The following is a 72,089-nucleotide window of genomic DNA, read 5'->3' on the forward strand; positions in this document are numbered from 1 at the left end:
AAGTCTATAATTTATCATTACATGGATGATATTCTGTTATATGATTCAAACATGGATATCTTAGAAAGACTGTTTGAAGAAGTAAAAATAGATTTACCTAAATGGGGATTGAAGATTGCTCCTGAAAATATTCAGAGAGGAGATTCTGTTGATTATCTAGGTTATAAAATAGGTTTGCAAAAAATTAAGACACAAAAGGCACAAATTAGGAGAGATTGGCTATGGACTCTAAATGACTTTCAAAGGTTGTTAGGAGACATTTCCAGCCTATGACTGGGTGTTGGGATAACACTTGATATGATAATTCATTTAAATAAATCCTTGGATGGTGAAAAAGACTTCAACAGTCCTAGAGAATTAACAGCTGAAGCAGAAAAGGAACTGACAATGATTGAGGAAAAATTACAAGAGGCACATGTGGACAGGGTAATCCAGAGCTCAGTTGTAGTCTCGTCATATTGCCTTCCAAAATTTCTCCTACATGAATTTTAATGCAGAGAGATGATATTAGCTTAGAATGGATCTTTTTACCACATAAACCAAGTAAGAAAATAAAATCCCATGTGGAAAAAGTCTCTGAATTAATTATAAAAGACAAATTGAGACTTCGTCAATTAGCAGGCATAGACCTAGCCGAAATTGTAGTGCCTTTCCATATTGATGAAATAAAAATGTTTTGGGAAGATAATGAACCATGGCAAAAGCTTGTGCTAATTTTTTGGGAGAAATAAATAACAACTATCCAAGCAGCAAGAGGCTTAACTTTATAAAGAGAACTTCTTGGATTCTTCCTCGAATCATCTGTGTTGCTCTGATAACTGGAGCCCATACATTTTATACTGATGCTAATAAATCAGGGAAGGCAGGTTACAAATCAGAAGATTTGTGTAAGGAGGAACAAAGTCCTTATGATTCTGTCCAGAAGGCAGAATTATATGCCATTCTTATGGTGGTAAGGGATTTTAAAGAACCTCTTAATATAGTTACTGACTCACAATATGCAGAAAGAGTTATCTTACATATTGAAACTGCTGAATTTATACCTGATGATACAGAACTAACCTCATTGTTTATCCAGGTACAAGACATGATCCAGAACAGGCTTTGCCTTGTGTATATAACACACATCCAATCCCATACGGGTCTGCCAGGTCCTCTAGCACAAGGTAATGCAGAAATTGATCAATTGTTGATTGATAGTGTGATGCACACCTCTGAATTTCATAATAAAACATCATGTCAATAGCAGAGGCTTGAAGAAAGAGTTTTCTATTACATGGCAACAAGCTAAGGAGATTGTAAAGAAATGCCCTACTTCCTCTTTCTATAACCAAATACCACTGCCTGCAGGGGCTAATCCAAAGGTCACTCAAAGGAATGAAATCTGGCAGATATATGTGTTCTACTTTGCAGAATTTGGCAAATTAAAATATGTACACCACACCATTGACACTTATTCAGGTTTTCAATGGGCAACTGCTTTAAGCTCAGAAAAAGCTGATTCAGTAATCACTCATTTATTAGAAGTTATGGCCACCATGGGTATACTTACACAAATAATGATGGATAATGGTCCAGCTTATGTTTCTAGGAAAATGAAATGTTTTTTTTTTTTTTTGCTCATTACAATATTAAGCATATTACAGGTATACCATACAATCATACAGGTCAAGCAGTCATAGAAAGATCAAATAGAACTATAAAGGATATGTTAAACAAACAGAAAGGGGTGGAAAATACCACCAGAAATATGTTACATAATGCTTTATTAGCCTTGAATTTTATCAACACTAATGAGAAGGGAACAATGGCTGTAGAAAGACATTGGTTAATGGAAAAGTCTGCTGAATTAAATCAACCAGTTTATTTCAAGGATGTACTGACCTCGCAATGGAAGCCAGAAGATATGTTGCCTTGAGGAAGGGGTTTTGCTTTTGTCTCCACAGGAGAGGAAAAATTGTGGATACCGTCAAAATTAATAAAGTTTCAGCTTGAAGAAAAGAAGCCCCTTGGAAAAGAAAAATAATTCATTCACAAGGATGATGATCATACTGATGGTAAGAAAAACATATAGGTTGGGGCAGGGTTCTTTTCTTATCTCCACAGGAAACCACTCATCTTCAAAGAATTTAAGGTACCCTGGATATTTAAATACTGATGGATGGATACTAGTTACAACCCAATATGGATCAACATGGAACCCAAATAGGTTTAGTAAGTATAAAACATTTTTTACATTATATATATATATATATATATATATATATATATATGTGTGTGTGTGTGTGTGTGTGTGTGTGTGTGTATGTGTGTGTGTGTGTGTATATACACACACACACACACACACATATATATATATATATATATATATGCATTACTGTGCTTTTATTTATACATATGTAGAGCTGGTTTTGGAGTTGGACTATGGCTCAGTCCCTCTTCAATTCCAAGCCTGTTGATAAGAGATATCTCAGAGTTTCTTTCTCAGGTCAGGAGGCATGAAATGGGACATAATAATAATAATAATAATAATAATAAGATACTTGATAAACTTTCTTTGCCTTTCCTCATATCTGTGTCTGTCTTTATTACACCTTTCATTGAATATATATATATATATTCATTGAATATATATATATTTCATTGAATATATATATATATTTATGACTGTATATGTCTTTGTAGATAATGTTTACTTTTTCTATAACAGACAACAAGTTTTCCTTCAGTAATCTTTGAAGTTTCCAGGATGAAGATGGGGTCCCACAACATCAATTTCACCTGGTTACTATGACATCATATTTTTAATAGCGCTAAAGTTAGACCTGATTTTTGGTACCAACTGCACAAGACAGTTTCAAATGGTGAACAATTTTGAAAACACTCTGGCCAGACCTCATCAAAACACTCAGAGTCTAGTTACAATTTTCTCCACCAAATGTTAATCTGGGGATTTTGCCATCATTTTCTTTTACAGGACCCCCTGAGAAGAACGTCGCCCCCATGTCAGCTGGAAGCAATCTTAGAGGACGATGCCCCCTCTCCCAACAGAGTTTGCCTTCACATTTAGGGGCATCATTTAGTAGTTGGTATAGGGTTGAGGTCATTGGGGAGGTACTATATGGACTCAGGGGTCTTTATTTAAAAAAGGGGGGATTAACTGGTTTCATGGGATGATTGGTATTTGTGAATTATTGTTTTTAGAAAATTGCATTGGTATTGATTCTTGTATACTGAACATTTTATGTGAATATGCTTCTACCTCTATTGTATGAGAGTGCTTCTACCTCAGTTTAAAACAATTGTTATATTGAGATATTTACCATATTGCGATGTACATTTCTACCTCTGATATTATTTATGTAATGACATTGTTTACATTTGGAGATCATTGTCCTCATTTATTGCACAGTTGTTTATTCTCTTAGTCTCCAAGTTAGATAGGTATCGAGGATTATATGTCAATAGTCATATATTTTTGTCATATTTATATTTAGGATATTCAGGTTTTTTAGATACATAGAAATTATATTTAGTATAGATAGTATAATCTTTGACCTCTTTGAAGAGCTGTAGAAAATGGCCTTTAATCTAAGCTAGAGTTTTGAACTTATGAGACACAATCACTCCTGGCAACACCGCCCTACTCCGAAGAGAAAGTTGAACACCAAAGACACTCCACTGGGAGCTTGTCTTCTTCTTGGAAGAACTGGCCTTTGGGCAAAGAAAAGCCCATACCTCGACTACTGACAAAGATACAGAATATCCATAAGTGGATAAAACAGGATTGTCTTATCTTGCCAAGACAGGGTAGTATAGTTTTACAAAAAGTTCCCTGCCTTTGAAAAATGTTATGTCAGTTGTGTTAGGCCTTAGCCAAAGTTGGTTGCCTCAACATTGCAAAACCAAACTTTGGGTGATTGCCCAGGTAGTCAGTTGTCTCTGTCATTTGTTGCACATTTTGGAAGTTTCTCGTTTGTACTTCCTGGTTGCTTAAGTAATATTACTTCCCTTCTCAGATCTCTGATGGGGTTGAAGATTAGATAATTGTAGTTACCCTCTACATTATTTAGACTCCTTGAAATAGAATGTTTAGGAAAACTTTTGTTATATGTTTCTTGCTTAATATTATTTGTTGTTTGTAATTTTATATTTATTATTTGTTCCTATTGTATATAGTTGTATTTGGTTTGGTTCTGTCTTATTTAGACAAAAGGAGAAGATAAAGGGGAAGCTCAGCCAATCACCTTGTTTGTAAGGCGTGTCCCCCTTAAGCTAACATTTACTTATATAATCTTGTGGGTGTGCGGCCCGCCTCCTCTTTTTGTTTTCCTGTGCTCCTCACTGGAACCTTGGCTTTTGTAAGTTCCCTTTTCTTTCCTTTATTAAAGCTGATTATTATATATTAAAGCTAGTCTGGTTAATTATAACTGCTGATCAACCACAACACTTCAGCCTGAAATGGCCCTATCCTATAGCCATACTGTTGAATATCTTGCATATCACCATAGAACCTTCATCTGGTGATGGATGGAGATAGAGACAGAGATCCACATTGGAGCACTGGACTGAGCTCCCAAGGCTCAAGTGAGGAGCTGAAGGAGGGAGAACATGAGCAAGGAAGTCAGGACTGCGAGGGGTGTGCCCACCCACTGAGATGATGGCGCTGATCTAATGGGAGCTCACCAAGGCCAGCTGGACTGGGACTGATGGAGCATGTGATCAAACTGTACTCTCTGAATGTGGTAGACAATGAGGGCTGACTGAGAAGCAAAGGACAATGGCACTGGGTTTTAATCCTACTGCATGTACTGGCTTTCTGGAAGCCTAGTCTGGATGCTCACCTTCCTAGACCTGGATGGAGGGGGGAGGACCTTGGACTTCTCACAGGGCAGGGAACCCTGACTGCTCTTTGGACTGGAGAGGGAGGGGGGAGAGAGATAGGAAGGAGGAGGAGGGAAATTGGAGGAGGGGAGGAGATGGAAATTTTTACCTAAAATAATAAAGATTTTCTGTTGAAAAAAATCCTATGAATCCACAAGAATGACCCCAGCTAAGACCCTATGCAATACAGGAGAGTGTGCCTGAACTGGCCTTGCCCTGTAGTCAGACTCATGATTATCTTAAGTAATACCATAGAACCTTCATCCAACAACAGATTGAAACAGAGGCAGAGACTTACATTGGAGCACTGTACTTAGCTCCCAAGGTACAGATGAAGAGCGGGAGGGAGTTTTATTAGCGAGGAAGTCAAGACCACGAGGGGTTCACCTATTGAGACAATATGCCTGAACTAATTGGAGCTCACCAACTCCAACTGCAAATAAATGAACATGAGTTTAAACTTGCTATTATGAATGTGGTTGACGGTTGAGGCAGACTGAGGAGCCAATGAAAATGGCACTGGAATTTTTTTCTTCTGCATATACTGGCTTTTTTGGATCCTATTCTCTTTATGTATACCTTGTTCAACCTGGATGTAGTGGAGAGGGCCTTGAACTTCCCACAGGGCAGGGTACCCTTACCCTCTCTTAAGATTGGAGGGGGTGAGTAAAGGATGTGTGGAGGGAGTAGGAGAGGACTGAAAGGAGGGGAGGAAGTGGGAATTTAGATTGGTGTTTTTAAAGTAATAAAATGATGATGATGATGATAATAATAATAATACATATATTTTTAATCTTCTTCAAAGTATTGTACCTATACAGCTCATTTAACAATGTCATGCAAATTTCTAGTTCTGAAAGTTATTGTTTAGGATAATAAGGAAATGCAGGTTAGTAATTGGTCACCTAATACAATTAAACTTGCAGTCATATTAGGTATGTTTTCAAGACCAAAAAGAAATATATTTTAGATAAACATATCATCTTTAACACTTCAAAGATCTAAAGAATATGGCATTTAAGTTGTTTTAATAACATAGTTTTTTATATAAAAATGAGACATGTCTACTCCTGGCAACACCAATCTACTTCAGAGAAGATACTAGACATCAAAGAAACTCCATATAAAACTAAGACACTTGGCAAGAGAATGTCCTTGCTTCAGTTGCTGACAGTATGATATCCTAATTGAACAAGCAGCTCACAAATTACAGTGACTGTCAAACATTGCCAAGACAAGGATAAACAGCCCTCTCAGGATATACTAGGCCTGTAGACCAAATATAGATTCTCCAACACTGAAAAGGAGATTTGGTTGACTATCTAGGCAGCTAGCTATTTCTGTCATTTCTCACATTTTTTTGGAACTTGCTTGCACTGCCTTCTTACTCAGTTAATAATATTTCCTCCTTGGTTCTGAGGGAGGTGAAGATCAGATAGTTATAGTTTTCCTTGTTTACCAGACACATAAAGCAATTTATGATAGAAAGTAAATTAAATACAAGACTATGGACTCACTAAGACAGGATAGATAATAGAGTATTTTCTCTGAATTTGTCAAATGCAAATGGACTAGAAATTGTTGATGTATTTATTGCCTATATATTATATATAGTTATTTTACTTGTTGTATATAGTTTTGCTTATATTAATTAAGGCCTTCTTTTTATTTTAAATAAAAAAGGGAAATATATTATTTGTGATTTAATGAATAAGGCTTGCCTGAAGATCAGTGCTAGCCAGTCACATTAGTCAGCAATATAGGTCAGGCAGTGGTTGCACACCTTTCATCCCAGCCATCAAACTAGTTAGCCATAGAGGCCGGATGATGGTGGTGCATGCCTTTAAATTAGAGGGGGGTATAAGATGAGAAGAGACAGGTCTCAAGCTCCATGTCAATCTGAGGATTTGTGGAGGTAGGATTACCTATTTTATGTCTGAGGTAGAGGTAAGATCCAGTGGCTGGCTGCTTTGCTTTTCTGGTTTAACCCCCTCCCACCAAAAAAAAGGAAGAGCCTCCAAATATGACACTGATCATGTTTTGTTTTATTTTGTTTCATCTACTGCTGAGTATGAGACCTGCCTTTAAGAGTGGTTTGTATACCTACTTAGACTTGGATGATCACTTGTGTCTATTTTTTCTTTCAATGCTGGGACCTTATCTGGCATATACCTTATGTGGTTTGCTGCTATATTCTCTGTTGTTTCTAGAAGCCCTTGTTTCTTTTGTCTTCCATACTCTCTGCATCTTCTCTTCCTTGTTTTCTGAAAAGATCCATGAGATGAGAAAGGAATTTGATGGAGAAATCCAATTTAGGGCAGAGTCTTCAGGGTTATATATTCTATGCACAGTGTCTAGCATTGGGTCTCTCTGTCTGTTCCCATATACAAAAGGAGGATTCCCTTTGTTGATGGCTGAACAAAACACTGATTATGAGTATAGTAGAATGTCATTACAAGCCATTATATTGTCAAATATATTTATCAGATAAGTTGTATTTGCTTTTCCACTAGATTCCTGACCTATTTAGTCTCAGGATCTTAATCACCAAAGCAGTGTCTAGGATGAGTTCTCTCTTATGGAGTGAGCTTCTGAGATAATCAGATATTTCTTGGTTTCCTCCCATAAGTTTTATGCCAATATTGTATTAGCACAACTTGTAGAAAATCTACCTTTCTAAATTTAATGTTTGAATGGTGTAGAGGTGTTATCCATGTGTTGCTTTCATTGGTTAATGAATAAAGAAACTGCCTTGGCCTAGTTGATAGGGCAGAACTAGGTAGGTAGGGAAGACAGAACTGAATGCTAGGAGGAAGAAAGGCAAAGGAAGAGAGAGACACCATGGAGCCGGCAGAGTCAGATATGCTAGATCTTTCCTGGTAAGCTACTGCTATGTGGTGATATAAAGTTTAATAGAAATGGATTAAACTGAGATATAAGAGTTAGCCAATAAGAAGTTAGAGCTAATGGGCCAAGCAGTGTTTTAATTAATACAGTTTCTGTGTGGTTATTTTGGGGCTAAACTAGCCAGGCAGCCTGGACAAACAAGGAGCCCTCTCCCTTGCAGCATTTGGTAGATGCACTGTTATTTATATTTTACCTTCAGTACTATGTAGGTACCTTCTAAACCACAAAGACAAGTCACTAGAGGTAACAGCTCTAGGTAGGCACCAGTTCAACATCTCCATATTCAATGAGTTGTAAACATGTTATATACAACAATACGGCCTTACCCTCAGCTTATGGAGAGTAACTGATAGTCTTTGCAATCGTCTGGGTTGTTTGCTGGTTGATATGAGGCCTTTAGTTCTTTAACTTCCATCTTTCTCAAGTTAATGATCTATTTGCATTTATTTTGTTTTATTTTAATTATATATTCAAATATGGGCTAATAATGACTGTTCTTTTCTTTGGTTTATGAATTTAATAAAATTATATAATATTTTATACTTAATACCTGATAATTGCTTATAGTCCCTAAAATATACTCAAATAGCTTTATAAAATTCCTTTTTATTTTTTATTTTTGCTATAGTAGGACTATCAGGACTAGCTTATGAATTTTAATGAATTACATGTATTTATTGATTAATTAAGTGATATTTTACCTTAAGTTATTTGACACAAAAAATTAGGTGAAGGGTACTCACATATGGAAACCTATGTTTTCCAAGTGTCATGTTTTTATTTCTAAAAAATGAATGTCATTTAATTATAAATTTATGTTTTATAAGAGGCCACAGTATTTATATTACTGTTGAGATTTTTGTGATTTACTTTTTATTCTCTCTAGTGTTACATAATATACTGTTTATTTCCACATAAACTAAACACATTTTAAAAGACTTATAGAATTTTATTTTGTTATCTTATTGCATTCTTGGATTTAATACTCATTATGTCTATTTCTGGAATTATTATTCTTTTAATCATATTTTAATATTTTTATGTATTTGCTGTGTTATTTTTTCCACAGGTTATTTTAAGGATGTGAAAGTGAAATCCACTAATTGGCTTCTCTTGACTTTCATTTGTAGTGCTCTGTTTTTCACTGTAAGTCTTAGATGTAGTTTGGCCTGAAGTCTTTTCATAAGTCCATTGTTTAGATGGCAATCTCTTATGGCAACTTTATTTTCCATTTTCTACTATCTTAGGAGCTTTGTCAATCAGCATGTAACTTTCATGCTCTTTTTTTGAGTTAAGCATTCTTGGGACATTTTGTGTATATGGGAACTACAAATACTATAGAGAGAGCCCCTTTGTTGTAAAGTTTTTACAAAAATATTTTAATTGTAGAAGTGACTGACAATCCCAGAACTACATGGGCAATCCCAGAACTTATTTTTATGTGTTGATTTTCTTTTGCTGTTGCACTAGGTACTTTCCTACTGTAAGGAGAAATGGAGATTGTTATTTTATACACATAGACAGACTGTAGATTTCTCAGAGCTTCTTTCTAGTTATTTAGTTTATCATCTGACCATTTTTCTTCATCAAATATTCTGTGGTTCATGAACTGTATATTTCACAGGACATTTGAAAAATGGTTATATTTAATAAGTCTTCTCTCCCTTCCATGTCTCCTTAAACACCATCCAACTCTACTCTTATTTATTTATTTATTTACTTATTTATTTATTATTAAAAATTTCTGCCTCCTTCCCACCTCCCATTTCCCTCCCTCTCCCTCTCCAGTCCAAGGAGCAGTCAGGGTTCTCTGCCCTGCGGGAAGTCCAAGGTCCTCCTGCCTCCATCCAGGTCCAGGAAGGTGTGCATCTAAACAGACTAGGCTCCCCCAAAGCCAGTACATGCAGTAGGATCAAAACCCAGTGCCATTGTTCTTGGCTTAGGTTTAGCAAGAGACTTCACTCTAGAGGGGTTCCCAGGTATCCATGGAGATGTCCCCAGCTTGCTCCTTGGGCAGCTGAGGAGAGGAAGCCTGAAATGGCCCTTTCCTATAGCCATACTGATGAATATCTTGCATATCACCATAGAACTTTCATCTGGCGTTGGATGGAGATAGAGACAGAGACCCACATTGGAGCGCAGGACTGAACTCCCAAGGCCCAAATGATGAGCTGAAGGAGGGAAAACATGAGCAAGGAAGTCAGGACTGCGAGGAGTGCACCCACCCACTGAGATGGTGGGGGCTATTCTAATGGGAGCTCACCAAGGCCAGCTGGACTGTGACTGAAAAAGCATGAGATCAAACTGGACTCTCTGAATGTGGCAGACAACTCTACTCTTAAATAAAGTATTACAATTGAGTTTATCTCTTTCTTTATATGTACAGAAAAGATATTGAATTGAAGGATTTCCTAGAAAGTGTACCAAAAAGAATGATATTGGGGTGAACAATCAAAAAACAAACCAAGACTATCTACAAAAAACACAATGCACATGTACAGGCACACATGCACACATGTGGACACACACACATACACAAACTATAAGTGGTTGGAAAACTGTTGTTTCTTTTTTATGAAAAGAAACACAAATAAAGTACTGTGAATGAAACATCTTGTAGGTATACAAAAGTGTGTCAGACAACTATTTTTAGCTAATTTAAATAATCTTTTTATTCAGTGAAACCAATGTTTTAGATAAACAAATGCAGATGAGCTTATGTACAAACACTTTATGGGGATGTAGTGAGAGCCTCAGCAATATCAGAAGCTGTGCCTCCAAACTGGAGAAAAACATGCACAGCTGGCACTGAAGGGGGAAATTTGCAGGCCTCAGCAGCCTACACATCTGCAGCAACATTTGGAGAATGAATTAGGCCTTGAGTAATTATCTTAACATCTCCTAGTAATCATTCAATAACTCTATAAACAATCAAAATTGACTATATAATTAAAAATAGTTATACAAGTTAGCCCATAACTTGGTAAGTAAATTAGTTTCATGCCATTCTGTCATCATAGACATAATTTTACAGTATACTTTTTTCTTATTGTTATTCAGATGGTAGTTTTCCTTTTTAACACCTTTATTAACATTTTAATAAGCACTAGGAAAGCAAGAGACCAATGATGTCATTAAATTCTGGTTCCCTACTCACTTTCTTTTATGAAATAATCTCAACTGATGAGTAACATGCATAGCATATAGTCAAATTAGTAGTTAACCCTACATTTTTGAGCAGTGTTTGCCACCTGAATTCTTATGATATCATGTATTGATGGTTCAGGTACAGATAAGGATAAGACAATTTAACAAATTCAAAGCAAATATACTAGCCCACTTGCTAAGACAGAATTAATGAGACTAAACATAAAAATAGGCAATAGACTCAAAATAGTATGATAAGCATTTTTATATTTATACATACATACATACTATGTATAGTATGTCAGCATTTATACATACTGAATTCTTAATGTTTCAGTTTAATGAATTTAATAAGCAAAATAGTGATTTTCATGGAGAGAATATTCTTAGTATGTTTTTGACCAACATCAAGAACGTTTTAAAATGTTACCAGTCTTATCTTCAGGGGGGATTCTGAGTATGATTTCTTTTTCAGAAAATTCTGTTTCAGAAATCTACTTAATTTGAATAAATATCTCTTAAGATTTCAGAAGACTGGCTCACTTAAAATGAATTTTGAAACTAGTAAGTCTTATTGTGTATATGAAGTAAAACTATTGAAGTCAATGTGCTTGTCATTTATACATAAGGAAACATATCCTAAGGATATGTCCTAGCCAATCTAATATAATGTACATGGTATTCAACATTAAGTGATCACCCACTCACACAGAGACTCCCTTTCCTAGATACTTGGTGAATAAATGGATATAAACTAATTATATTTCTACAATCAAAATGACCAAATGCAAAGAAGAAACAATCTTACATCTTTAAGATGCTTCCAGTAATTTTCTCATTTAAAACAGATAATTATTCTAATCCCTACATGAGTTTGCCTTTAATATTATTGGCATCTTATTAAACCAATTATGATAACCATACTAGTGCATGAAATGAGTGTAGAAGGAAGCGGCGGGGCTGTGTCCCGCCACCCGGCTAGCTTTACCCAAAATAATTACACGGAAACTGTATTCTTTTAAAACACTGCCTGGCCCATAGTTTTAGCCTCTTTTTGGCTAATTCTCACATCTTCCTTTAACCCATATTTAGTAATCTGTGTAGCACCACAAGGTGTGGCTTACCAGGAGAGATCTTAACCTGCGTCCATCTCGGAGAGGAGAAGCATGGAGACTCACTATGGCGACTGAAGCATCTCCCCACTGCCTGCTGCCCCTTTTCCCACAATTCTGTTCTGTCTACTCTGCCTACCTAATTTTCTGTCTCTTAAAGGGCCAAGGCAGTTTTCTTTATTAATTAACCAATGAAAGTAACATAGACAGATAACTCTCCTCCATCATTTCCCCTTTTTCTGTTTAAACAAAAAAGAAAGGCTTCAACTTTAACATAGCAAAATTACATGTAACAAAAGAGTTATCAAGCAAGAATTACAGTTACAATATTTAAATCTATTTTCTTTTATTATAACTAAGGAAAACTATAACTATTGAACCATTCTTCAACTCCATCAAAGACTCCAGAAGGATATAAGACTACCTAAGTAAACAAGAAATATGCAGCTTTCAAACTCTAGAAATGAGAGACAACTCGCTGCCTGGACAGTCACCCAAAGTTCCTCTGTACCGTTGGGGCATCCATCTTCAGCCTTCAGGCCCATATGTATCCAGCAGACATTTCCATGAAGCAGGAAATTCCAAAGACAGTTCAGTCACTTTCTGCTGTGTCCTGCAGAACGTCTCGCAGACTCTTTCATGAATCAGGAACCCCAAAAGACCATCTCACCTTTAGGCAAGTTCAGCAGTCCTCTTTCTGTGAGTTCTTTGTGTCCAGTTTATGCAACAGTCCAGGCAAGAGCAGTTTCTCACCCAAATGGCTAACAAACTCCATAAGTAGCCTCTTCAATGCCCATCTTCCTCTCAAAGTAGATTGGTGCTGCCAGGAGCAGACGTGTCTCATTATCATAAAAACCCTAAGTTATTAAACCATTCAATGCCATATTCTGCAGTCTTTGAAAGATATGAAGAATGTCTATCTAACTGAAATATATCTCTACATATCTAGAAAATCTAATAACATGACTACAAGCTTAACTATTATCAATGATTATCCATTAACAACCTATATTTCCTAATTATACATTACAGTTTTTAAAATGAACTACACAATCACAATACCTTAATCAAGAGCAGAAATACATATACATATAACAAAATTGACCTTAAGATCTATACCAATGTAAATTATTCATATCTATATCATCTCCCCCTTTAAATGTAAAAGAACATTTATAAACAATATTCGGGAAAATGGGCACAGTTATTTCTCTCCAAACTGCTTCCTGCTGAATGGGGGCGTTGTTATTAGGTCTTTCATGGTATAACCTGTTTGCTAGGTTCATCTCAGTCGGCAGTTGAGCGAAGTAATTTTTTGAGGGTGTTCACAGCAACCTTTCAGGAGGGCGTGGTCTATCATACCATATTGGGATAGAAGCAATCCACAGAGTCTCGTCCTCTGTGAAAACAGAAGAAGAAACTTTTCCAAAGCATCATGTTCTTAGATCCAAATCCTGAAGTCATACCATTAAGATGTCCATTTTGGTCTAGCCTGGTAGCCCATATAATGAAATGTCTCTCTGTATTTAGCTCCTTTACAGTCAAAAATTTCAAAGAAAACACAATAAAATACATAATCCAGACTCTCTGTGAATTTTCCATTTTCATGTGGCTTATTTTTACTCTATCACTTTATTTCTTTTAATCTATAACTATCTCTACTCTGTCTCTTTAAAGACTTTACCCTTTTTTTAGGCATTAACTTTATTCTCTATATTTTTTCTTCTCTCTCTCAAGCATACATACGTTCATCCAACATTGTGACTCATCCCCACGTTGGGCGCCAATCTGTAGAAGGAAGCTGCGGGGCTGTGTCCCACCACCCGGCTAGCTTTACCCAAAATAATTACACGGAAACTGTATTCTTTTAAAACACTGCCTGGCCCATAGTTTTAGCCTCTTTTTGGCTAATTCTCACATCTTCCTTTAACCCATATTTAGTAATCTGTGTAGCACCACGAGGTGTGGCTTACCAGGAGAGATCTTAACCTGCGTCCATCTCGGAGAGGAGAAGCATGGAGACTCACTATGGCGACTGAAGCATCTCCCCACTGCCTGCTACCCCTTTTCCCACAATTCTGTTCTGTCTACTCTGCCTACCTAATTTTCTGTCTCTTAAAGGGCCAAAGCAGTTTTCTTTATTAATTAACCAATGAAAGTAACATAGACAGATAACTCTCCTCCATCAAATGAGCCTTATCATGATATCTTGATAGACATTGTCATATCTAATAGCAAATAAATATCCTATGTTCTTACTAACAGAGAGCAAGTATTGATTCAGTACTGCAGATACAAGGAACACCACCTAGGAGTTTGACTGGGTATCTCAGGGTCAAGTCTGGACTTAAAACTTTAAATTTTGCATTCCATTAAGATCCTTAGTTACCTTAAAACTAAAGTGATATAGATAAATGCACATTCTTATTCTTTGTTAATTTCTGTTACTGTAAACTTCTGGCAGGCTTCTTGTTCCAATACTGAAGCGTTTAGTTTATTACAACTGTCTGTTTAAGAGATTGCCTGATCCCCATTCTGCTCTTAAAGATGAATCTGTGGCTTCATTGATCAATAATACTATCCACCCTAGAGTCCACAACCACTATTTACTATTCAAGATTGACTTTCTTCAGAAAAGGAGAAAAATATATGGTGGGAATTTTTATTTTTTTTTTTTTTTCTCATGGTTTATTTTTTTTTTATATTTAAAAATTTCCATCTCCTTCCCTCCTCCTCCCCCCTCCCTCCCCTCCTTCTCCCCTTTCTCTCCCCTCCTTCTCCCCCTTCCCTCCCCTCCCCTCCACCCATACCTCCCCTCCCTCCCTCTCAAGGCCAAGGAGCCATCAGGGTTCCCCACTCTATGCTAAGACCAAGGTCCTCCCAACTCCCCCCAGGTCCAGGAAGGTGATCGACCAAGCTGAGAAGGCTCCCACAGAGCCCGTCCATGAAGAAGAATCAGAGCCCAGAGCCATTTTCCTTTGCTTCTCAGTCAGCCCCCGCTGTTGGCCACACTCAGAGAGACGGGTTTGGTCGCATGATCCATCAGTCCCATTCCAACTGGAGTTGGTGATCTCCCATTAGTTCTGTCCCACCGTCTCCATGAGTGAACGCACCCCTCTCGTTCCTGACTTTCTCCCTCATGTTCTCGCTCCTTCTGCTCCTCATCGGGACCTTGGGAGCTCAGTCCAGTGCTCCAATGTGGGGCTCAGTCACCTTCCCCATCTGTCGCCAGCTGGAGGTTCCCTCACGGTCCTGACTTTCTTTCTCATGTTCTCTCTCCTTCTGCTCCTCATCAGGACCTTGGGAGCTCAGTCCGGTGCTCCAAGGTGGGGCTCTGTCATTTTCTTCATCTATCATCAGGTGGAGGTTCTTCTTATTATCTTCTCAAGGATCCCAAACTTATAGGCTCGATGTCCTATAATCATGGCTAGAAACCGAATATGAGTGAGTACATCCCATGTTCATCTTTATGGGTCTGGGTTACCTCACTCAGAATAGTGTTTTCTATTTCCATCCATTTGCCTGCAAAATTCAAGATGTCATTGTTTTTTACCGCTTAGTAGTATTCTAGCATGTATATATTCCACAGTTTCTTCATCCATTCTTCCACTGAAGGGCATCTAGGCTGTCTCCAGGATCTGGCTATTACAAATAATGCTGCTATGAACATAGATGAGCATATGCTTTTGTTGTATGATTGGGCATCTCTTGGGTAGATTCCCAATAGTGGAATTGCTGGGTCCTGGGGTAGGTTGATCCCGAATTTCCTGAGAAACCGCCACACTGCTTTCCAAAGTGGTTGCACAAGTTTGCATTCCCACCAGCAATGGATGAGTGTGCCCCTTACCCCACAACCTCTCCAGCAAAGGTTATTATTGGTGTTTTGGATTTTAGCCAATCTGACAGGTGTGAGATGATATCTCAAAGTTGTTTTGATTTGCATTTCCCTGATAGCTAGGGAGGTTGAGCATGACCTTAAGTGTCTTTTGGCCATTCGAACTTCTTCTGTTGAGAATTCTCTGTTCAGTTCATCGCCCCATTTTTTAATTGGGTTAATTGGCATTTTACCGTCTAGTCTCTTGAGTTCCTTATATATTTTAGAGATCAGACCTTTGTCAGTTGCAGGGTTGGTGAAGATCTTTTCCCAGTCAGTAGGCTGCCTTTGTGTCTTAGTGACAATGTCCTTTGCTTTACAGAAGCTGCTCAACTTCAGGAGGTCCCATTTATTCAATGTTGCCCTTAAAGTCTGTGCAGCTGGGGTTATGCATAGGAAACGGTTCCCTGTGCCCATTTGTTGTAGAGTACTTCCCACTTTCTCCTCTATCAATCTCAATGTGTTCAAATTAATATTGAGGTCTTTAATCCATTTGGACTTGAGTTTTGTGCATGGTGATAGATATGGATCTACTTTCATTCTTCTACAGGTTGACATCCAGTTATGCCAGCACCATTTGTTGAAGATGCCCTCTTTTTTCCATTGTGTACTTTTGGCTCCTTTATCAAAAATCAGGTGTTCATAGGTTTGTGGTTTAAGATCCGGGTCTTCTATACGATTCCATTGGTCAACTTCTCTGTTCTTATGCCAATACCAAGCCGTTTTCAATACTGTAGCTCTGTAATAGAGTTTGAAGTCAGGGATGGTAATGCCTCCAGAAGTACCTTTATTGTATAAGATTTTTTTGGCTATCCTGGGTTTCTTGTTTTTCCATATAAAGTTGATTATTGTCTTCTCAATCTCTGTGAAGAATTTTAATGGGACCTTGATTGGGATTGCATTGAATCTATAGATTGCTTTTGGTAGAATTGCCATTTTTACTATGTTGATCCTCCCAATCCACGAGCAGGGGAGATCCTTCCATTTTCTGGTATCCTCTTCAATTTCTTTCTTCAAAGACTTAAAGTTCTTGTCATATAAATCCTTCACTTCCTTGGTTAGCGATACTCCCAGATATCTTATGTTATTTGTGGCTATTGTGAAAGGTGATACTTCTCTGATTTCCCTCTCTGCTTCCTTATCCTTTGTGTATAGGAGGGCGACTGATTTTTTGGAGTTGATCTTGTATCCTGCCACGTTGCTGAAGGAGTTTATCAGCTGTAGGAGTTCTTTGGTGGAGTTTTTGGGGTCGCTTATGTATACTATCATATCATCTGCAAATAATGAAAGTTTAACTTCTTCCTTTCCAAATTGGATCCCCTTGATTCCCTTATGTTGTCTTATTGCTATTGCTAGAACTTCAAGCACTATATTGAAGAGATAAGGAGAGAGTGGACAGCCTTGTCGTGTTCCTGAATTTAGTGGGATAGCCTTGAGTTTCTCTCCGTTTAATTTGATGTTAGCTGTCGGTTTGCTGTAAATAGCTTTTATTATATTTAGGAATGACCCTTGTATCCCTAATCTCTCCAAGACCTTTATCATAAAAGGGTGCTGAATTTTGTCAAATGCTTTTTCAGCATCTAATGAGATGACCATATGGTTTTTTTCCTTCAGTTTGTTTATATGATGGATTACATTAATAGATTTTCGTATGTTGAACCAGCCCTGCATCTCTGGGATGAAGCCTACTTGATCGTAATGGATAATTTTTCTAATGTGTTCTTGGATTCGGTTTGCCAGTATTTTATTGAGAATTTTTGCGTCCATGTTCATGAGTGAGATTGGCCTGTAATTCTCTTTCTTGGTTGAGTCTTTGTGTGGTTTAGGTATCAGGGTAACTGTAGCTTCATAGAAGGAATTTGGCAGTGACTCTTGTGTTTCTATATTATGAAATACCTTAAGGAGTATAGGTATTAGGTCTTCTTGGAAGTTCTGGTAGAATTCCGCATTGAAACCATCTGGTCCTGGGCTCTTTTTGGTAGGGAGGTTTCTGATAACAGTTTCTAATTCTTCGCGACTAACAGGACGATTTAGAGCATTTACCTGGTCCTGGTTTAACTTTGGTATATGGTATTTATCTAAAAATCTGTCCATTTCTTTTACATTTTCCAATTTTGTGGCATACAGGCTTTTGTAGTAAGATCTAATGATTTTCTGAATTTCCTCTGTGTCTGTGGTTATGTCCCCCTTTTCATTTCTGATCTTGTTAATTTGCGTGTTCTCCCTCTGCCGTTTGATTAGATTGGCTAAGGGTTTGTCAATCTTGTTGATTTTCTCCAAGAACCAGCTTCTTGTTTCATTGATTCTTTGGATTGTTTTCTGTGTTTCTATTTTGTTGATTTCTGCCCTCAGTTTGATTATTTCCAGTCTTCTACTTCTCCTAGGTGAGTCTGCTTCTTTTTTTTCCAGAGCTTTCAGGTGTGCTGTTAAGTCACCAATGAGTGCTTTCTCCGTTTTCTTTAAGTGGGCACTTAGTGCTATGAACTTTCCTCTTAGCACTGCTTTCATTGTGTCCCATAGGTTTGAGTATGTTGTGTCTTTGTTTTCATTAAATTCAAGAAAGACTTTAATTTCTTTCTTTATTTCTTCCTTGACCCAGGTGTGGGTCAGTAGTTGACTGTTCAGTTTCCATGAGTTTGTGGGCCTTCTGGGGGTAGCATTGTTGTTGAATTCTAATTTTAATCCATGGTGATCCGATAAGACACAGGTGGTTACTAATATTTTTTTGTAACTGTGGAAGTTTGCTTTGTTACCAAGTATATGGTCAATTTTCGAAAAGGTTCCATGAGCCGCAGAGAAGAAGGTATATTCTTTCCTATTTGGGTGGAATGTTCTATAGATGTCTGTTAAGTCCATTTGGTTCATTACCTCCATTAAGTCTTTCAATTCTCTGTTAGGTTTCTGTCTGATTGACCTGTCCATTGGTGAGAGAGGAGTGTTGAAGTCTCCAACTATTAGTGTGTGTGGTTTGATGGCTGCCTTGAGTTCTAGAAGTGTTTCTTTTACATAAGTGGGAGCTTTTATATTAGGGGCATAGATATTCAGGATTGAGACTTCATTCTGAAGGATTTTTCCTGTTATGAGTATAAAGTGTCCCTTTCCATCTCTTCTGATTGATTTTAGTTTGAAGTCAACTTTGTTGGAAATTAGTATGGCCACACCCGCTTGTTTCTTAGGGCCATTTGCTTGATAAACCTTTTCCCAGCCCTTAACTCTGAGTAGGTGCCTGTCTTTGTGGTTGAGGTGTGTTTCTTGTAAACAGCAAAATGTTGGATTCTGTTTTCGTATCCAGTCTCTTAGCCTGTGCCTTTTTATAGGTGAATTGAGTCCATTGATATTAAGTGATATTAATGACCAGTGGTTGTTAACTTCAGTCATTTTTAGTAGTAGAGTTTGTGTGTTTCCCTTCTTCTAGTTGTGCTGGTGAAGGGTCGCTAGATGCCTGAGTTATTGTCGGCGTTGTTGGACTCCTTGGTTTGTGATTTTCCTTCTATTACTTTCTGCAAGGCTGGATTTGTGGCTGCGTATTGTTTAAATCTGTTTTTGTCCTGGAATATCTTGTTTTCTCCATCAATGGTGAATGCAAGCTTTGCTGGGTATAATAGTCTAGGCTTGCATCCATGTTCCCTAAGTGTCTGTAGCACATCTATCCAAGCTCTTCTGGCTTTCATGGTTTCCATTGAGAAATCAGGTGTAATTCTGATAGGTTTCCCTTTATATGTTACTTGACCTTTTTCCTTTGCAGCTCTTAATATCTGTTCTTTATTCTGTATGTTTTGTGTTTTGATTATTATATGGCGTGGGGATGCTTTCTTTTGATCCAGTCTGTTTGGTGTTCTGTAGGCTTCTTGTACCTTCATAGGAACATCCTTCTTTAGGTTGGGGAAGTTTTCTTCTATAATTTTGTTGAATATGTTTTCTGGGCCTTTGAGTTGTAGTTCTTCTCCTTCTTCTACCCCAATTATTCTTAGGTTTGGTCTTTTCATGGTGTCCCAGATTTCCTGAATGTTTTGTGTTAAGAATTTGTTAGATTTGTTTAGTTCTTTAATCTGTGAGTTTATTTCTTCTATAGTATCTTCAGAGTCCGAGATTCTTTCTTCCATCTCTTGTATTCGGTTGGAAATACTTGTCTCTGAAGTTTCTGTTCGTTTACTCAGAGTTTCCATTTCCAGTCGTCCCTCAGATTGTGTTTTCTTCAATACCTCCATTTCATTTATCAGGTCTTGTACTGTTTCCCTTACCTGTTTGATTGCTTTTTCTTGTTTTTCTTGTTTTTCTTGGGTATCTTTGAGAGATTTATTTATTTCGTCTACCTTTTTGTTTGTCATCTCCATTTCTTTATGGCAGTTTTTTACCTCCTGTTTAAGGTCCTCTATTATTTTTATAAAGTACTGTTTAATGTCGGTTTCTTCTATATCTTCTGGGGTAGGGTGTTCAATTCTTGTTGTTTCGGGATGTCTGGCTTGTGGTGATGTCATGTTGCCTTTCATGTTGTTGGAGGAGCTCCTGCATTGGCGCCTGCCCATCTCTTCCCCAAAGAATGATGGATCCTTCTGCAGACTGTGAGGTCCCCTTGCAGGCCAAGCAGCTCTCAGACAAAGGCCTACCTTGCTCCGGGTAGTCAAATGAAGGAGGGGACCTCCCACCGGCCTGGGAGCACTCAATTCCAGGTCCCCAGAGCCCAAACAGGCTGAGCTGTGGGATTTTGTGGCCCCAAAGACGGGAGGATGAGGAAGGGGGAGGGGGGGAGGATTCTGGGTGCAAGCTGGGAAGGGACAGGGAGAGAGAGGCGGTATCCGGGGAGAATAACCCCTGCAGGAAGAGCAGGAAGTGTGCTGGTGGCAGGGGGAGTTGTGGAGAGTCGGTGGTCCCTCACCGGGCAGCTGCCGAGGTTCGGGCACTCACTCCTCACTCACCCCAAAGAACGATGGATCCTCCTGCAGACTTTCAGGTCCCCTTGCAGGCCAAGCAGCTCTCAGACAAAGGCCTACCTTGCTCCGGGCAGTCAAATGAAGGAGGGGACCTCCCACCGGCCTGGGTGCACTCAATTCCAGGTCCCCAGAGCCCAAACAGGCTGAGCTGTGGGATTTTGTGGCCCCAAAGACGGGAGGATGAGGCAGGGGGAGGGGGGGGAGGATTCTGGGTGCAAGCTGGGAAGGGACAGGGAGAGAGAGGCAGTATCCGGGGAGAATAACCCCTGCAGGAAGAGCAGGAAGTGTGCTGGTGGCAGGGGGGGTTGTGGAGAGTCGGTGGTCCCTCACCGGGCAGCTGCCGCGGTTCGGGCACTCACTCCTCACTCACCCCAAAGAACGATGGATCCTCCTGCAGATTTTCAGGTCCCCTTGCAGGCCAAGCAGCTCTCAGACAAAGGCCTACCTTGCTCCGGGCAGTCAAATGAAGGAGGGGACCTCCCACCGGCCTGGGAGCACTCAATTCCAGGTCCCCAGAGCCCAAACAGGCTGAGCTGTGGGATTTTGTGGCCCCAAAGACGGGGGGATGAGGCAGGGGGAGGGGGGGAGGATTCTGGGTGCAAGCTGGGAAGGGACAGGGAGAGAGAGGCAGTATCCGGGGAGAATAACCCCTGCAGGAAGAGCAGGAAGTGTGCTGGTGGCAGGGGGGGTTGTGGAGAGTCGGTGGTCCCTCTCCGGGCAGCTGCCGCGGTTCGGGCACTCACTCCTCACTCACCCCAAAGAACGATGGATCCTCCTGCAGATTTTCAGGTCCCCTTGCAGGCCAAGCAGCTCTCAGACAAAGGCCTACCTTGCTCCGGGCAGTCAAATGAAGGAGGGGACCTCCCACCGGCCTGGGTGCACTCAATTCCAGGTCCCCAGAGCCCAAACAGGCTGAGCTGTGGGATTTTGTGGCCCCAAAGACGGGAGGATGAGGCAGGGGGAGGGGGGGAGGATTCTGGGTGCAAGCTGGGAAGGGACAGGGAGAGAGAGGCAGTATCCGGGGAGAATAACCCCTGCAGGAAGAGCAGGAAGTGTGCTGGTGGCAGGGGGGGTTGTGGAGAGTCGGTGGTCCCTCTCCGGGCAGCTGCCGCGGTTCGGGCACTCACTCCTCACTCACCCCAAAGAACGATGGATCCTCCTGCAGATTTTCAGGTCCCCTTGCAGGCCAAGCAGCTCTCAGACAAAGGCCTACCTTGCTCCGGGCAGTCAAATGAAGGAGGGGACCTCCCACCGGCCTGGGAGCACTCAATTCCAGGTCCCCAGAGCCCAAACAGGCTGAGCTGTGGGATTTTGTGGCCCCAAAGACGGGAGGATGAGGCAGGGGGAGGGGGGGAGGATTCTGGGTGCAAGCTGGGAAGGGACAGGAAGAGAGAGGCGGTATCCGGGGAGAATAACCCCTGCAGGAAGAGCAGGAAGTGTGCTGGTGGCAGGGGGGGTTGTGGAGAGTCGGTGGTCCCTCTCCGGGCAGCTGCCGCGGTTCGGGCACTCACTCCTCACTCACCCCAAAGAACGATGGATCCTCCTGCAGATTTTCACGTCCCCTTGCAGGCCAAGCAGCTCTCGGACAAAGGCCTACCTTGCTCCGGGCAGTCAAATGAAGGAGGGGACCTCCCACCGGCCTGGGTGCACTCAATTCCAGGTCCCCAGAGCCCAAACAGGCTGAGCTGTGGGATTTTGTGGCCCCAAAGACGGGAGGATGAGGCAGGGGGAGGGGGGGAGGATTCTGGGTGCAAGCTGGGAAGGGACAGGAAGAGAGAGGCAGTATCCGGGGAGAATAACCCCTGCAGGAAGAGCAGGAAGTGTGCTGGTGGCAGGGGGGGTTGTGGAGAGTCGGTGGTCCCTCTCCGGGCAGCTGCCGCGGTTCGGGCACTCACTCCTCACTCACCCCAAAGAACGATGGATCCTCCTGCAGATTTTCAGGTCCCCTTGCAGGCCAAGCAGCTCTCAGACAAAGGCCTACCTTGCTCCGGGCAGTCAAATGAAGGAGGGGACCTCCCACCGGCCTGGGAGCACTCAATTCCAGGTCCCCAGAGCCCAAACAGGCTGAGCTGTGGGATTTTGTGGCCCCAAAGACGGGAGGATGAGGCAGGGGCTGGTGGGAATTTTTAAAAAGTCAACCAAAAGTATATGGTTAAATAGATGTCTAAAGAAAAATCTGAAAAAAAATCAAGGGTTATTTTATATCACAAAGATTTTAAACTGTAATTATAGAAGCATATTCATCCATCAAACATATATTTATATCGAATAAATATATTTATTTTAAAAATAAATAACAACAAAATTTACAGAGATATTGTTATATTTCAAAGATCAGTATTATTATTTAGACATGCTTTCTTCTGCTATAGGCTTTGTCAAAATTTGACAAACCAGGACAGCCTGACAGTATCTTAGTAATGTTTCTATTGATGTGATAAAACACGATCATTTATTATGGGTACTTAAAAAAATGTGTTTCCTTGGGGCTTTGAGTTTCAGAAGGATAGGGTTACATGGAACATGTTAGTAAGCAGGGGCTATGATACTAGAGATGTGAAGGTAAGACTTTGCATCCTGATCCATGAATAGGAAGCAGAAACTAGAGTACTGGGACCAACCAGAATCATCTGAAACCACAAATTAGCAGTTTCAAACTATGTGTCATTACCCTTTTGGGACTGAATGGCCCATTAACAGGGATCAATTAATACCATTGAAAAACACATATATTTACATTATTATTTATAACATCAGCAAAATTACAGTTATAAAGTACCAATATAAATGATTTTATGGTTCAGAGAGTGTCAGAACATGAGGAACTGTGCTAAAGAGTTACCATATAGGGAAGGTTGAGAACCACAGCCTCAAATTTAAAACCAGAGAGTTACATACTTTCTCTCACAAGACTACACCTTCTAATCTTTCCCAAACTGTCCAGTGAACTAAGGACCAAGTGTTCAAAATGAGGCTAGGATTCATTCTCATGCAAAACACCATAGGCTCTAAAGGGCTTGTTGATACAATGTTGTCAGTCACTACTACTAATCAATATATCAAATTAATCTTATTCTCTAAAAAGAACAACCTTTTTGGTGGAAAGAAAATAGTTTTACTGATTTGTAAATCACTCTGATGTCTTAAATTTTTGTAAAGTGTGAACTAATTGGATCATATATTTTATTAAAAAATTGCCAAGATTATTATTTTACTTTAGACATGGTAAAATAAGACAATAAAATTAAAAACAAGATGTGTACATATCAGTAACTTTAAATAAACTATGAATTATAATGAGATACATGATAGATAATACTGTTACTGGACTGGATATAAAATTATCTAGTAGACAAGCCTCTGTTTATGACTTCAAGAGACCACCTATACTTGGTTAGCCCCAACTAACTTCAGCCAATGATTATGTAGATTATGTGAACTGAGGTGGGAAATTCATCTTCACTGTGGGTAATCCTGTTTGATGATCTGGAGTTCTAGACTGAACAAAAGTAAGAAAATGAACCAGCCACCAGTATTCTTCTTATTCTGCTTCCTTACTGCAAGCACAGTTTGAACAACTGCCTCACTCCCGCTGTGTCACTTACTCACCATGAGGACTTAGACACTCAAACTGTAAGCCAAACTGAATCCCACCTCTTTTAGGCTATTTTTGTCCCTGTTTTTTCACAACAAAACAGGAAAATAATAGTATGTCTTAATTTTGTATACAACTGAAACTCCAGGAATTCAAAATGAAAATCCTTGCCAATGAACATCTTAGACACACAAGAAAAATTTGCCACCCTGGTTCCCCATTATTCCATTATGTTTAAGCTCAAAGACCCTTTCTTGGCCACTGCTGTCAAATTCATATGAATCCTTTTCTTATATACCTTGGTAAAGTCAGGTCCTCAAGAATCTCACAAAGCAAAATTGTCAACATGCAAAATCTGTGAAGCTTTTGCTTATATAGTGTGTGAATTTTTAAATTTGCTTCATAGAGAATTCTTTTCTAGGTTGTAAAGGTTACACATGGAGGAGGGAAAATTCTTTGAAAGAGTTGTTAAATAAAGAATGGAGAACAATGAAATGAGGGAGAAGCTACTTTTGGAGCTCAGGGGCCAGTCAAACTCAATACATATGCAGATGCTGTAAGGAAACCTGCTACTTTGTAATTTGAGCTATTTTTAAATTTCTATAATACTACATGCTTCCCACTGAAAGTTTACTCCAATTTTGCAGTAGGTAGATTTAGGTTTTCTAGATAGATTTAAGTTGAAAAACTAGAACATAAATTTTGATAGATTTTTTTTGAACAATCAATGTCAATTTTGGCATTTTGAAGCTGAGGTCCCACAGCTTGGCTTTGACATCTGTGTTAATTTCCAGTTCTAGAAAGTCCTGGAAAATGCTCAACTCAAATTAGTGTAGCTTCTTCCCATTGGGCATCAGAATTTGGGAACTTAAAATGAATATGGCTTTGTCCTCGAGGCTCACTTCTGAAAGTTTCTCATATCCAGGTGACAGATAGGAATACTCAGGTACAACATGAGTAAAGGTGTAAAAATAAGAATTACAGCAAAAATTTTCCAAGGCATACTTACTTAGGAATGTATACTAATTCATTGTACTCATGCATCCACTTTTGTACTTTGTAAAAATCTTTGTTTAAGGCAGTGTGGACTACCTAACAAGTTCTAGAACTTCTAGAGGTGTTACAGAGAGAAACCCTGTATCAAAAGAATAAACAAACAAGCAAAAAAATACTGGAAATATAGTTTGAGAAATATAAGATGAAAGATGCATTACTTGTCTGTAGTTTAGACTGGAAGATGGAAGCTAAAAGACTCTAATTCTATTCCAGACTTTGAACTCTATGCAGCACAGCATAGTTAACATGTTAATGCAAACATCCTGTTAGGTTTTTTCTCTGTAGATAACATTTTTGCTTTTTTTTGCCACAGCTAAGATGTTCAAGACTTTTCAATATTTGAGAAAGAATTCTTTAAGCATATTTTGTGTGTCTAAAAACTTCCTTTTTTGCATTATTTTCCTGTTGCCTTGAGTTATTGCTATAGATATCTGAGCATGGGACCTACTTTTGTTCATCCTCCTTATTTATATTTTTGAAGTTTAAGCTCCATAAATATATTATTGCACAATGTAAAATTGGATAATAATACTATAAATTGATTTTCTATATTTGCACATTCCTTGAGAATCTCAGGTGTTTGCCGCAATTAGTCTAATTTTTTAAATTAGATCTGCTACCTTCTCCCTTGCCTAAAGACAAACACCAGAAAATAAAATCACATTCAACAGCCTGACACCAGGATGGGGAAATAAACACCTCTGAATAGAATTTAAAGATCTCATGAGTTAGACACATAAAACTGGAAAAGGAAAGATTTTATTTTAGGTACTCCTGGTACTCTTTCTAAAAATTAAAAGAACTGAAATTATCATTTGATTGTGGAAAGTGTGGTGATACAGATATCTAGCCCAGTTGACTTTATTTTATGGCCATTACATTATTAGAATGTGTGCCATAGAGTAAGTATTCAATAAATACATCCTGAACAAATGAATCAATGCTGTTTTAAATACTTAATTACTTAGAAAGAATTAATGAAAACTTCATGTAAATAATTTGAATGTCATATCCTTCAAATAAAGACAAGCAGCAAGAAATTGGAAATCAGTGAGTTGTCATTAGAAAATCTGGTACAGAGAAAATAATCTCTTCACATCTATAGAGACAGGAGCATCTACAAAATCAAAAATGAGACTATCTTTTTGGGATAGAAACCATAGAGATGTAACTGTCAGGGAGGCATAGATGGTATTCCTGACCAATTGCTGAAAGCTGGGTGTGGAATACCTTAAGTATGAAAACAAAGAGATGCATGTTTAGGTGAGCCACCACACTGTTGTGTGCATCACCTCCAGGATATCTATCTCATTTTTAAGTATATAAAAAAGATCTGGCAATGACAGCCTTTGTTAAATACAATATGTTTCTATGAGCAAAAGAGGATCTGCAAGGGGTGATGGGAGTCTTTACTAATATGTTCTCCCATATCTGTAGGGGGCAAGCATTCTTCTCAGTCTTCTCTATCTTTATTATATAATCTAATGTACTGGAGGTTAAAAATAATTAAGTAGAAACATTTTTGAGAGATATAGGCTTTCGGCACAAACCAATTAAAAAAGGTTGAAATGAGTGATTATAGAGCAATCACTTTCTCTACACAGTCTCAACCACAGCAGCAGGAGTCGACAGTAATAGCCATTCATTCTTGCTGAGATATTTGCAAAATATATACTAAAGAGACATACATAAGGAACCATAAACAGAAGACAAAGAAACAACAATAACAAACAAACAAACAAAAATGTAAGGGCAATGTAGTTATAAATACACTGGTACTTACAGATACAGCAAAGATGCCACAAGTTGAATTCAAATTAGATTAGTGCTCAGTCTCACATTTTGGACCTCTTCACCTGATGGATTATCATTGAAGAAGCTATTTTTGTGTTAAATACCCCACATTATTGACTTGTTTTTAGCACTTGAATTGAAACTGAATATCCAAGTTATTTTGGGCTCTTTCTGGTCCCATAAATCAGTTATACTAATATCTGGATGTTATCTAACACTATTGTGACAATTAGGTAAAATCTGGGGAATATGCAAGGTACTAGACCATTACCATCCATTAAATCTAAAGCTAATATTGTTATAAAATAGCACTACAACTTATAGATGAGATAATTGCTGTCTCTACAAATATATTTGTTAAGTTAATTGGTTTTGTGATGTTGTTTTATTCAATGCCGGAAAAAATCATGTTATCTTTCCTACAGTGGAAAGTACAATTCTGAGTAACCTGAATTCATGTTCCTTTGCCAGTCACACAAATATGGCTCAAAATATAATATCTCTTATTCCCCTTGGAAAAAGACCTGTGATTTAGGTTGGCAATTTCATTTTTCATTTAAACTGCAGCTTTTAGAAACAAACAAAAAAAAATGATGGGTACCATAAATTCAAGGAAGTAAAATGATAAAATAAAGTCAGCATCAAAACCAGTTTTGGGGGATAAAAAGATAGATTGCTCAGGGTTTAAGCTCTTGCTGTTCCTGAAAAGGACTGGAGTTCAGTTCCAAGCACTCACTTAGCAGCTTACCACTGCCTGTAACTCCAGCTCCAGGAGATCCAATGCATTCTTCTAGCTTTCAATGATACACACACACACACACACACACACACACACACACACACACACACACAGAGAGAGAGAGAGAGAGAGAGAGAGAGAGAGAGAGAGAGTTTTAAATACAAAATATATTCATTCAAATTTTCAAACACAAAAGTTCAGTAGCTGTGATTAAAAGATAACCATTTGTATTAGTTTCTGTTATCTACTTGACACGATTATCTGGAGAAGGTAAGCTTAGATAAAGAATTGCCACCATCAGGTTTCCCTCAGGATTTGTCTATGCAGTCTGGGGGAAAATGTCTTGATGATTGAAGTAGGAAAACACAGTATTCTGTGAGGAACAGGGCTATGGCTTACAGTTAGAGTTAATGTTAAGTCAGTAGACCTAGCCTCTATAAAATCTAGCTGAGCAAGCCAGAGGGCATGAGTAATAAACAGCATTCCTTCATGGTTTCTATGATAAGCCAAATAAGAGAAGCCCACTATTTCCTGGACTTATCAGCCAACTGATAATGAAACAACTAAGGAAAGTGAAAGGTTTCTGTACCCCAATATCAAGATGTCCCTCTGCCAATACAATAAATCAGTTTAGCCCAAACATATAAAACCAGGGTTAATCTGAGCAAATCAACTCCTGGGTAGCCTCTGAGGAATGGATAGATAGCACAGGAGTCTAGGTACATGTTTTAAATACTCTGAAGGTGTGGTATTTTGTGAGGGAGTCCCTTTGTTCCATCCCACCTGACTAGCTTACACCCAAAATAATCACACAGAAACTGTATTCATTTAAACACTGCCTGGCCCATTATCTCTAGTCTTTTATTAGCTAATTCTCACATCTTGATTTAACCCATTTCTACCAATCTGTGTAACATCACGAGGTCATGGCTTACCAGGAAATCTTCTAATCAGCATCAGCCTCAGGCAGGAGCTTCATGGCGTCTGCCACACTACCTTCTTCCTCCCAGCATCCTGTTCAGTCTACTCCACCTATCTAAATTCTGTCCTATCAAAAGGCCAAGGCAGTTTCTTTATTCAACCAATGAAAGCAATACAAATACTGAAGGACCTCCTACACCAGTGTGGTCTTGAGAAGTAGAGAGGAGGAGCTGCCTTGTGGCAGGCCTTTTTGAAAGGGAGCAGAGCTTGGAGAGAGAACTGAGTAAAGAAGCTTCCATCCAAACAGAAAGACCATTTGTATGAATATAGAAATTACTCAAAATAGAAATATACATTAAAGAAAAAAAGTACATCAAACAGAGAAGGTCATATATGCACAATTGGCTACTTTCAAAAGATAGAAAATAACTACTACACATAAAGTTAATGAATAAAACCAAGAAAACATGGAAAGTAATAAAAGGAGTGTTAACAGTAGAAATAATAATTAAGAAATAACAAAATTAATGCAGAACACAAACCACTGCTGTTGGAACTCCAGATTACACTCAATAGAATAAATATCAAAAATTCCAATACCTAGGCATGCCAGTACTAACAACAGAAATACAAATGCTGATAAAAAATCTTAAATCAAGTAAGAAAATGAAGTCTTGTTACATAGTGAAAAACAGTGCAGAGATTGTTGTAAACATCTCATTAGAAGCCATGCATAAAAGAAGAGGTGTGAATGAATCAAGATAATGTACTCCACTAATCTAGAATTTAGTTTTTAATAAATTCAGTAGATATAACAGATAATTTTCTAAGTAAACAACCTATTTGGAAATTTATTGACAGAAACCTGTCCAGTATTACATGTTGAAACTTTCAGCTGATTATAATGCTATGGTGATTGAAAGAGGGAAGGAATCTAAATTTAAAAGTAAAAAGTTAGAAAATATATCAATAAGTTTAAATAGGTAATACTTTTTGGGATAAAATAAAACAAATAATTGTGCTATATATTTCATAAAGTGACATTTAGGGTAACACTAAGATATCTAACTATATTTGTCTTTCTGTGCAAATCAAAATGATTTAGCAAAGATACTCCCCAAAGATGAAATAAGTTATATATCTTGTTAATTCATTACATATCACATGGAATGGATGAAAATACTTGCAGGCTGAGTACTATGCTATTCAGAAAAATGAAAAACACTGAAAAGCCCTTGGCTTCCTTAAAGAAAACTATATATCAGCCATAATTCATCACATTTTATTTGTAATATGAACAGCACTTTTATCTGCAATAAGCAATTTAAAATATACAGCAATAGAATGAAAAGGGAACCATGTTGATGTGCTAAGGAGATCTCAATAGTGGACAAGGCTATTCTGTACAAGCATATATACTTGAATTTGAATCTGCAGTCCCCATGTACAGGAGAGGGCATGGGTATTGTGGGAGTCCCCTCTGTGTGTTGCTTGTATTGGTTAATTAATAAAGAAACTGCTTTGGCCTGATAGGGCAGAACTTAGGTAGGCAGAGAAAGCACAACTGAATTCTGAAAAAAAGAAAGCAGATTCATGGAGATGCCATAGATCCAAGGCTGTAGGTAGACGTGCTGAAATTTCTCTGGTATGCCACGCTCTGATGGCAATACACAGATTAAGAGAAATGGGTTAAATCAAGATATAAGAGTTAGCCAATAAGAAACTAGAGCTACTGGGCCAAGCAGTTATTTAATTAATACAGTTTCTGTGTGGTTATTTTGTGGCTAAGCTATCCAGTTGGCCTGAATGAACAAGTGGCCCCTCCCTGCAACACATAAATAGGCAGTTTCTTGTTCAGTAGCCAGAGAGGGTAGGCTAAATGGTGTGCTTGCAGTTAGATGGAGTTTAGTAAAGAAGTCACCCATGTATGTTTCTCTGATGTCCCCATATATGTACTCATGTTCATATATGGACCATGTGTGAATATTATGCACCTATAACATAACACACATGTACTTATAATAATAAAAAAGAAACAAAAAATAAAGAGCTCTGTAAATCATAGATTCATATGAAAAGCCTTCTGCATGAGATATATTTTAATCAAATTTTAAAAAGAATCTCATTTATTTTTTGTTGCTCTTATTGTTTGTGCTACTGGGGTTATACTTAATAAGTGGTCTTCTGTGCCCATGCATTGAAGGCTACTTCCCACTTTCTCCTATATCATGTTCAATGTGGTCACATTTATATTGAGGTCTTTTCTTTAATTCATTTGACTAAATGGAAAAAAATTGGAGTTTTGTGCATAGTAATAGATATGGATCTATTTTTATTCTTCTACACGTTGATATACAGTTATGCCAGAACAATGTGTTGAAGATGCTTTCTTTTTCCATTGTATAATTTTAGCTTCTTTGTAAAAAATCAGGTGTTCATAGGTATGTAGATTAATATCCAAGTCTTCAATTCAATCCCATTGTTCAATGTCTCTGTTTTTATGCCAATATCAAGCTAATTTGAATACTGTAGCTGTGTAATAGAGCTTGATGTCAGGGACGGTAATGCCTTCATAAGTTTATTATATAGGATTTTTTGGCTATCCTGGGTTTTTTGTTTTTCCATATGAAGTTGATTATTGTTCTCTCCAGGTCTGTTAAGAATTGTGTTGGGATTTTGATGGGGATTGCATTGAATCTATAGTTGGCTTTTGGTAGGATTGCCATTCCTACTATATTGGTCCTTCCTATGCAAGAGCATCTTTCCATTTTCTTGTAACTTTTTCAATTTATTTCTTCAAAGAATTAAAGTTCTTGTCAAATAGGCTTTCCACTTCCTTGGTTAATGTTAATTCAACATACTTTCTGCTATTTGTGGCTATTGTAAAAGGTGATGTTTATCTGATTTCCATCTCAGCTTCTTTATCCTTTGTGTATAGGAGGGCTACTGATTTTTTGAGTTGATCTTGTATCCTGACACACCACTGAGGGTATTTATCAGCTGCAGGAGTTTTCTGGTAGAGTTTTTTGTCACTTATGTACACTATTATATCATCAGCAAATAACCAAATTTTGACTACTTTCTTTCCAATTCGAATACCCTTGATCTCCTTATGTCATCTTATTGCTATTGTTAGAACTTCAAGAACTATGTTGATGACATATTTTGTTGGATAAGTTCTTAAAGGCTTGGTGGACATGTGTATGGATGTTAGCATATTAACAGAAATGGACATATTCTGCTCTCCATTGGACCTTTAGAATTGGGCCTCTCTGTAGTGAACTACTAAACTGATGAGATTCAAAATGTACCACTTGTTTGGTCCATTGGAAAGATATTGATGAAAATAAGGGAGGCATTCACCCTATTTTTCCAAGGTACTGAGAAAGCTCTGGTCAGATACATCCTGGATGATGTGGGTGTTGTCCTAACTACTAATGATAGAATTTTCTTTAATAACTTTCAAGTCAATGAAAAACCATGTTTAGCAAATCACACTTCTAATTGCCACTGTCCCACATGGAAAAGAAAAACAATCAAGTCTCTTAGCCACATTCCACTGACATGGCTTTCATATTGGGATATCAGGAAGAAACAGTGGTCTCTAATTCAACAAAAGCTGTGAATCCTAAAAGAATTAGTTGCAGAAAAGCTGAAGATGTGGTATGTAGAACTGACTACAAGTAAATATAGTATTCACATATTTGTTATTCCCAAGAGATCGGATGCTACCACCTCCTGCAGGATCTCTGTATGGTTAATGATCAAATGGAAAAAAAAAAAAAACGGGGACCAATATACAACCAAGTCTTTTTCAACCTATACTATTTCTCCATTTTATTATATGTTAGTTTTAAATATTAAGATAGCCTTTTTTTTTACATTCCCCTAGCACCACAAGATAGAGACTGCTTTGCCTTTACAGTACAGAGGCCTGATAAGCATGAATCACCCAAGAGATATCAATGAGCTTTATTACCTCAGAGAATGAAGAATAGCCTCATAATCATCCAGTTATATGTTTCTCAGGCCCTGGCAAATATTTCAAATGACAGTCTCTAAATACATTCAGATGATGTCCTTCTGGTACATCCAGATACAGTCTATCTGCAAAAGAATGATAAAAAGGTCTTAAAAGACCTTGTTTCATTACATCTGATGGTGGTGCCAGAAAAAGTTGAAATGGTATCTGCCTCTGCCTTACAGAGCTTTTCCATTACTAAGCAGGTCCCCCCCTTTTTTTTAAAAAAAAATAGAAATGAAGAAACTATATTCATTCTCAGAATTACAGCAATTTTGTCACATAACAATTGATTGACCCTTTTCTGCCCATTTCTGATCAAGAGATGAGACACTTCTTTTTTTTATTTTTGGAGGGCCCCACCTGCCCATCCATCAAGGTTAGACTGATTCATGAGGCTAGAGATCTACTTCTAAAGGTTGTGGCCATTCAAGCTACCTGTGGACTGCAACACCATAACTCTCAGAAGCTCTTGTTGGCAATGAGTCTCTTGGCACCCAGGGGGTTCTGGGAGTGTTATGGCAATTTGGGTCCCTATTATAGATATATTAAACACATTCTGATTTGTGCAAAGTCAACTCTAAATTTGATAAGTTCTTCCAACCTGGTCTTAAGGCACAAATGCTGACACACTGAGCATATGAATGAGAGTCAAATAAACTTTTCTTTCCCTTTCCTTTAAATAATACCCAGTCCCTCTGGACAGACTCTATCTTGTCCCAGGAAACTGTTGGAGAATCACAGGAACTATTGATAATCACTTTCCCATATACAACATCTTATCATGGCTTCCTACACTTCCAATAACAATAAAGCTCCATGTAGTCTTCTCCTCCACTCACATTACTCATGGCACCCATGTCTTTTCAAATTGTAATAAAACCAAATATAGTGTTCTTTTTCCAGCATCCTGGCACTAAAGATGCTATGTATATTTTCCCTAACCCTGGTTCTATTAAATTGGGTGAGCTTTTGTCCCGCTTCAAGGTTCTAGTGGAGTGGCGGATTAATCCCATTAACAAGTTTTTCTGACTGCCAGTATGCTGTACAGGCAGATCATGTGCTGGCTTTTCATTGAGTCAAATCCTGACTAACCACCATTACCATAACTATGCTGCTCATACAAGGTATCTTAAATCAGAGAACTGAACCCTGGTACCTGTCACATATTAGATCTTACTACAAATTACCCAGAATTTTGAATCAAGGAAATGAGGTTATAGATACCATTTTATTAATGGTCAGAATGAATCTCTTAGAGCAAGCCAGGACTCTTCACCAGCAGTTTCATTTTTCTCCACAGAATTTATATATACTTCTTCCAAAATTACCAATTACACAATGTAAACACTTGTCCCAGATGTGCAACTTGCATCTGTCTTGACTCCTTAAGACCATCTCAACATGCAGGGGTTAATCTCTGGGGCTTGATATCTAATGCTATCTGGCAGATGGATGATAATCACTATGCCCCCTTGACAACCTTTCTTTTTATTAAATTAATTTGGCTCTTATTAGTTTGTCAAGAATATTTATTTACTATAAAACAATCTTTTCTCATCTTTTTTATTAAATTATATAATTTTTACAAATTTTTACCTCCTCTCCTCCTCCCATTTCCGTTTCCCTCCCCTGTTTCCCCTCCCCCTCCATCTCCAGTCCAAGGAGCAGTCATGGTTCCCCTATCTTTTCTCATCTTACATATCAATCCCGATTCCAGTTTTCTTCCTTTCTCCCACTCACTCCATCTTTCTCTAACCCCATCCCTCATGCACTTTTGGAGGGTAAGGTTTCAAGTTGAGAGTTCTCAAAGTCTATCACATGGCTCTGAGGCAGGACCAAGGACTTTCCCTTTATATCTAGGCTGAACAAGGTATCCATCCAAAGAGAATGTGTTCCAAAAAGCTGGTACATGAAATATGGATAAATTCTGATTATATTATCAGTGGCCCCACAGTCTGTCCCAGCCATACATCTGTCACTTATATTCAGATGGCCTAGTTTGGTCCTATGCTGGTTACCTTGCTGCCTTTGACAATCCTAAATATGTTCATGTAATAATAACTTGCTCCTCCTTTGTTTATGCCCTTGATCTTTCCAGGGGAAAAAAATCATCAATGTTATCAAGGGCCTTAAGTTGGCCATGCTACTTATAGGATTTCTTTGGGCATTTAAGACTGATGATGACACTACCTGTGCCTCTCAACAGTTCAATGATTTTCTATATGATTTTCAATAACGGTGGCATCCCCTAACATCCAGAGACAAGCCATTGTGGATAGGACACACAGAGGTCTTAAGGAGTTGTTGGCCAGGACTATCTTACCAGAGGCTAGGAGAAATCCTCTTCTGGCCTTAGCATAGGTTCTTTTCAATCAGAACATTCTCAGCTTTGATGACAAAAGGCGTAAATCACCTTACAAGAATTGGTCATCTCTGCCATGGAATACACCCCCAACCCTGGTGAGGTGGAGATTTCCTATCCTCCTCCAATGGCAACCACCAACCCCCCTGCTAACCTGTGGTATAGAGTATGTTTGTGATTTTCCTCAGACTGTCACAAAACTAATATAGGTCCTGGAAAGATATGTACTCCTGGCCATGGGTCAGCCTCCTTCCACCAAGGAGGAAATAACCCAGGATGGATAATGTATACACTACACTTTATTGCTCTCATTGACCCCTCCCCCCACAAGTAGATTTATTCGTGGCAGAAGTTCTGGCCTTTGACTATTTGCTTTTTTGGTTTTTCGAGATAGGGCTTATCTGTAGCTTTGGAACTAGCTCTTGTAGATCAGGCTGGTCTCGAACTCACAGAGATCCACCTGCCTCTGTCTCCTGAGTGCTGGGATTAAAGGCATGCGCCACCATCGCCTGGCCAACTTTTTTTTAAAAGATTGGCATAACATAAAAGGTGGTTTGATCCCTCCTGGATATACTCACATGTATTAATTGGGGTGATAGTATTGTTAATCTTTAATCTCTTTAATAGTCTCCTGCAACCGATCCAACATCAGGCAGACAGCAACTAAGGTGACTCTACAGGTAAAAATGACTCTGAAGCATCCTTCTTAAACTTCTCAACAAGAGGTTATGCAACCTGGTTATTTGTAATTTAATAGGTTACTACCTAGTTCCTCCACTCTGGAAGCTCTCCAGGAAGTGATTCCTCTTCTAGAGTAAATAGTCAATGATAGGTAAAAGCTTGTTGTCAGAGCAACCTGAGACAGTCACAGTCCAGTTGCTGAGCCCTTCTCAGGTGCTGTCAACAAGGCCTGAGCAAAGAACTCTAACTTCTGCTGAACATACATGTAATAACTAAAAAAGTGTAGATATTTAGAAAGTTAGGGCCTATCAGGCTGAGAGGAGCCAATCTACAGTCTACCTGATGCTGTCAGAGGTCCTGATACTGCCTAGCCAGTGAGAGGCAACCACATGATGTCAATGGATCTGAATTCCTGGGTACTAGGAAGGTATATAAAAGTTTTCCCTGTTGCTAAATAAATGAATTTGCTGTATGTCTTATACCTGACTCCCAGTGCCTGAGACATTGACACTGTGCCTTCTTACCTCCTCCTACAAAAAAGTCATTAGGACCCCACAACAGAATTATAAAATTAAATATAAATAAAAACCACAGGATAATTTTACCTTACTGATAATCTGTTACAGAAGGAAAAACTGAGGCATTATCTTCTGTAGCATTGGGTAGCCAGGGCTTACTATGTAGAATATGACAACCTTAGCAATCCTCCTATGTTTGACTGCAAAGTAATATGCTGTGGAATATTTCATATATATATATATATATATATATATATATATATATATATATATCACTGTTATTGGTTTAATGAAACACATGACTGGTCTGGTCAGTTATTTGTCAGGAGGAGAATGAGCGGGAGAGCCAGAGAAGGAGATTTCTGGGAAGAAGAAGGGTGGAGTCTAGAGTCAAGAGAAGACACAGAGAGAAGGAAGATGAGCATCCTGTACTAAGAAAATGTATCCTCACATGGCACATTATAAATAAGTAATATGGGATAATTTGAAATGTAAGATAGCTATGAATAAGAATAGTATTGGCCTAACATTTATAATTAATGATAAGATTTTTTTTTATGTTTCATATGGCACACAGTGATACTTTGAAAAATGTTGGATTACATAGTTGTCTTAGTCACTATTTTATTAGTGAAGACACACCATGAGCAAGGCAACCTTTAGAAAGGAGTGCATTTAGTTTGGGGTTTGGTTACAATCTCATATTGTAAATAATTTAGATTTCTCTTTTTGAATTTTTTTATATTTTTATAACATGGTACAAGTAATATTTATATAAGTTTACTTACTAAATTTGTACAAGACCCAAAATACACATATACACATACAGAATAAAAAGAGTTAGTATAAATGACCATAGGTGAAATAGTGAAAGTACTGGGTATTTTCCTTTATGACAAATAACTGTCTCTGTATGATAATATGCTAGAGAGTTTGAAAATGGAATGATTAAATGAGAGAATATCTATTTTAGATGGGATTTATGTAATGTCAATTGTAAACATCATCAGTATTATGATTTTTGTTACATCATTTAAAAAGTTGATTAATCTTAATGCTACGTTACAGTGCTAAGAAATCTAATAAAACAGAACACAGGAAGATTCAAACACAAACAGAATAATTTAATGAAGAGCCAATTTCATCATTGCATTATAAGAATAGAGTGGAACAACCTAAGGCAATCAGACAACCAACCTTAGTATACCTTGTAACCTTATAGGTATTGCCAAATAGCAGAGACTCTGCCATAGATAACTGGACTTATTTGCCATTGTTAAATTTAAAGTGGTTCAAGGAAGCAAAAGTTCATATGACATTCATTCCCCTTTTGTGAAGCAAATGTTAAACTCATGGTCAGTTAGTAATAGAATTTTCCCTATGGAAAATAAAGATCTAGCTAAAGGACTTTTACAGACTGGTGCACAATTCCAGTGGAGTACCTGGATCAGAGTAGAGGCTAAGATTTTTGAATAATGGACTAAAGCTATAGATAGGACTAAAATCAATTTCTTGGAGGAGAAGATATGCTGCTATAAAAGGCAGGCTGCATATGATGAACCCATCCTAGATTTATGCCACAAACAGCTTTGAATACTTCAGAGAGAATTGGAGAATTAGAAAAAAAAATGAGTCATTTACTAAAGTTATGCAAGGCCCAAAGGACACCTTTAAGAATTATTTTTAAAAAGAATGACTTCATTAGTAAATAAAATGATACCAAATTCAGAAGCTAAACAAATAATAATTAAATCTCTGCCTTTTGAGACTGTCAATTCTCTATTAAAAAGAATAAGCAGGTCGTTAAGTACAAGGTCAGGACTGTTGGAAAAATGCATTCTAGACAAAATTAATGTTAAATCTCAAGAACATTATGATGTGTGGGTAGGAAAGTTTGTTTCAAAGGTTTGAGAAAAAATCAAAATATCAAATGTTACAATTGTAGCAAACAAAGTCACTTTAAAAGGAACTGTATACAGGGTGTTCCTAGAGGCAATGGTTTTTCTAAGAATAATCCATCAGAATATCCTTCTGAATGTTCTGTATTATGCAGAAGGTATGGCAAAAGCAGGCATTGTAATAATGAATGTAGGTCAATGTGGAATAATCATGGTAATCTTTTGCCATCAGGAAACTCCATGAGGAGCCTCTTTCAGACCCCTATGCCAAATTCAGTCCTTATGTCAAATTTTGTTCAGATGTTTCCTGTCATTGTAGAAGAATCTCCTTCCCAGACCAATTAAAGAACCCAATACCTATTATAAGAAACCATACTGTTTGGATAATAGAAGAGATATAGAACGGAGCACAAAAAAATTCAGGAGAAATCATAAAGTGAGTATTTTGACAAACTTCTATAAATGAACAAGACCAAAATTAAAAATATGAATAAATGGTGTTGTTATTGAAGTTCTGACAGACACAGTTATGGATGTAACAATAATTTCATCAGAATCTTGGCATCAATTTTTTTCTATTTAGGATGAAAATGTTAAATTGTTAGGTATTGGAACTTTATCTCAGATGAAGCATAGCATGAGATGGGTTGAATGTATAGGACTAGAAGGACAGAGATGAATATGAAAACCATATGTAGCTAACATAACAATGAATTTGTGGGAAGGTGATTTGTTATATCAAAGCACTACTCAGATTAACATTCCCCCAGTCAGAAACAAAACATAAACTGATATATGTTTCTGGTAAAAAATATTAGGAGGTTTTATAAAGAACAGTCACCAAGCATTCAAGTTGTACAAGAACAGGGCACAACATCCCCTGTCAAAGAGTCTTCCATTGATACCTTTTAGCAAGCTGGGAATTATTGTAAGTAGATACTATGAAGGCACATTTTTCTGTCTTTACTTGTAAAGTTATAGTGATATTTTAAGGGAACCAATAGCCCTACCTTAAAACGGTTTACAGAATAACCTCTTTATGTTAAGCAATGACATTTTCCAATGCAGAAATGGCATGTTTTAGAACAACTGGTACAGGAGAACATCATGCTCAGCATACTGAAAAACCAACCAGTCCTTGGAATGCTTTTGTATTTGTTTTTAAAAAGAAATCTGGAAAAATGGAGAATGGTAAAATATTTAAGAGCATTAATAAGTGAATCAGACAATGGACTCTCTACAGTCTGGCATTCTTTGCCTTCTTTATTGCCAAAAGGATGGCCTCATATAGTTATTGATTTACAAGTTTGTTTCTTCACTATAACTTTACAAGTAAAGACAGAAAAATGTGCCTTCATAGTATCTACTTACAATAATTCCCAGCTTGCTAAAAGGTATCAATGGAAGACTCTTTGACAGGGGATGTTAAACAGCCTTATCTTGTACCAATACTCTATAAGACAGCTGCTGTAAGTGATATACAAGCAATTTCCTGAATCTGTAGTTTATTTTTTTCTGAAACTATAGTTTACAATATCTTGCTAGCTGATTCAAATGCAGATACTTCAGAAAGAATGTTTGAAGTAAAGAAAATTTCCTTTGTTGGTAATTACAAATTGCTCCTGTAAAACTATGAAGAGGAGATTCTATTAATTATTTAGGCTATAAAATACGTTTACAAAAAATTACACCCCTAAAGGGAAAAATTAGAAGGAATCAATTGCAGACTTTTAACAATTTCCAAGGACTGCTAGGAGACATTTCTTAGCTGTCCCCCACATTTGGGATAATACCTGATGGCCTGATTAATTTAAACAAAACTTTAGATGGTTAAAATGACCTAACTATTCCCAGGGAATTATCACAAGAAGATGAGAGGGGATTGACTTTGATTGTTGAGAAATTACAGAAAATATAAGTGGCTCATGTGGCTTCAAATCTTAATTTCATTTTGGTCATATTACCATCAAATTATTTCCTTCTAGGATTTTTTAAGCAGAGGGAAGATATTATCTTAGAATGGATCTTTCTGTCACATATATCAAGTAAAATATTAAAAACTTATGTGGAAAATGTCTGTTAGTTAATTCTAACTTAATATCACCATAGAATCTTTATCCAACAACAGATGTAAACAGAGACAGAGGCCCACATTGGAGCAATGAACTGAGCTCCCAAGGTCCAGTTAAAGTGTCGAGGAGGGAAAATATGAGCAAGGAAGTCAAGACCATGAGGGGTTCAACCACTGAGACAATTCGCCTGAGCTAATGGGACCTCACCAACTCCAACTGGACTAGAAGTTAACAAGCATGGGATCAAATTAGTCCCTCTGAATGTGGTTGACAGCTAGGGCAGACTGAGGGGCCATTGACGAGGCAACTGGGATTCATCTCTACTGCACGTACTGGCATTTTGGGATCCTATTCTCTTTGGATATATACCTTGCTCATCCTGGATGTAGTGGGGAGGGCCTTGGACTTTTACAGGACAGGGTGCTTTGCCCTCTCTTAAGATTCAGGGTGGGGTGGGGAGGAGGGTGTGTGGAAAGAGTGGGAGGGAACTAGGAGGAGAGGAGGAAGTGGGAATTTGGATTGGTACTTTTTAAAGTAATAAAGTAATAAAAAACAAAAAACAAACAAAAAAGAAGAAATATTCTCATAACCATTTTCAAAAAGTACTGAAGTAGTACTTTATTTTGGGGGAAAAATCAATTAATTCAGTTATATCAATTTTCATGAAACTCCTGATGTGACAGATTGAAAGGCTCTTCTTTTGAATCTAACATTCTTTACAGACTTATTAACTAAGAAAAATATCTGCTATTTTAAACCAGATTAAGAAATATTTCCAACATATTAGAATGTATATGCCAGTGGTGTGCATGTGTGTATATGTGTGTATATAAATATTTTGAATGGTATTGAGCCTAATTATCTTTACTGCCTATATGCCTAGAGAATAAAAATATGAAAGGATGTTTATATTTTATTCAGGTGTCTTACGACTTCAATTCTTTTCATTTAATAAGTTTATGAGATATTGTTAGTAAATATTGTAACATTACACTAAGGAAATTCAAATAATATAATGTTATTGGATTATAATTTATGTGAAAAGAAGAGGATGAGCATTTGTAAATTATAAGACACAGGAGAAAAATCTAATACACTCATTTCAACAAGTAAAGATCAAATATTTTATATAAAAATGCATATTCAATAATTCAGATACAGTATTTCTTTCCCTCCCAAATAGGTAAATATGCAGGAGTATAGGGTCTGTTATTTCCAATTTAAGATCTAAGGGATTTAATAGAGAACCAATGATAGACTGAGTGATAATTGATGGGGTGGGGTGCAAAGTGTAAGTCATATAGTTACCTAAGCCTAAGCCATACAGGAGAGATACTGGTATAAGTAGGCAGGAAAAATTCAAAATTAATAATTCATGTGAAATACCAATGCCAAGAAAATGTCAGCTACTAGATTTCAAAATGCATCAGGGACCAAGAAAAAGATATTATGGAAAAAAGGATTATGTTGTGTGCTTTCAGATTTCTGGGGCAATAAGAATCTACAAAAGCCTATTCATGGAAACAAGATATTGGATTACTAATACTGATGGAAATTAGAGTTACTCAGATTAAGGGTGTTATTAATATTCTCCATATTAAGGATATATTACAGAGCATTTTTCATCTTCTAGAAGAACCTTTAAAATAAGAGTTAAAAAAAATGTTTTCGCAAATTTGCTACATTTTTTTGAAAACCTACAGTATTCTTCCAGATCATCTGTATTATCCTTCCCATTATCATAAATGTTTTATGCTTCCTTCCTTCTTTTCTCCTCCCTCCTCTTTCATAAATTGCTTTTTTTCTTTTGTTATCGTCTCAAGAATGCAAATGATCTATTATTGCAATGAGAAGACATTTTTAGAACCTACACTTGTTAACATTAATATAATACTACATCTTGCTTTTTTGTACTAGGTCATCCCTCTTATTGGCATACAAATTAATTTTTGTATCACTGTGTCAGGATGAATGTTAGTATTTATTAGTTTAAGTCAAGGTACCTTGAAAAATGATGAGAGGGTACTCTGCCTCTAAAGCAAAAATTATTAGCAAATGTAAATTATCTCTTTCTTCTGGTTATTGGCGGATACAATATACTAAAATAAAAAACAATAAGGGAATTCTGGGTGTATGATAGTCCTAACCTGTGTCTATTTTTGTTTGTTTCAAAATTACATCTTTAAAGTAGTCACTTTTCATGAGGAGGAAGAATTGAAATACGGGAAAATGGTAAGGCATCATTCTCTCTTTTTTTTTCTTTCACTCTCCCTCAAAGTCTGAAATTCCATTAATCAGTTCCCACTATATAATCCTTAAGACTTCAAGAATAATCCTGACTTCTGTTCTAGACTTCAGCATTATGAGACTGTAGAAAGAAAACTCTTCAGTACTATCCAAAAGCTATAATTACAAATATAGAAAAAGAGTCTCCACCTTCAAGACTTTAAATGTTGTTTTTTTTTAGAAAGTAATTGGTTTTTCTTTTGCTTTCCCTCCTTCCCAATGCACAATTCAATCTATACTGCCTGGAAGCCAGACTTTAAATGAAACAGATGCTGTAAGTTTAAACTCTGAGCCAACGGCAAAGTTATTTCCTACCAACAAAAAGTTATGAAAACTTCAGGAGCATCACTTGGCTCAATGTAGCTTCTCACACTTAGTTTCCTGCAATCGATGGGTTATTATAAAGTTCTGAGTATCAAATGAACTCCAATTTGATCCTAGATTAAAAAGAGCAAAAATCTACTGTATTAATTTTAAATGGTGACCTTGTAAAACCTAGTCAGACAAAAATTATGTTTTACACCACACTTTAGAAAAGCACAGAATAAAATTTGGGGAGGATTTCACAGAAAAATGTTTGACTTAGGCCACAAATATTTTCAAGCAAACACATTATTTTAAAATACTAAATGACCTAGATTTCTCCACTCAGGCAAATAAATGGTTTTTAATTCTTATGTTCCATAGCCTGTTTTCACTAATTTTGCTTTCATGGAAGACATTAGATTTCCTAAAGTGATAAAGGCACCTCATAGTCATATCTTGATTTTTGCATTATTTTATTTGTGGTGTCATATATTATGCAGATACTAGAATATACTGTGAACATGAGAACATACCTGTATGTTCAATCCATGGAAGAAATCCTATTCCTAACAAAATGCAATATTTCAGAGTACTCTGCATTAGTACAATACTTTTAACTTTGAAGTCAGACATGTAGTAAATGTTTGTTTTCCTTTTGCCTTGGGGTAGAGCTTAGGAGACTAAATGCACTGAGATTTCATAAGGTTTTGCAAAAAGCTGATGGGGTATTTCCAAACTCTAGTAATAAATGTAACTTCCTTCAAAAGAGAACAAATATGGCCAAAAGACACTTAAGGTCATGCTCAACCTCCTAAGCTATCAGGGAAAAGCAAGTCAAAACAACTTTGAGATACCATCTTACACCTGTCAGATTGGCTAAAATCAAAAACACCAATGATAGCCTGTGCTGGAGAGATTGTGGGGTAAGGGGTACTCTCATCCATTGCTGGTGGGAATGCACACTTCTGCAACCACTTTGGAAAGCAGTGTGGCAGTTTCTCAGGAAATTTGGGGTCAACCTACCCCAGGACCCAGCAATTCCACTCTTGGAAATTTACCCAAGAGATGCCCAATCATACTACAAAAGCATTTGTTCAACTATGTTCATAGCAGCATTATTTGTAATAACCAGAACCTAGAAACAACCTAGATGCCCTTCAGTAGAATAATGGATGAAGAAACTGTGGAATATATACATATTAGAGTACTACTCGGCGGTAAAAAACAATGACATCTTGAATTTTGCATGCAAATGGATAGAAATAGAAAACACTATTCTGAGTGAGGTAACCCAGACCCAAAAAGCATGTAAAACTAATCAAATAATAATTAGAGAAAAGTCAAATAGCATTGTTGAGAAAATAATTCACCAATAAATTCAGAAAATATTAAAATAAGACTAATATTAAGAATAACTTAATCATTATTGTATTCAATACCAAGAAGAATGGTATTGGGAAACTCTCTGTTTAAATAGGATTTTTAATCCTTTTTAAAAAAGGAAATTCCTATAAATTAACTCTGGTTTACATGTCTGGATGGTGACATTATGTGGCATAGTCACTCATATTGTGCTCATCTATGGAGTGAAATTTAGGATTAAAACTTCATCCTAAACATTCTGTCATGGCAATGATGAACAAATGTAGAAGGAGCAGCGGGCTGCATTCTGCCTGGCTCCCGCACCGCTAGTTTTATACCCGAAATAACAACACACAAGTTATATTCATTTAAACACTGGTTGGCCCATTAGTTTCAGCCTCTTATTGGCTAATTCTCACATCTTGCTTTAACCCATATTTAATAATCTGTGTAGCACCACGAGGTAATGGCTTACCAGGAAAGATCCTAACCTGCGACTGTCTCAGAGAGGAGAGTCATGGCAACTGCCTGAGGCGTCTGCCTCACTGCCTTCTTCCTCCCAGCATTCTGTTCTGTCTTCCCTGCCTACCTATATTCTGACCTATCAGGCCAAGCAGTTTTCTTTATTAATTAACCAATGAGAGTAACACATAAACAGATGACCCTCCTCCATCAAACAAAAGACACATAATTTCAAATTTTCTTTTTTTTTCTCACTTTTTTTTCATGGTTTATTTTTTTATATTTAAAAATTTCCATCTCCTCCCCTCCTCCTCCCCCTACCCTCCCCTCCTCCTCCCCCATCCCTCCCATCCTTCTTCCCCTTCCCTCCCCTCCCCTCCACCCATACCTCCCCTCCCTCCCTCTCAAAGCCAAGGAGCCATCAGGGTTCCCTACTCTATGCTAAGACCAAGGTCCTCCCAACTCCCCCCAGGTCCAGGAAGGTGATCGATCAAGCTGAGAAGGCTCCCGCAGAGCCCGTCCATGCAGAAGAATCAGAGCCCAGCGCCATTGTCCTTTGCTTCTCAGTCAGTCCACACTGTTGGCCACATTCAGAGAGACGGGTTTGGTCGCATGATCCATCAGTCCCATTACAACTGGAGTTGGTGACCTCCCATTAGCTCTGTGGGAATCTACCCAAGAGATGCCCAATCATACTACAAAAGCATTTGCTCATCTATGTTCATAGCAGCATTATTTGTAATAGCCAGATCCTGGAAACAACCTAGATGCCCTTCAGTGGAAGAATGGATGAAGAAACTGTGGAATATATACATGCTACAATACTACTCAGTGGTAAAAACAATGACATCTTGAATTTTGCATGCAAATGGATGGAAATAGAAAACACTATTCTGAGTGAGGTAACCCAGACTCAAAAAGATGAACATGGGATGTACTCACTCATAATCGGTTTCTAGCCATAATTAAAGGAAATCGAGCATATAATTTGGGATCCTTGAGAAGATAATAAGAAGGTGAACTCCCAAAAGAAGATATAGTAATCCTCCTGGATATTGGAAGTAGACATGATCGCCAGGCAAAAATTGGGAAATTGAGGGTTGGGCGAGACGCGGCCAAGGGAAGATGGGGAGAGAAAAGCGTGAAGGGGAGAATGGGGGGAGCTCGGAGGAATGGGTTGCTTGGGATACAGGAAGGGTGGATATGGGAGCAGGGAAGCACATATCTTATTTAGGGAGCCACCTGAGGGATGTCAAGAGACTTGACCCTAGAGGGGTTCCCAGGTTTCCAGGGAGACGCCCCCCAGTTAGTTCCTTGGGCAGCTGAGGAGAGGGAGCCTGAAAAGGCCAGTTCCTATAGCCATACTGATGAATTTCTTGCATATCACCATAGAACCTCCACCTGGCGATAGATGAAGAAAATGACAGAGCCCCACAGTGGAGCACCGGTCTGAGCTCCCAAGGTCCTGATGAGGAGCAGAAGGAGAGAGAACACGAGAAAGAAAGTCAGGAATGTGAGGGGTACATTCAAATTTTCATCTTCACTGATGAGACTTCCTGTTTTCATGCCAAATATGTGGTCCTCGGGAATGCTAAAGAAGACATGAGCAATGTGGAAGCCATGGGCATCTTGGTTCTAAGAGCAACAAATTCACAAGAAGTTCACCACTGTTAATGGTTCAAATAGTTCTGACTGATATGCACCTTACATACAAGACCCTATCATATATATTTTAGGGGACACCCACCCATCTGTTATTAGTGTCTTGCAGCCTGTGAGTCCTCACTGTAATTCCTTGGGGTTGTAAATTCCTCACTCCCCTGAAGTTGAGCTAGATTGCATAGTTAAGTTTACAGTTATGAGTAGAAATAAAGGAAAAGAAAGAAAAACAGCAATTTATAATAAATCCACACCTTCGACCAAAACAGCTTTATGTGGCAAAGTAGAAGTGAGTCTCGGGAGCAGTTGATAGCAATCTTCTGTTTAAAGCATAACAAGAAAGTCACTGCAGGACAAGAAATGGCAGTTACTAAAAAGTTAAGGGCAAAACGATTCAATTATCTAGTATATTCAACAATTTAACTTACCCTGAAAAAAGAAATAAAAATTGTTGGCAGTGAATGATACACACACACACATTATTCAAATCACACAGTAATTGCAAATAAAAAATTTGATGAAAAAAACTGAATAATAAATAATAATCAGATATATAATAAAATATCATTTATTAAGAAAATGTATCTCTCTTAAAGTAAGGATATATTCTAGGAATTATCTAGAAATTAGCCTCTTTTCTAAACATTGTAAATTTAAAAATTAAAAATTTCACTTCTGTACAAATAATGACCCCTGTGTTTCATCCCTTTGTTTTCCACAGGTTTTCTGATTTTCTTCACTCATTACTAACTTAACTACTTATGTATTATAATGAGACAAATTTATTTCTACTACTTTATCTTGAGAAATACTAACAAGATTCCTGCTCTTGGAGGTAATATTAGGTGAATAAGTAGCATCCATAAAACAGCAGTAATATCACACATTAAAGCTTATATAAAGAAAAGAAAAGCAAGAAAGAAATATGCAGGAAATGGGATAATGGTGATAAGGCAAAAGCATGGATTAATTTCTAATATGACTGCATGTAGTTCCTGTACCCTGAGCTGAAGGATGAGAATAAATAAATTATACAAATTATACAAAGACCTACAGAAAAGGAGATTAAATTATAAGTGAAAAAAAAACAAGTAATAACCTCTCCCCCAGCTCCTGCTGCAGGCTTGTCTTTGGTTCTCAGGTCCCTGCCTCTCCAAAGCCTTCCCTAGTGTATTCAGGTGACCTGCTCCTGTACTAAGGCCATCCACCCAAAGGGGTCACACTCTGGCCTCCAGGCAGGTCTGAGGATTCCTGCGAGGGAGTGCGGGCACCTTCAGATTGTGCCACAAGAAATAGCTCCTGCTCTGGCACTGAGGAGATCCAACCAGATTCAGTCACAGCAAGGATTGGTCTAAGACACCAAGCACCTCCTGGCTCCATTTGAAGGAAGAGATGGGCAGGCACCAATGCAAGAAATACTCCAAAAACATGAAAGGCAACATGACATCACCACAATCCAGACATCCCGAAACAACATGAATTGAACACCCTACTCCAGAAGATATAGAAGAAACTGACCTTAAACAGTACTTTATGAAAATAATAGAGGACCTTAAACAGGAGGTAAAAAACTGCCATAAAGAAATGGAGATGACAAACAAAAAGGTAGACGAAATAAATAAATCTCTCAAAGATACCCAAGAAAAACAAGAAAAAGATATCAAACAGGTAAGGGAAACAGTACAAGACCTGAAAAATGAAATGGAAGTAATGAGGGAAACACAATCCGAGGGAAGACTGGAAATGGAAATTCTGAGTAAACGAACAGAAACTTCAGAGACAAGTATTTCCAACCGAATACAAGAGATGGAAGAAAGAATCTCGGACTCTGATGATACTATAGAGGAAATAAATTCACAGATTAAAGAACTAAACAAATCTAACAAATTCTTAACACAAAACATCCAGGAAATCTGGGACACCATGAAAAGACCAAACCTAAGAATAATTGGGGTAGAAGGACGAGAAGAATTACAACTCAAAGGCCCAGAAAACATATTCAACAAAATCATAGAAGAAAACTTCCCCAACCTAAAGAAGGATGTTCCTATGAATGTACAAGAAGCCTACAGAACACCAAATAGACTGGATCAAAAGAAAGCATCCCCATGCCATATAATAATCAAAAAAAACATACAGAATAAAGAACAGATATTAATAGCTGCAAAGAAAAAAGGTCAAGTAACATATAAAGGGAAATCTATCAGAATTATACCTGATTTCTCAATGCAAAACCATGAAAGCAAGAAGAGCTTGGATAGATGTGCTACAGACACTAAGGGAACATGGATGCAAGCCTAGACTACTATACCCAGCAAAGCTTGCATTCACCATTGATGGAGAAAACAAGATATTCCAGGACAAAAACAGATTTAAACAATACGTAGCCACAAATCCAGCCTTGCAGAAAGTAATAGAAGGAAAATCACAAACCAAGGACTCCAACAATGCCCACAATAACTCAGGCATCTAACAACCCTTCACCAGCACAACTAGAAGAAGGGAAACACACAAACTGTACTACAAAAAAATGACCGGAGTTAACAACCACTGGTCATTAATATCACTGAATATCAATGGACTTAATTCACCTATAAAAAGGCACAGGCTAAGAGATTGGATACGAAAACAGGATCCAACAATCTGCTGTTTACAAGAAACACACCTCAATCACAGAGACAGACACCTACTCAGAGTAAAGGGTTGGGAAAAAGTTTATCAAGCAAATGGACCTAAGAAAAAAGCCAGTGTGGCCATACTAATTTCCAACAAAGTTGACTTCAAACTAAAATCAATCAGAAGAGATGGAAAGGAAACTTTATACTCATAACAGAAAAAAATCCATTAGAATGAAGTCTCAATCCTGAATATCTATGCCCCTAATATAAAAGCACCAACTCATGTAAAAGAAAAATTACTAGAACTCAAGGCAGCCATCAAACCACACACATTAATAGTAGGAGAATTCAACACTCCTCTCTCACCAATGCACAGGTCAATCAGACAGAAACTTAACAGAGAATTAAAAAACTTAATTGAGGTAATGAACCAAATGTACTTAACAGACATCTATAGAACATTCCACCCAAACAGGAAAGAATATACATTCTTCTCCGCGGCTCACGGAACCTTTTAAAAAAATTGACCATATACTCGGTAACAAAGCAAACTTCCACAGTTACAAAAAAATATTAGTAACCACCTGTGTCTTATCGGATCACCATGGATTAAAATTAGAATTCAACAACAATGCTACCCCCAGAAAGCCTACCAACTCATGCAAACTGAACAGTCAACTACTGAACCACACCTGGGTCAAGGAAGAAATAAACAAAGAAATTAAAGTCTTTCTTGAATTTAATGAAAACAAAGACACACCATACTCAAACCTATGGGACACAATGAAAGCAGTGCTATGAGGAAAGTTCAAATCACTAAGTGCCTACTTAAAGAAAATGGAGAAAGCACTCATTGGAGACTTAACAACACACCTAAAAGCTCTAGAAAAAAGGAATCAGATTCACCTAGGAGGAGTAGAAGACTGGAAATAATCAAGCTGAGGGCAGAAATCAACAAAATAGAAACACAGAAAACAATCCAAAGAATCAATGAAACCAAAATCTGGTTCTTGGAGAAAATCAACAAGATTGACAAACCCCTAGCCAAACTAATCAAATGGCAGAGAGAGAACAAGCAAATTAATAAGATGAGAAATGAAAAGGGGGACATAACCACAGACACAGAGGAAGTTCAGAGAATCATTAGATCTTACTACAAAAGCCTGTATGCCACAAAATTGGAAAATGTAAAAGAAATGGACAGTTTTTTAGATAAGTACCACATACCAAAGATAAACCAGGACCAGGTGAACAATCTAAATAGTCCTGTTAGTAGCAAAGAATTAGAAACTGTTATCAGAAAGCTCCCTAACAAAAAGAGCCCAGGACCAGATGGTTTCAATGCAGAATTCTACCAGAACTTCCAAGAAGACCTAATACCTTTACTCCTTAAGGTATTTCATAATATAGAAACAGAAAAGTCATTGCCAAATTCCTTTTATGAAGCTATAGTTACCCTGATACCTAAACCATACAAAGACCCAAACAAGAAAGAGAATTACAGGCCAATTTCACTCATGAACATTGACTCAAAAATTCTCAATAAAATACTGGCAAACTGAATCCAAGAACACATTAGAAAAATTATCCACTACAATCAAGTAGGCTTCATCCCAGAGATGCAGGGCTGGTTCAACATGCGAAAATCTATCAATGTAATCCATCATATAAATAAACTGAAGGATAAAAACCATATGATCATCTCATTAGATGCTGAAAAAGCATTTGACAAAATTCAATACGCTTTATGATAAAGGTCTCGGAGAGATTAGGGATACAAGGATTATTCCTAAATATAATAAAGACTATTTATAGCAAGCCAACAGCTAACATCAAATTAAACGGAGAGAAACTCAAGGCCATACCGTTAAATTCAGGAACACAACAAGGCTGTCCACTCTTTCCTTATCTCTTCAATATGGTGCTTGAGGTTCTAGCTATAGCAATAAGACAACGTAAGGGGATCAAGGGGATTCGAATTGGAAAGGAAGAAGTTAAACTTTCTTTATTTGCAGATAGTGTACATAAGCAACCCCAAAAACTCCACCAAAGAGCTCCTACAGCTGATAAACGCCTTCAGTAACGTGGCAGGATACAAGATCAACTCCAAAAAATCAGTTACCCTCCTCTACACAAAGGATAAGGAAGCAGAGAGGGAAATCAGAGAAGTATCACCTTTCACGATAGCCACAAAGAGCATAAAATATTTTGGGGTAACTCTAACCAAGGAAGTGAAAGATCTATTTGACAAGAACTTTAATTTTCCGAAGAAAGAAATTGTAGAGGATACCAGAAAATGGAAGAATCTCCCTTGCTCGTGGACTGGGAGGATTAACATAGTAAAAATGGCAATTCTGCCAAAAGCAATCTATAGATTCAATGCACTCCCCATCAAGGTCCAACAAAATTCTTCACAGACCTTGAAAGGACAATAATCAACTTTATATGGAAAAACAAGAAACCCAGAATAGCCAAAACAATCTTATACAATAAAGGAACTTCTGGAGGCATTACCATCCCTGACTTCAAACTCTATTACAGAGCTACAGTACTGAAAACAGCTTGATATTGGCATAAAAACAGAGAAGTCGACCAATGGAATCGAATAGAAGACCCGGATCTTAACCCACAAACCTATGAACACCTGATTTTTGATAAAGGAGCCAAAAGTACACAATAGAAGAAAGAGCGCATCTTCAACAAATGGTGCTGGAATAACTGGATGTCAACCTGTAGAAGAATGAAAGTAGATCCATATCTATCACCATGTACAAAACTCAAGTCCAAATGGATTAAAGACCTCAATATTAATCAGAACACACTGAGCCTGATAGAGGAGACAGTGGGAAGTACTCTACAACATATGGGCACAGGAGACTGTTTCCTACGTATAACCCCAGCAGCACAGACATTAAGGGCAACATTGAATAAATGGGTCTTCCTGAAGCTGAATAGCTTCTGTAAAGCAAAGGACACTGTCAATAAGACACAAAGGCAGCCCACTGACTGGGAAAAGATCTTCACCAACCTAACAACTGACAAAGGTTTGATCTCTAAAATATATAAGGAACTCAAGAGACTAGACTTCAAATTGCTAATTAACCTATTTAAAAAATGGGTCTCTGAACTGAACAGAGAATTCTCAACAGAAGAAATCCAAATTGCCAAAAGACACTCAAAGTCATGCTCAACCTCCTTAGCTATCAGGGAAATGCAAGTCAAAACAACTTTGAGATACCATCTTACACCTGTCTGATTGGCTAAAATCAAAAACACCAATGATAGCCTGTGCTGGAGAGGTTGTGGGTTAAGGGGTACTCTCATCCACTGTTTCTGGGAATGCACACTTTTGCAACCACTTTGAAAGCAGTGTGGCAGTTTCTCAGGAAATTCGGGATCAACCTACCCCAGGACCCAGCAATTCCACTCTTGGGAATATACCCAAGAGATGCCCAATCATACTACAAAAGCATTTGTTCAACTATGTTCATAGCAGCATTATTTGTAATAGCCAGATCCTGGAAACAACCTAGATGCCCTTCAGTGGAAGAATGGATGATGAAACTGTGGAATATATACATGTTAGAATACTACTCAGCGGTAAAAAACAATGACATCTTGAATTTTGCATGCAAATGGATGGAAACAGAAAAACTATTCTGAATGAGGTAACCCAGACCCAAAAAGATGAACATGGGATGTACTCACTCATAATCGGTTTTTAGCCATAAATAAAGGACATCGAGCCTATAATTCGTGATCCTTGAGAAGACAATAAGAAAGTGAAACCAAAGAAAAACATATAGTTATCCTCCTGGATATTGGAAGCAGAGAAGTTTGCCGTGCAAAAATTGGGATCTTCGGGGTGGGGTGGGTTGGGGGAAGGGGAGATGGGGATATCAAAGCATGAAGGGGAGGATAGGGAGAGCTTGGGGGAATGGGATGCTTGGGATATAGGAAGGGTGGATATGGAAGCAGGGAAGCATATATCCTAATTAAGGGAGCCATTTTAGGATTATTAGGAGACTTGACTCTAGAGGGGTTCCCAGATATCCAGGGAGACGCCCCCAGCTAGTTTGTGGACAGCTAAGGAGAGGGAGTAGGAAAAGGCCAGATCCTATAGCCATACTGATAATTATCTTGCATATCACCATAGAACCTTCATCTGGCGATGGATGGAGATAGAGACAGAGCCCCACATTGGAGCACCGGACTGAGTTCCCAAGGTCCTGACAAGGAGCAGAAGGAGGGAGAACATGAGAAAGAAAGTCAGGACCGCGAGGGAACCTTCATCTGGCGATGGATGGAGATAAAGAAAGAGCCACACATTGGTGCACCGAACTGAGCGCCCACGGTCCAAATGAGAAGCAGAAGGAAGGAAAACATGAGCAAGGAAGTCTGGACTGCGAGGAGTGCTCCCAGGAACTGAGATGGTGGGGCTGATCTATTCGGAGCTTACCAAGCCCAGCTGGACTGGGACTGAAAAAGCATGAGATAAAACCTGTCTCCCTGAACATGGCAGACAATGAGGGCTGCTGAGAAGCCAAGGACAATAACACTGGATTTGGACCCTACTACACATACTGGCTTTAGGGTTCCTGGACTGTTTGGATGCTCACCTTCCTAGACCTGGATGGAGGGGGAAGGAACTTGGACTTCCCACAGGGCAGGGAACCCTTACAGCTCTCTGGACAGTAGAGGGAGGGGGAGTTGGTGAGGGAGGGGGGTAATTGGGAGGCGGGGAGGTGGTGGAAATTTTTAATAAAAAAAAAAGAGCCAGCTATAGGGAATTTTCTTAATTAGTCATTGTCTGGGGAGAGATCAGTACATGCTGGGTGGTGCCATCCCTGGGTGGGGGTCCTGGGTTCTATAAGAAAGCAGGCTGAGCAAGCCAAGATGAGCAGGCCAGTAAGCAGCACCCCTCCATGACCTCTGCATCAGCTACCCTTCTTGATTCCTGTCCCGACTTCCTTCCTTGATGGTCTCTGATGTAGACATGTAAGCAAAATAAAGCCTCCCCCCCCCCAAAAAAAACCAAGTGATAAGTCATTCCAATTTTTTAGAGAGTTTTGAGTCAGATAAGCTATAATATTTCTTTAATATATTTGAGGTCAACCAGTTTAAAAATTTGTAACCAATTTTTGTCATAAAATTTATAGTCAGTATCAGGAAGGGTGGATATGGGAACAAGGAATTATATATCTTACTTAAGGGAACCATTCTAGGGTTAGCAGAGACTTGACTCTAGAGGGGTACCCAGGTGTCCAGAGGACGCCCCCAGCTAGGTCCTTGGGCAGCTGAGGAGAGGGTGCCAGAAATGTCCAGATCCTATTGCCATACTCATGAATATCTTGCATATCACCATAGAACCTTCACCTGGCATTGGATGGAGAAAATGACAGAGCCCCACATAGGAGCACCGGACTGAGCTCCCAAGGTCCCGATGAGGAGCAAAAGGAGGGAGATCATGAGCAAGGAAGTCAGGACCGTGAGGAGTGCGTTTACCCATTGAGACGGTGGGACAGATCTAACGGGTGACCACCAAGTCCAGTTGGAATGGAACTAATGGAACAGGGAACCAAACCGGGCTCTCTGAATGTGGCTGACGGTGGAGGAGGACTGAGAAACCAAGGACAATGGCAATGAATGTGAACTCTACAGCATGGACGGGCTCACTGTGAGCCTTAACCTTCACCTGGCGATGGATGGAGATAGAGACAGAGCCCCACATTGGAGCACCGGACTGAGCTCCCAAAGTTCTGATGAGGAGCAGAAGGAGAGAGATCATGAGAAAGAAAGTCAGAACCATGAGGGATGCGTTCACCCACTGAGACGGCAGGACAGAACTAATGGGAGACCACCAAGTCCACTTGGAATGGGACTGATGGAACATGCGACCAAATCGGACTCTCTGAAAGTGGCTGATGGTGGAGGCTGACCGAGGAGCCAAGGACAATGGCGATGGGCTTGGTCTCTACGACATGTACGGGCTCTGTGTGAGCCTTGTCAGTTTGGTTGCTCACCTTCCTTGACCTGGAGGGAGTTGGGAGGACCTTGGACTCAACATAGTGTAGAGAACCCTGATGGCTCTTTGGCCTGGAGAGGGAGGGAGTGGGGGTATGGGTGGAGGAGAGGGGAGGGAAGGGGGAGGAGGAGGGGAGGAGATGGCAATTTTTAATAAAAAATAAATAAACTGGAAAAAAATTTATAGTCAGTACTTTTTAAGCATAGTTCCTTATAAAGTTGTAATCTTTTATTATTTCAAAGTATTTTTAATAATTAGATATGTAACTTGTAAAAAGAAAAATTTATCTATGTAAATGGTATCACTTAAGTACTTTCACAGAAATAAGAGAATTTTAAACTCTTTCTCTACCTCTGCCTTCTGAGTTCTGAGACCAAAGAAATATACCACCACCACTCGGCTGCAAAAGTTAGGCTTAGTTAGTCTAGTCATTGCATATTAAACATTGCATATGGAAAAAGTTTACATTTTTACCAACTTGAGGAATAGAACTATAGATTACAAATTTTAAATATAAAAAGAGCATTCTAGAGTAATATCGACCAATAAGTGCAGAATGACTAGTTAAGATTCAAATGGCTTCAAAGTCACCTAAATTTCAATGAGCTAGGCTAACTAGTGCATCTCTATGAATTTACACACTTATTTCTGAACACATACCTCTGTGTCGTTTTAGAAAACCTGCTGATGACTCATTTCCCATTGGCAGCCTTGTGCATGAATGTGAGCAAAGCAGAGGAGACACACTGCTTCCAGCTATATTGTGGTTATTTTCACCCATGGATAGCAGCTACACACCTCATCATTATCTCAGAAACAACCCATTTTCTTTCCACTCTTTCCTTGTTATTTATTCCATGCCCAATGAATTGAGAAAGTTCAGTGATCCATATCCACTTTGGAAGTTTTGGTTAGAAACCTAAAAAGCCAGACAAACACTGGAGCTGCCAATTTCCTTCTAATGCTCCTCTGATGCTAAAGCATCTGTATTCTGACTCCTAAATGCCTTCTAAACATCTACTGACAGCTTCCCTTGTAAACGCACACATTCCTTTAGGCCTTTAGGCCTTTGCTGCTGCTTTGAAAGTCTATTAGTTCTGCTAGGCCAGAGAACCACTGAATATTACCTTCTTAAGGAGAAGTAAGTTGGAAAAGGAGAGCTTAGCTTCTCTGTTCTTTTCAGAAGTTGTATCATGGATTAAGTGTGTTATAAAGAGATTGTGCCAGAAGGTAAGATAAAGGCCACTAGTGATTATTTGCCATCTTGGCATCAGACTGCTTAGATATTATATAATGTAGGTATGTTATTACATCTGCTTACTGTTATATTATAAATTTTGCTTTCCAACAGTAACAATATTTTAAATTTAACTTTGCTAAAGTTTTTATTAAATTATATTAATAATTCTTAAATTACTTAAATTCAAGGTAATATTTGGATCTAGTTTATTTATTATTGACCGAAAATATCAAAATCACTTGCTCTGCTAAAGCTCAATATGCTCCCAAAAAGACCACAGCCAAACTATGTATCCTTTCTATTAGATGGGTGATTGATATAAAAGATCATTCACTGAATGGTGATTGATGATTAATGGTTTCAATGTATACCACAAAATATTGCAATAAATTTACAAAATATCTCCATGGTCAAGCATTGCCCATCATAACAATACTTCATTTCCTGGTACTAACTTTTATATTAGTTACTCTTCCACTACTGTAACAAAACATCATAACCAAGAAAACTTATAGAACAAAACATTTAATTTTGGAATCTCGGTGCCAAAGGGTAGTAGAGTCTGTGGCTATCATGGCAGGGAGCATAACATCATGTTAGCATGGTGTTGAAGGAGTATGTGAGCACTCTGTTGTTGCCAGTGTGATCTGATCTGACCTCCACTGCTCCTTCAACTCTTGAGATCACTGAAAATGAACAATTATGTTTTTCCTGTGCACACACATTCTACAATGTGGGGAATCATAATAAAATCTAAAAATAAAAACATCAAGTTAAAAATAAGTAATCTAAATTTTGTATCCTCAAAAGAACAACTGTTAGCATTAAAGTACAACTGGAAACAAAACAATTAAATGAAATGATGTTTAGCATAAGAGCTTTAAGAGTCTCTTTCACTTGAACTTTTGGTCCTCAGTTGGTGGAACTCTTTAGGGAAGAACTGACGTCTTTTTGAAGAAGACATGTTACTGAGAGTGGGTTCTGAGGATCCAAAACACTTATCATTTCTTGTTTTCCCTTTCCCTGTGACTTGAGGTTAAAGTTTCAATGTGGATGATCTCAGCTACTGGCCACTTGTCATACCTGTAATGGTAAAAATAAAATGGTGCTATTCCCCAAGGAGCAACATCAGGCCACAGGCCATGAGAGACAGCAGGTACCAGGCAGGGAGTTACACTGTGGGTGAGAGACCTTGGAGGGTCAGCCAGTTCTACAAGGAGAAGGAGCTTAAATGGGTGAGATACAGAGATGACTAGTCATGCCATGCAGAGTGAGGTTGAATATTTATTTAGTGGGCTATGGAAGGGAAGGGGAAGGGGGAGAGGAAGGGTGAAGGGGACAAAGAGAGAGAGGCAGAGAGAGATAAAGAAAGAGAAATGGAGAGGGGGAGAAAAGAGGAGAAACTACCTCTTCAAGAGAGAGACAGAAAAGAGGGAGGGCTTGCAGGCTTGAAAAGAAAGGAAGATCAGCTTGCCTTAGTAGATGGAGGAGGGAGTGAGTGGGGCTTGTCTCTTAAAGGGACAGGATGAATTATTCCTATGACAGACATGACCCTGTAGTTCATATAATATAGGACTTTCAATTATTTTTTTATTCTTTTTGCCCTTTTCTAAGTTTAATGAGCTCAATTTCCAAAAGAAGTTTACACACATAATATATATGTATATGTATATATGTATATGTATATATATATATATATATATATGAGATTACAAAGGAAGCCAATAATATTGAGATACAGCTTTCAGACTATGATTAAAACTTAGTTTGTGCTAGTTTTATATGTCTTATTAACCCATTGTATGTAACAAGTGTAAAATGATGTCTTACTAATACTGTGCAGTGTCTGCAAGCTTATAATATAGTTTTAAAATACCTGGGATGGATTTCCAAACATCTCAGTGTCACCTCGGTCAAACATCATGCATGGGTATAATGAAGGAAATTCTACAGTTCCTTTAGATCACCTCCTTGGTACTAATAGTTCCCAAACTTAGACCCACAGTCTAGAGAATCCTTCTTTTTTATGTGTGATAAATGGAAGGAAAGAATACCAGAGCATGCCCAATTCCACAAAACTTAGTAAAAGTATTCAAATTCACAGAAACATATTCTCCCACCAATGCTAGTGCTCTAAATAGTACAAACCCTAACATAGCTCACATTTTTCCTTATCTCACTGTAAGCATATCCTTATATATTCCTGGTAAATGGGAAATTTATCATGTCTTACTCACTTCTGTCTTGTAGATTACTGACTTATTCTGCAATGATCTATATATCAGTCTCTCTCTTCTGATAGCCAGTGTCTGCCTAGAAAAAGTCCTGAGATAAAAACATCTTATAACCCCACTTCCTTGAGCTGAATTGTATGTAGTAATTTTATTTTATTACTTATTACCTTCAGTGTCCACTGTATTTTATATTTGTTTCTTAGTTTCTTTCCTTACTAGATTGAATATTTCTGATAGTAAAGGCAACTGTTCCTTAGTTGTATGTCTTTGCATTGCTTACCCAATAATATGCTGTGCACACTGAATGATTTAGGCAAAAGAAAATCACAATTTTGATAAGACAGGTTATTTAAAGATTAAGATCATGTAATGTCTATATGTGAAAATGAGTTTCTCAAACTACCATAGAAAAAAATAAAGAAAATTTAATATTAACAAATAGGTTTGTATATTTTATATTTGATGCATAATAGTGATGTAATATAAAATAATTGCTTACTTACACTGATTACAAAGTCAATATTATCAATTATTCTTTGAAACAAAGATGTTAGTTAAAGCATTTGTTTTAATGCTGGCAAAGATGGCAAAGAATAATTTTATTTCAGAACATATATTCAGTTGTATCCCACAGTGTGTGTGTGTGTGTGTTTATGTATGTGGAGGCCTGTGTCTTCCTCCATCATTTCTCACCATATTTGAGGTATGTTCTTTCCCTTAGCATAAAGCTACACTACTTAGCTAGCTTGACCGAGATATTCTAGGTCCTTGTTTCTAGATAACTTAGTTATAGGCAACAGCCATTCCTTTATGACCCTTACACTGAGTTTGTGTTTCCTAACTCCAGTCCTCTTGCTTACATAGCAAGTGATTTATCAAAGAGCCACCTGCCTAGTCCCTATTGTGTTATAAGGTTTCATGTTACTCTCCTAATACACAAATGAGTTGACTAGGCAGGATTTTGATATTGCCATGAAAGAAAGATTGAGATCTACACATTATGAAGAATAAGGACTGACAATTTTATGGAACTACTCAGTGCTAACATATTCCAATCATGTTGAAACTAATCAACCTTCCTTTCTTCCTCCCTCCCCTCCTCCTCCTCTTCTTCCTCTTTCATTTTCTCCCTTTTTTCCTCCTCTTTATCTCTTGTAGTGATGGTTTCTCAGGCCTTACACACACTAAATATACCTTTTTAGGACCAACCTACCCAATCAAGCTCAAGTTCTTTTATTAACATTTTAAATACCTGCTCAAAGTAATACTTTAAATTTTTTTTGGAATTTTATATATCAAATATCAGTACTAGTAGCTTATAAGTTTTAAGGCAATTCTTGCCTATGTTTCTGTTATTTTCCTCTCTACATTATTAATAACCAAGACTGTGGATTTTACTTATGTCTGTTTGTTGTTTTAATGTTATATAAAATAATTACATTATTTCAACTTGAATTTGTAGCTTGTTAATATAAATTTTACTGTCATTGTTCTTGATCAAGACTATTAAGTATACAAAGGAAGCATTTAAATTTTTTAAAAATTGATTTTAAATTATAATAGAATTGTATTACTTCTTCCTTTCACTTTCTTTTCTCTATCTCCTCCCAGACAGCCCCCATTTTCAAACTGATAGTTTCATTTTTATTATATTTTTACATTCATATATATATATGTATATGTGTGTTTTCACAATCAATAAATATAACCTACTAAGTCTACTTTTGTTGTTTGTGTGTATAGGCTTTCAGGGGTGACAAGTATGTCACCTGCTGAGGACAAGAAGTTTTCAGAATTTGTTTCTAAGATTACTTCTCTGTTCACTTGCTCTTTTCCTCTCCTGTAAATATTCACAATAAAGTCAAAGTTATTATTACCACAATGATTATGTGTTCCTTTTCAACAGCTTTCTGACATTTTGTAACAATATTCTGTAATGTTATTCTTTTTTGATTTAAGAAGGTGTTTTCAAAAGAATGACTTCACCTTTTCTAGCCACCATTCCCAGTTTTTTTTACTCTAATGAAAATTTTGATCATATAAAGCAAAAAAGTCTATCATAATTATTACTTAATATTTTAAAGAAATAATATTTAGGATCATAATGGCATATGAAAATATAGTATTTAGTTTATGTCTAACATAGAATTTTCAGTGAATTCAACCTAAATAAGTTATTTTCTTTTTAGAAAATAACATGCTTTGAGACTAGTCTTATCATAGTTCCTTCCCTGATTTTTTTGATGCTGCAATAAATGGCAGAATACATCATAATGCACATTATTGGGAACAGTTACTTTGGGGTGATTCAACAAATAATAGCACTAGTTAACCTAAATAACTTGTTCATATGGGGATTAAGCAGGAAACATGGAATCATGTTATGATTTATCTTCATAATAATTTAAAAACTCACAAGCCCCTTTTCTGCATCCTTTTTTTCTTTTTAAACATTTCTCAATATTCATCATATTTGGAAGTATAGGAAAATTACTGCTTGACAGGGAAAATACAAAAAATGCTGAAAACAGCTTAAGTTATTTCGTTGTACTGTTTCTGTTACCTTAATCTTCTTCTAGACATTTTAAGCCACCAGTCTGCTTGTGCTGATACAAGAAAACTACAGAGACCAGGTAACAAAAATATGAAAATTTATTCCTAAAATTTTAAAAATTAGAAAACTTCATATAAGTGGAAGTAGAGACAATTCTGAGGGAGCTTGTTGAGCTCTGGTTCCTTTTATGGAAGAAGGGATCAGGGAAGAACTCATATGAACAAATGCAGAACACCATAAACTTTCTCCCTCAAGATCTTTATAGAGACCCTAATACCTGACATAAGGGTTCAATTCACCTGGCCTATTTTTTCCTACTTTTATTTTAGTGAATAAACTCCAGAACGTGTATTAAGAGTAACATATTCAGACCAGAGCAACTTCTCTAATGTTTAAAATTTCCAAATGTGTTTACATGGTGACATAAGAAAATCAAGGCAATGGTAATTTTAGTGTACTTATATTCAAAATACATGTCATCATCAGAATGTCACATAATGAGTATTGAATAAAAATCACTATTATAACTAAATGTATAAATTCACATCAATTTACCATTTATTTCACCCTTTTTTCTTTTACCCATAATATTCCTCTATTCACCAAGTATTTACATAGCTTTGCCTTTAAGTTTTATATTTTCCAGGTGTTGGGAATGCAATGATGAACCAAAAAGGGTATTACACTGATTACTGTCTTTAGAAACAGACCCATTTTAGCAAAGCAGTAATATCAATGAATGAGAATGTGAAAATGGTAATTTTCCATGTATTATGGGTAAAAGTTCAAAATATATTTGCCATCTGTCAGTAAACATCCTAGCCTTGTGGTTCTTAGAGTGACACACAGCGAGATTGTCCCAGAAACATCTGGTTTCTCTGACAACTGGCATCCTTTTTATAAACATCTTGGCCTGTAGTTCAGCCTGGGCCCTGTAACAGAACTGAGTGCTGTCAGGTGCTTTAACTGAGAGAACGTAACAATGGAAGTGAAAAAAAAAAACACATTAGCACTAGTTGCTACAGAAAAATATTATTCCTGTATTGTAGTCGAGCCAAATATTATATATTATTTCTACACAAGAGCTAAGTACAAATTGACCCAACAATTAAATTGCCAAGGGTAGTGTGGAGACAGAGATGCCAAGCCTTTTTGTGTCATTTCAGTCATTCAGCAGGTGTCTTCTAGGCCAAATGAAACGTTGGAGATTTCTGGCATGACCATCTTCAAGTTTCTACAGTCTAACCCAGGAAACAGTTATAATACAAGTGTCAGAGATAATGTTTTCAGCAAACATATTGGGAAGTCACTAATTATTTACTAAATATATAAATTCTAGAATAAGAATATTTAAGTCAACTGAAGTGTTTATCCACCAATAATAGTTATTTAAAAAAAAAACATTACATTTATTTACTTGTGTGTGCCCTCATGAGCCACAGTACATAAGTAGAAATAAGAGAAATTGCTTCTTTCCTTCAACCATATGGTCCCACAGATCAAGTCCAGAGAGTCTGACTAGTGGCAATTTCCTTTACCTGATGCATCACTATGCAAATTTGCAGTCATCTTGCAGTGTCAAAATGAACATCAGAAAATGAAAGTGTTATGAAGGAAAGTTCAGCAGGGTAGTAAGAAAAAGGATTGCCAACAAGTAGAGAGAGGAAAGTGGTAAGGGAAGACTTAACTGAAAAAGTGATATTAAACAGAAATAGTAGGAGATAAAGGAATACTTGAGAAATTATTCTACAGAGAAATAAGAGAAATAATTTGGATACAGGATCACACTCAGTGTGTTCAAAATATAGCATGAAAAATATTCTTTACTTACAATTTTACCTTTTTTTTTTGCTTTTTAAAAATCACTATATCCAATGCTTTATCCAGAGAACTAGACATCTGCCAATGGAATTTTCATAGAAAAATGATATAAATGTTGAAAATTTTATTGTTCCTGCTACAATAAAGAGTTAGAAGTGTATTTAGATGAAAAGAATAGGGCTAAGAGATTGTCCCTGTAATCCAGCTGAGATACAAAGACATCTATTGCTGAGGAGGGAGTTTTTAAGGTACTATGAAGGAGTAAGAATTGGGGTAGGTTTTGAAAGTAATGAAAGGGTTTGTTCATGGATTCACTGTAAGAAAGGAAATAAGGAATTTAGAATTACTGAAAGTTTCCATTTTCCGTAATATTAAATGAGATGAGAGGAGCAATATCAAGAACAGAGCATCAAGAACTTGCTTTAGAGCAGTATAATTTAACATTATGTTTAGATTTCAAATGAAGATGCCATGAAAATATTGTAAAATAGTCTATCTATGTTTTCAGAAATAGGTCAGAATTCAGTTTTTAAAACTGAGGGTCATCTGCACAAAGTCACAAGATGAGACAAAATCATTATGGAAACAAATACACAGTGAGAAGATATTTTGGCCAAGGAGTGCCCTTTAAGTGATATCAGACTACCAAAACGAGACAGGGTAAATAAAGAGAATGAAGAACCCAACAGTGTGATAAGGAAAGAATTAAGAAGCCAAGCAAACACTTGATAAAGAGCAAGTCACAGCATTGGCTCACCATGCTATGGGAATTCAGGCTTTATCAAGAGGAGCTCTCAATTTTGTTTTTTTTTTTTTTTAATAGAGTATTAGGCATAAGACTGGTGGGAATTAGAGAAAAAAGCATTTATACCTATTTGTTTTACTGTTTTCTGATCAGTATATTTCTATTTGTTACAGAGAAGGCAATGGTAGACCAAAAACAAACAAACAAACAAATAAACAAGCAAAAGATTTCACCAAAGTTCAGTTTGGTAACCAAATGTGTTTACAGTAGTGATCAATATTATCACTGGAAATTAAAGTCAAGTCACCACTATGAAATCCCATATGCAACATCCTGACAATTGCTTAACTGCAGAATCTCCCATCTCAGGAACTGTTAGACATTTTACATTCCTGGGAAGTTAAAAGTCCACATGAGCCATATTTCTTCTTCCATATGGAAATATGAATAGCTTTGATAGTCTAAGAACCTTGTACACGTGACCACAACTATTCTGATCCAATATGGAAATGACCAAACCCAATCTTGAGGAGGCCTTCTAAATATACCTTTATAAAGGAATTTTATTTTGACAATAAATGGAATGAGATGGCTCTTTTTGGAGGGTCAGTTTTGAACTGCATAGAAATTCTGTGCAAGGGTTGCTTGGGGTAGCATTCTTGCTGACATGCTTGGCATACCAACTCAGGAGGAGGCAAACCTTCTCTCTCAGTAGAATGCCTTACCAATAGTCAGTCCTTGAGAACACAGATGTGCACTGTAGTTCAAAGGCTTGGATTAGGTTGTGATTTGTCTTCTTATGAAGTGTTTTATATATTATATAACAGCAAAAGTTATTATCATAACAATAGGATTTTTATTTAGATTAACAAAGCCACAAAGCTCTTGAAATAATTGGTATCAAAATTATTAGTTTATGTAACTATTTCCAGGTATTATGAGGCACTAGCTTAGATTGTGATTTGAGTATTATAAAAGAGCACTGACTTTGCAATAAAGTATGTAGTTGTATCTCCTATTCTGCATTCCTTGTCCTAATTTCTGTGACACAGCCCAGGGTCATCCATAACCAAAGTAATTGGGGAAGAGTCCCCAACATATGGCACCCAAACAGGGACCCTGAAAGAATGTTAGGAATGTCCATTAATAAGGTAAGTATTACAGGGTATTGGGACAAGCTAACTCTTCTCCATTTCTGTCTATGCTTAAGCATTTGCTAAAGCTCATGATGCTCATGTACATAGGTCAGACTTAGATATATGTCTTGGAATTATCAAAGAATATAATCTTTAGTTTCCCTCAGATTAGGTTTTAATGGATATGGAAACTTGTGTGTCCACATATGACTCAGACTCCATCTGGAGTCATTTCTGACTTAAAGAAATCATCTGAGTTCAACCTTGCCTGCTCTACTTTTTCTTATAACCTTGAGGGCTATGAGGGCTTCTGATTTAGGCCATGAAAAAAGAACACTCTAACTAGTAGACAGTTTGCTGATGACAAACCTCAGAAACATCAAGATAGAAAGTAAGGCTGCTTCTGAGCAGCAAGCACATGGTAGAAAGGAGGCTGCTCACTCAAGGACAGGAATAATCTTGTGGTTAGATACTGACTGACCATATGTGATGTGCTTTGATCTGCTTTTGCATTTATGCACGTTCTGAGATAAACTCTGGGCCGTTTGGCTGCTTCAGCATGATCAGACAGACCTTCAAATTCTATTCTGTCTTTTGTTTCTTCTGATTTTTCTTTGGCATCGAAGATCCCCTATCCAAGAAAACTCCAGCTGTGGGGTTTTCTGGGGATGGGTGTCTTCACAGGGACAGCGCATATTCCAAGGGCTCTCTAAGGTGCAATAAGGATATCCCAGGAGTATCAGCAGTTATACAGTGTAAATACAAAAAAGAGGTTAGCCGCACAGTGTGGAAAAAAAAGTAAAAAGTAACTCGAATATAACTGTAAACTAGGAAGTAACTTGTATATAAGTGTAAAAAAATGTAAATATGGGCCAAGAAAACAGCAAACAGCTGTTTGTATGTTTACTTAATAGATTTTTTTTAAATATTAGGGGTACTAAAGAAGGACAACAGCAATTGCTTCAGTTTTTGAAAAATATAAAAGTTGTGTGCCCCTGGTTTCCTGTAGAAGGGAGTATGAACCTAGAGATTTGAAAGAGGTGTCTGTGAATTTATGAGTGCACTTTGTCTTGGTCTGTGTTTTGACAGTTACTATGTTTCTGTTTTATGTGTTCATGTCTTTGAAAAGTCTAAGTGGTACCAGTACCTGTTTGTCTGTCATTACTGTCCATTGTTGTCTATTGACCTTTTTTTTGTTATCCTGGAAGAGATGAGTCAGGTAGCCTCTGCATTTTTATTGAATCAGTTCCAGGACTTTGGATCCTGAAAGAAAAACTTCTCTAATGAGAGGCATGGCACTGGCCACCTCCCTTCATTGTTCTCTGCCCCACAGCCTGCCAGCAGCTCCTGCAGAGGGCAGAGGGTGCAGGCGCATGCTCAGGTGCACAGAGATACTATGGGGAGACATGTGCTTGTGTAAAGGGTGGCAGAGAATTGACTGCTTGCAGTTGAAAAACTGCACAGAAATGTAACAGAGAATCTTTGATTGTGGCTGGAGAAGTTAACATTTTTTTTCAGGAATACTGCCAGTCAAGGACACTCTGTGCCCACCACCTACCAGCACTGCTCCCCCTCTTTTCTTTCCTAGATCAAGTTCTTCTTCACTGTGATAACACTCAAGGTCTCTTCTGCTGGCCAGCAATTTCTCATTTTAAACTTTTTTTTCTGTTTTGATGCTGCTTAAAAAATGTTGAGTTATACCAACCTGTATACTTTGGAAAGCATTGATTTAAATTAATAGTTAAAGATGAATTATGTTTGGGAAAAATTATGCTTTTGTTTTCACAGGAAAAATAATATGAGTTTTAATCATTTAGATCCAATGGGTTACAAACACTTATCATATTTAAAGGAAAATGGATACAATTCATTAAAATAAAGAAAGCTACTGCTAGTTTCAAAAGTTTCGCATTAGTACAGGTTTTTATATGCCACTACAAATTTAAATTATTTTTATTGTGACACATGCATACATACATCTATTACATATTTTGGCTTTTATTTGAACTGTATCTATGCAATGTTCTGGACTGCTGGATAAACTCAAGAGAGGAGGCATTCATGGAGATTCATTCAAACTTTGAAAAATTTAACAAATTTTATACCTTAAACCCACTTCTCACAAGTCAAAATGATTACAATATTTTTTCTCTCTCCTGGTCTTGGGACTCGTCCCCTTCCTTAATTATCGAGAATATTATTAAACAAACTTCAAATGAGTCAATAAATTTAACTTCTGTACCCAGTTTGTATCTGTTTTTATCAGGTTACCACTTGGCTGACAAATGCATCCAAGCATCAATTGCTGATAACAACCTGCTCCAAATGACTATGAGTCCTGAACTACTTGCTGTAACCTGGTGTTAACCAATCTAGACAATGTGATTGATGTCTTTTCAGGTTGTCAGTAAGCCAGATCCTTCTAAGTTCCCTCATTGCTTTTGACTAAAATTCTAGCCTTCCAGGGTCCTGAGAACAACATCCTAAGGTCAGGAGGAAGTAATTACAGAAAAGAATACATCATCCCTTTCCCTACCCCGGAATGTTAGATAAAAAGGAAATTTCTCTCAGTCATCACAATGATTTTGGTAATTAATGCCTTCGATAAATAATAATTCCTATCTGGGTGTCATTAAACTAATGTTATTAAATTTCAATATCAGCCTCTGGATTCATCTCAAGGATTTTAGATGATGTACTAAGCATAGGCAAGAAGTTTTTTTTAAAGAGCAGCATTTTGTTATTAATAACCTTATAGCTGAACAACCCCTTTCACAATCTCAAACTATATTTATTGATGGTTCTAGAACTCATGCCACTTATTGTACTGAATCAAAGTTTTGATCACAATTATCTCCTTATACATAGGTACAATAGAATGAATTATGGGCAGTCATCCAGGTATTGTGGGATTTTCCTACTGAAGCCCTTAATATAGTGGTTGATTCCAAATATATAGTTTGGGTTATAAAGGCCATTTACACTGCTTCTATTGATGTTAAGAATTCTATTCTGCAAGGGTTATTTTTAACATTATAAAAGCTGTTGCAAAGACAAAATCATGTAGTGTTTATTGTGCATATATGATCACATACCAAATTACCCAGATATCTATCTAACAAATCTAACTGATGCTCTTGTAAACTTTTCTTCAGCTGAGGATGAGCATCAATATTTGCACACTAATGCTCCTCATTATATATACATGTTCAATATAAAATTCCTTATAGACAAGCTAAGTGTATTATTCTTAACTGTCCTATCTGTCATCCCATACATTCAAAACAAAATATTCCTGGTACCAATCCTCAAGGGTTGGATTCCAACCATATTTGGCAGATGGATGTAACTCATGTACCAGAATTTAGCCAGTTATCTTATATCCATGTGACCATAGATATATTCTCCATCATATGGGCTACACCATTATCTGGAGAGACAACTAATCATGTCATTACCTATTTATTTGAAGCTTCTGCAGTATTGGGGATGCCAACCAAAATAAAGACAGACAATGGGACTGCATACTTCTCTACAAAATTTCAGCAATTTTTGATCAATATGATATTGAACAAATGAATATAACTCTCAAAGTCAAGCCATTGTAGAAAGAGCCCACACTACCTTGAAACAACAAATTAAAAAACTAAAAAGGAGAAAAATGCAGGATATGGGTATGAAAGACTTTTGGGCTTTACAGAATAATCCTAGAGCTATTATGCATCAGCCTTTGTTTATTTTAAACTTTTATAATTTACCACAGGGAGACATTCTAACTACAGCTGAGAAGCATTTTGTGTCTGAAAAGTTTCAGGCTTTGGAGCCATCTTCTTTTAAGAAAATTTGGGGATAAACTGATGTTGATGCTGAATGGGTTCTGGCACAGTTGTTGGTAGGTGGAAGGGGGTATGATCTTGTGGCTTGTTAGGATGGCCACCAATAGTGGATTCCAGGCCGCTGGATCAAGGCCTGAAGGACCAATTAAAACAGCTATGCGGGGTCCTGGGGTAGGTTGATCCCGAATTTCCTGAGAAACCGCCACACTGCTTTCCAAAGTGGTTGCACAAGTGTGCATTCCCACCAACAATGGATGAGACTACCCCTTACCCCACAACCTCTCTAGCAAAGGCTATCATTGGTGTTTTTGGTTTTAGCCAATCTGACAGGTATAAGATGGTATCTCAAAGTTGTTTTGATTTGCATTTCCCTGATAGCTAAGGAGGTTGAGCATGACCTTAAGTGTTTTTTGACCATTTGGACTTCTGTTGAGAATTCTCCTCAAGAGATGCCCAATCATACTACAAAAGCACTTGTTCAACCATGTTCATAGCAGCATTATTTGTAATATCCAGAACCTGGAAACAACCTAGATGCCCTTCAGTAGAAGAATGGATGAAGAAACTGTGGAATATATACATATTAGAGTACTACCTGGCGGTAAAAAACAATGACATCTTGAATTTTGCATGCAAATGGATGGAAATAGAAAACACTATTCTGAGTGAGGCAACCCAGACCCCAAAAGATGAACATGAGATGTACTCACTCATAATCGGTTTTTAGCCATAAATAAAGGACATCGAGCCTATAATTCGTGATCCTTGAGAAGACAATAGAAGGTGAAACCAAAGAAAAACATATAGTTATCCTCCTGGATTTTGGAAGCAGACAAGTTTACCGGGCAAAAAATGGAACTTGGGGGTGGGGTGGGTTGGGGCAAGGGAAGATGGGGAGAGAAAAGCATGAAGGGGAGGATAGGGAGAGCTTGGGGGAATGGGATACTTGGGATATAGGAAGGGTGGATATGGGAGCAGGGAAGCACATATGCTAATTAAGGGAGCCATTTTAGGATTATTAAGAGACTTGACTCTAGAGGGGTTCCAAGGTATCCAGGGAGATGCCCCCAGCTAGTTCCGTGGGCAGCTGAGGAGAGGGAGTCGGAAAAGGCCAGATCCTATAGCCATACTGATGATTATCTTGCATATCACCATAGAACCTTCATCTGGCGATGGATGGAGCTAGAGACAGAGCCACACATTGGATCACCGGACTGAGCTGCCAAGGTCCTGACAAGGAGCAGAAGGAGGGAGAACATGAGAAAGAAAGTCAGGACCGTGAGGGAACCTTCATCTGGCGATGGATGGAGATAAAGAAAGAGCCACACATTGGTGCACCGAACTGAGCGCCCAAAGTCCAAATGAGGAGCAGAAGGAGGGAAAACATGAGCAAGGAAGTCTGGACTGCGAGGAGTGCTCCCAGGAACTGAGATGGTGGGGCTGATCTATTCGGAGCTTTCCAAACCCAGCCGGACTGGGACTGAAAAAGCATGAGATAAAACCGGTCTCCCTCCTTCTCCAGAAGTACCTTTATTGTATAAGATTTTTTTGGCTATCCTGGGTTTCTTGTTTTTCCATATAAAGTTGATTATTGTCTTCTCAATCTCTGTGAAGAATTTTAATGGGACCTTGATTGGGATTGCATTGAATCTATAGATTGCTTTTGGTAGAATTGCCATTTTTACTATGTTGATCCTCCCAATCCACGAGCAGGGGAGATCCTTCCATTTTCTGGTATCCTCTTCAATTTCTTTCTTCAAAGACTTAAAGTTCTTGTCAAAAAGAAAGGGGAGAAGGAGGGGAGGGAGGGGGGAGGAGGAGGGAAGGAGATGGAAATTTTTAAATATAAAAAAAAAATAAACCATGAAAAAAAAAAAAAAAAAAAAAAGAAACATCATGGCTGTTCCTAACAACAGAAGGAACAAAAGCATCTGATTGGTTGGACTGAAAGTTTGCACTGTATATTGGTTGACAATGATGGAACATTTAAGTAAAGCCCCTAATCTTTGAAAAAAAAAAAAAAAAAAAAAAACCGGTCTCCCTGAACATGGCGGACAATGAGGGCTGCTGAGACGCCAAGTACAATGACACTGGATTTGGATCCTACTAGCATACTGGCTTTGGAGGGGCCTGGCCTGTTTGGATGCTCACCTTCCTAAACCTGGATGGAGGGGGGAGCAACTTGGACTTCCCACAGGGCAGGGAACCCTTACTGCTCTCTGGACAGGAGAGGGAGGGGGAGTTGGTGAGGGAGGGGGGTAAATGGGAGGCAGGGCGGAGGCAGAAATTTTTAATAACAAAAATAAATCGGGTATTAAAAAAATAAAACATCTATGCAGAGAATATTGGAATCGAGGGAGAACTAGGACAATCTTGAGGTGCCAGTGTCCATTACTAAGGAAACATCCTTGTTGGCATGTTAAAGCTCCTTTGCCTACCCAGGGGCAAATTAAGTATCTCATTGCTAATGGTTAAGCTGTTCTGTAGAGGTGTGATAAACCCATAACAGCCGAGAATCTTTTCCTGCCCATGTTTGCTTTACTGACGGTAACTTCTGTAGAAATCGTAAGTCATTTATACTAGGCATATATTCTAAATCCCCATTACTGGAGCCTGTGATGTGGGGAGCATCATCTCTCTTAGTGTATATCACTCCAAATGTGTTATCTCCTCCTTGGAATAACTTAACAGCTAGTAATTTTGTAGATGGTTCTAAATTTAGTTTTACATATTCTGGCTCGGGACATCCTATATTCTTATGGCCTTTTCCTTGTTAATCCATGGCTTATCAACATTGGCTTTTGTCTAGTATTAATGTTACTGGATCATGAACATGGTTACAGAAGTTGTGTGACTATTCTTTAAACCAAACATGGCAAAATGTTACCTATGAATCATATTTTAATTTCCCAGTATGCAAAGATTTCACTTACATTTCTTTGCAATATAAAGCCTTTATTTGGAAAGATTGTTTAGATATATTTGGAAAAAAAATTAATAACACTTGAAAAATTGGGGAACATATGGAATGTTTATTAATATATGTTCTTAATGGAATAGTATTTCCTGTGATCTGTTTAATGTCACTTGAATGACTCTAGCTATGTGTAACAACAAGACAATTAATGGTCCTCAGCTTATGTCTTGAGATGGAGGGAGGAATAAGTGGACCTCGTAAGGGTACTCTACAATTTCGCGATGCCGTTCAGATGCATATTTGGAAGCTGGTTGCTGCCTTAAAGACTGTGTACTTCTATAATAGATCATTTTCCGGAACTGCTTCCTATGCT

Source organism: Arvicola amphibius, chromosome 2 (assembly GCF_903992535.2).
Source record: "Arvicola amphibius chromosome 2, mArvAmp1.2, whole genome shotgun sequence".
Classification (NCBI taxonomy): Eukaryota; Metazoa; Chordata; class Mammalia; order Rodentia; family Cricetidae; genus Arvicola; species Arvicola amphibius.